Source organism: Microtus oregoni, unplaced genomic scaffold, assembly GCF_018167655.1.
Source record: "Microtus oregoni isolate MIOR12 unplaced genomic scaffold, Mior012 000002F_ref0000024, whole genome shotgun sequence".
Classification (NCBI taxonomy): domain Eukaryota; kingdom Metazoa; phylum Chordata; class Mammalia; order Rodentia; family Cricetidae; genus Microtus; species Microtus oregoni.
This window is the reverse complement of record NW_024543061.1, coordinates 3982839-4054927: the sequence shown is the minus strand read 5'-3', so window position 1 is coordinate 4054927 and position 72089 is coordinate 3982839. Positions and strand designations below refer to the sequence as shown.

The 72089-nt window shown below is 36.8% G+C and overlaps 1 pseudogene; it reads left to right on the top strand.

Moving 5' to 3' along the window:
• Positions 1–35164: 35164 nt before the first annotated feature.
• LOC121432616 lies at positions 35165–35842 on the top strand (annotated as a pseudogene).
• The last annotated feature ends 36247 nt before the right edge of the window (positions 35843–72089 follow it).

Here is a 72089-nt window from a genome sequence, read left to right as displayed (position 1 = left end):
TTCTCTTTATGAAGTTAAGCCGCTTGCTTTTTGGATAGTTGTTATTAATGTCTCCCAAGAAATTAGCACAAGCTCTTTGCCATGGTTCATTATCTTCCCATAATTTCTTTAGTTCATCAGCAGTGAAAGGCACTATAATTTCTGCTGGGTCTATGCCTGCTAGTTGACGAAGTCTCAGCTTGCCTTTTATAATTAACTCAGAGACTTTTTCCACATAAGTTTTCAGTTTCTTACTTGGTTTATGTGGTAAAAAGATCCATTCCAAAATAATATCATCTCTCTGCATTAAAATTCCTGTAGGAGAAATTTTTGATGGTAGTATGACGAGAATACAATCGAGCTCTGGATTCACCCTGTCCACATGTGCCTGTTGTAATTTTTCCTCAATCATTGTCAGTTCCTTTTCTGCTTCAGCTGTTAATTCTCTGGGACTGTTTAAATCTTTATCACCATCCAAGGTTTTGTTCAAATGAATTATTAAATCAGGTGTTATTCCAATAGCTGGTCGTAGACTGGAAATGTCTCCTAACAGTCTTTGAAAGTCATTAAGAGTCCGTAGGCGATCTCTCCTAATTTGTGCTTTTTGTGTCTTAATTTTTTGCAAACCTATTTTATAACCTAAATAATTAACAGAATCTCCCTTCTGAATCTTTTCAGGAGCTAATTGCAATCCCCATTTAGGTAAAAGTATCTTTATTTCTTCAAACAGTCTGTTCAAGGTATCCATGTTTGAATCGGATAACAAGATGTCGTCCATGTAATGGTATACTATAGATTTGGGAAATTTCTTGCGTATTATTTGTAATGGTTGGTTCACAAAATATTGGCACAGGGAGGGGCTATTTAACATACCCTGGGGGAGAACGGTCCAGTGGTACCTCCTCGAAGGTTGAGAATTGTTATAAGTAGGCACTGTGAAGGCAAATTTTTCTCTATCTTCTTTTTGCAAAGGTATAGTGAAAAAACAATCCTTTAAATCAATAACTATGAGAGGCCATCCTTTTGGTAATAAAGAGGGCAAAGGAATTCCAGATTGCAGAGGGCCCATAGGTTGAATAACCTTGTTGATGGCCCTGAGATCTGTCACCATTCTCCATTTACCTGATTTTTTCTTAACCACAAATACAGGAGAATTCCAAGGGCTGGTAGATTCTTCTATATGTCCAGCATCTAATTGTTCTTGTACCAGCTGTTCTAAAGCCTGTAACTTTTCCTCAGCTAAAGGCCATTGCTTTGTCCATATTGGTTTCTCAGTCAACCATTTTAGAGGCAAGGCTGTTGGTATCTCTGACGGGACATCAATTGCTTGTTCTTTTACAGCCCGAATGGCCGGTTTTCTCAGTTTGTAATATCTTTTAATATTATTCTCAGAAATATAGGCTCTAGATTTAGCAGGAATGTTAATTTCAGTATTCCATTGTTGTAATAGGTCACGACCCCATAAATTCATTGCAATATTGGCTACATATGGCTTTAATTTTCCTATTTGTCCCTCTGGCCCTATACATTCAACCCATCTCGTGCTCTGCCTTACTCGAGATAGGGTTCCAATTCCCAGGAGCTGAACATTTACATTCTGAAGAGGCCAATACGGATGCCAAGATTCTGGGGTAATGATACTTACATCAGCACCTGTGTCCAGCAGGCCAGTAATAAAAATGCCATTTACACACACTCTCAGTTTAGGTCTTTGATCATTTATAGAAGTTTGCCAAAACACACGTAACTTATCTTTCTGATCATTATTGCTTGTAACAGTAGGCATGGGGCTTCCTAATTGTCCTGATGAGGCACGTTCTCTGCAGAAACTGGATATGACTGAACCATGTTTGCCATGGGGGCCTGTGAGGCCCCCCCTCTCACGTTTCCCGGCTGTATCAGGTTGCCTTGTCTATCTCTTGTAGACCTGCATTCATTCGTCCAATGTCTGCCCTTTCCACATCTTCTACATAAACCTGAAGGCTGAGTCCTCCTATTTCTGTTATTTCTAGAAGATGCATTATTATTATTATTTCTGAAAGATGCATTATTATTATTATTATTATTTCTGAAAATCCGTTGTTTACAATTCCTTTTAATATGACCCATTTTTCCACAATTAAAACATTTGGTATTCTGGTGTCTCCTTTTACCATTGGAAATTGCTTCTTCTACCCATGCTTCAGTGCCATAATCAAATGTATCAACATTGAGTGTATGCAAGACCCATTCTTCCAACGGTGCTGATCTGAGCTTTAAAGGACCCAAAATCCTTTTGCATTCCACATTTGCATTTTCATAAGCCAAAGACTCAATCATTATACGTCTTGCTTCTGGGTCAGATATTCCTATTTGTACAGCCTTAGTTAATCTTTGTAAAAAGTCACTAAAGGGTTCTCTCTGACCCTGTTTAACTCTGACAAATGATTCCATTCTCTGTCCTGGGTCTTGTACCCTGTCCCAAGCCCTTAAGGCTGCTGTAGTACACATGGAGAGTGTGTTTTCATCCAAATTAGCTTGTTCCTGAGGATCAGAAAAGAGCCCTTCACCTAGAATTTGATCTAGGGAAATGTCAATTCCCTTCGCTTTTTCCTGCTGTTCTAAGAGTCTAGCCTCTTGCCTGAATAAGCATTTCCATTTCAATTGCGGTCCACTCTCCAGTACTGCAGAGCTCAGCTGGAGCCAGTCTGAGGGGGTTGCTCTGCTTGTCGTGGCCCAAGATCTTAGCATCTCCTTAACAAAAGAGGCTTGCATCCCAAAAGTCATGACAGCCTGTTTTATTTCCTTGAGATCATTCATACGCACAGGTTCCCATGTATCCTCCTTGATGACCCTAGGGTTTTTGGAACCAATCACCTTCTCTGTTGTTATTACTGGAAAGGCAGGTAGAGCTGTAGGTAGAGCTTTGTGGAAATTGTCCCGGAGAGACTTACCCACAGATGTAGTTAAAATTTTCCTTTCTACCCTTTGCTCTTCCTCATCAGAATTTAGAAATTCCTCAATCTTTTCAATTCTATTCACCATTGCTTTCTGCAATGTCTGAATCTCCTGTCCAGAATTATGTTCCAAAGCCTTCATTGAGGATTCTAAAATATGAAGTTTGTCCGTTAGAGATAACATCTCATCTTTGGACATAATTTTTATGGCATAAACCGTGCCTTCTTGTATTGACAATCTTTCCGTCAATCTGTCATAAGCTTTAGACAAAATCCGATTGTCACATTCAGCAGTTTTGATTCTCTCAGTTAATGTTTCATTTCCAACAGAAAGGGACTGAATCTTATGGTCCAGATCAGCTGTTCCCTCTTCCATAGTAATGAATTTCTCCTTAACATCAGCCTGAAGAACTTCAACCTGATTCTTGAGAAGATTGTTATCAGCCTGGAGAACTTCAAACCGATTCTCGAAAAGATTGTTATCAGTCTGGAGAACTTCAACCTGATTCTTGAGAAGATTGTTATCAGCCTGGAGAACTTCAAACTGATTCTTGAGAAGATTGTTATCATTCTCAATTGTTTTTAAGCGTTCAATCTCTACCTTAAGAATCCTGGATTCGTCTCGTAAAGACTTTATCATATTTCTATTATCAAACCATTTGGTGCCAATGAAAACTACGAATCCCAGAAGGATCCATATATGTGGGGTGATAGACACCTCTTGTAAAATCTCCCACATGGTACAATTAAAAAAATCATTAAATTCTTGAATAGTAATGTGTTCAGACATTTTATTTATAAAAGAAAATTTTTTTTTTACCTGCAAAGATCGGTTCCTGCCAGTGGTGGTCTCTGTGTTTTTGGAGCCTGTCCTAGAACTAGCTCTTGTAGACCAGGCTGGCCTTGAACTCACAGAGATCCGCCTGTCTCTGCCTCCCAAGTGCTGGGATTGAAGGCGTGCACTACCAAGGCCTGGCAGGCCTCAAACTCACAGAGATCTGCCTGCCTCTGCTTCCCAAGTGCTGGGATTAAAGGCGTGCTCTACCACTGCCTGGCCGGCCTCAAACTTGTGATCCTCCTGCCTCTGCCTCCTTCAGCAAATCCTACCTGCGTGGGCCACCACAACCGGCCAAGTCACTTTGTAACAGACCAAATCTGACGCTGTGGCAGCTTTTGTTGCAAAACCGCAAGTACTTGAGCTTCTGCTAATTCAGGCAGTGGGGTTCCGCTGCAAAACTTAGCCAAGGCAGGCAGAATGGGCCTGTGTCGCGAGTGTGTCTCGGACTCGGCACTGGGGCCGGAGTCACGAACTGAAAAACAGCACCGGGGAGGGTGCTGTGTTAGCTAGCGGGCTACCCGCTTGAGTTGGGGGCAAAATAGCCCGACGTTGGATGCCAAAATGTAACGGCGTAAATGAATGCAGACAGAGTGTAAAAAAATATATATATAGCTTTAATGTAGAAATAGACTTACAGAACCACCGTTCCCGCTGAGACCAGGAAAGCAGAAGCGAGCAGCTCGGAGCTTGCTCGCCAAATTTATAGGCAGACATTAGCCCGAGGCGAACACGCCCCTTAAGGGGCGGGACTTATCCCTACAATCATAAGAGTTTTTCTTTCAGTTTATTTATATGATGGATTACATTGATAGATTTTCATATGTTGAACCAGACCTGCATCTCTGGGATGAAGCTTATTTGATCACAATGAATGGTTTTTTTATGTGTTCTTGGATTCAGTTTGCCAGCATTTTATTGAGAATTTTTTCATCCATGTTCATAAGTGAGATTGGTCTGTAATTCCTTTCCTTGGTTGAGCCTTTGTGTGGTTTGGTATCAGGGTAAATATAGCCTCATAAAAAGAGTTTGGCAATGATCCTCCTGTTTACATTATGTGAAACACTTTGAGGAGTATAGGTATTAGCCCTTCTTGGCAGTTCTGGTAGAATTCTGCACTAACACCATCCCCCCTGGGCTTTTTTGGGCGGAGGGATTTTTGATGACAGCCTCTATTTCCTTGTGACTTATAGATCTATTTAAATTGCTCAACAGGTCTTGATTTAATTTTGGTATATGCCATCTATCTAAAAAATTGTCTATTGCTTTTACATTTTCCAATTTTGTGGAGTACACGTTTTTGTAGTAAGACCTAATGATTCTCTGAATTTCCTCAGTCTCAGTTGTGATGTCTCCCTTTTCATTTTTGATTTTGTTAATTTGGTTGTTCTCTCTGCCTTTTGATTAATTTGGATAAGCGTTTGTTAATCTTGTTAATATCTCAAAGAACCAGCTCTTTATTCCATTGATTATCTGTATTGTTTTCTATGCTTCTCTTTTGTTGATTTCAGCCCTCAATTTGATTATTTCCTGTCTTCTACTCCCCTTGGATGAGTCTGCTTCTCTTTCTTTCTTTCTTTCTTTCTTTCTTTCTTTCTTTCTTTCTTGCAGTTGTCAAAAGCACGCTTTTTATTGAATTTTATTGAGTTCTACATTTTTCTTGCTCCCCTCCCTGCCTCTCCCCTCACCCCTTCAACTTTCCCCTAAGGTCCTCATGCTCCCAATTTACTCAGGAGAACTTTCGGGTGTGCTGTTATGTTGCGAATGTGAGCTTTCTCCATGTTCTTTATGTGGGCATTCAGTGCTACAAACTATCCTCTTAGCACTGCTTTCATAGTCTTCCATAGGTTTGGTTATGTTGTGCCTTCATTTTAGTTGAATTCAAGGAAGACTTTAATTTCTTCATTTCTTCCTTTGCCTAGTCAGTGTCAGTGCAGTAGTTGACTGTTCAGTTTCCATTAGTTTGTATGCTTTCTGGAAGCAGTATTGTTGTTAAATTGTAACTTTACTTCATGCTGATCCAATAAGACACAGGAGGTTATTCCATTTTTTTTTTTTATTTGTGGATGTTTGCTTTGTTACCAAGTATGTGATCAATTTTAGAGAAGGTTCCATGTGGTCCTAAGAAGAAGGTGTATTCTTTTGTGTTTGGGTGGAATGTTCTATAGATGTCTGTTAGGTCCATTTGATTCATGACATCTATTAGTTCTCTTATTTCTTTGTTAAGTTTCTATCTAGTTGACCTATCCATTGGTGAGAGAGTAGTGTTGAAATCTCCCATGATTAGTGTGTGGGGTTTGATGTGTGATTTAAATTTTAGTAATGTTTCTTTTACATATGTGGGTGCTCCAGTATTAAGGAGATAGATATTCAGGATTGAGATCTCATCATGATGAATTGTTCCTGTTATGATTATACAGTGTCCTTCTCCATTGCTTTTGATTGACTTTAGTTTGAAATCAATTTTTTTAGATGTGAGAATAGCCCCCCTCCTTGTTTCTTAGGTCTATTTGATTGGAAAACCTTTTTCCAATTCTTTACTCTGAGGTAGTATCTGTCTTTGAGATTGAGATGTATTTCTTGTAAACAGCAGAAGGGCGGATCCTGTTTTAATATCCATTCACTTAGCCTGTGTCTTTTTATAGGTGAATTGAGTCCATTGATATTAAGCAATATTATTGAGCAGTGGTTGTTAACTCTGGTTATTTTCCAATAGTAGTGTTTCTTTGTTTCCCTTCTTTGGGTTTTGCTGGGGGGATTATCTGATATCTGTGTTATTGTGAGTGCAGTTAGCTTTCTTGGGTTGAGATTTTCCTTCTAGTACTTTATTTTTTTATTGATTTTTATTGAGCTCTATATTTTTCTTCGCTCCCCTTCCTGCCTTTCCCATCCCCCTCAACTATCCCCTGATGCCCCTAAGCTCCCAATTTACTAATGATCTTGTCTTTTTCTACTTCCCATGTAAATTGGATTTATGTAAGTCTTTCTTAGTGTCCTCATTGTTGTCTAAGTTCTCTGGGATTGTTGTTTCTACGCTGGTTTTCTTTGCTTTATGTTTAAAAACTACCTATGAGTGAGTACATGAACCTGAAAACAACTTAAATGTCCCTCGACTGAAGAGTGGATAAGTAAAATGTGGTACATTTACACAATGCAGTACTACACAGCTGAGAACATAACTACATCTTGAATTTTGCAGGAAAATGGATGGATCTAAAAAAACATTATTTTGAGTAAGCCTGGATTTGTGGATACATATTGTTTAAATCTATTTTTGTCATGGAATATTTTATTTTCTCCATTGATGGTGAATGAAATCTTTACTGGGTATAGTAGTCTGGGCTTGCATCCTCAGTCTCTTAGTGTTTGTAGCACATCTATCCAGGACCTTCCGGCTTTTGTGGTTTCCATTAAGAAGTCAGGTGTAATTATGAGAGGTTTACCTTTATATGTTACTTGAACATTTTCCTTTGCAGCTCTTAATATTCTTTCTTTAGTATGTATGTTCTATGTTTGATTTTATATAGTGAGGCTTTTTTTTTTTGATCCAGTCAATTTAGTGTTCTGTAAGCTTCTTGTACCTTCATAGGGATATACTTTTTTAGGCTGGGAAAATTTTCTTCTCTAATTCTGCTGAATATATTTTCTGTGCCTTTGAGCTGGAGTTCTTCTCCTTCTACCTTTATTATTCTTAGGTTTGGTCTTTTCATAGTGTCCCAGATTTCTGATTGTTTTGTTTTAAGAATTTGTTGAATTTAATGTTTTCATTGACCAATGAGTCTATTTCCTCTGTAGTATCTTCAGCACCTGAAATTCTTTCTTCAATCTCTTACATTCTGATGGTTATACTTATCTCTGTAGTTCCTGTTCATTTACCAAGATTTTTCATATCCAGAATTCCCTCGGTCTGTATTTTCTTTATTACCTTTATTTCAGTCTTTAAGTCTTGAACTGTTTCTTTCACCTGTTTGATTCCTTTTTCTTGGTTTTCTTTGAGGGATTTATTAATTTCTTCAAACTTTTGTTTCTCTTCTCTTCCATTTCTTTAAAGAAGATTTACTTTTTCTTTAAAGGACTCCATCATTTTCATAAAGTTACATTTAAAGTAATTTTCTTCTACTTCTTCTGGGTTAGGATGATCAAGTGTGCCTTTTGCGTGTCTGCTGGGTTCTGGTGTTACCTTGCTTATTAGGATGTTGGAGGAATTCTTGCATTGGCGCCTACCCAGCTCTTCCTACAAATGAGGCTGGCAGTGTCTTGGTGTGTTAGTTCAATCCTTGCTGTGGCTGTCTGAGTACTTGGGAGTTTTTCTTGGTCTGCCCTCTTAGGTCCCCTCAGTATTGAAGCAAGCTGTGTTTCAGGGTTCCATGGAGCTCACAGGTGAACAGGCACTTTTAGGGGTGGGGTGGGTTCAGGGATAGCCCAGCTGGAAGAAAACTCCCTGCTGGCTGGATTGTAGGTCTCTCGGTATCAGAGCAAGCTGCGTTGTAGGGTTTCACAGAGCTTACATGTGAACAGGCAGATTTGGGGGTGGGGTGGTTTGGGAAATATCCTAGCCACTGGAAAACTCCCTGCTGGCTGGCTAGCAAAGCCAAGGGAGTTGGGGAGGGGCCATGGGTTTTGTCCCACTGGGGAGGTCCTAGAGAATGGGGTGTCTAGCAGTCTGGACCTTTGGCTATTGTCTCACCTCCCAGGTCCCCTCAGTATTGGAGCAAGCTGTCTTTCAGGGTTCCATGGACATCACAGACAAACAGGCAGGTTTGAGGGTGGAGTCACTCTGTTTCTCTTTTAGAGATATTCAGTCTTGTGTACCACAAGGTGGTTTTGAACTAACAGAGATCCCTCTGTCTCCATCTCTAAAGGCCTAGGACTAAAGGTGTGTGCCAACATTCCCTGACCTCTAGTAGTTTAGCTATGTACTGTGATCTTCAGGCTAGCTTTATTTGTTAAAACATAAATAGAGTGTTATTACATTCCATCATGAAGGAAGCCCATTTTTTAAAAAGGCTCTGGCTTCACAAAAGAAGGAAAAGGGTAAATATTAAGGGCTGGAGAATGTAGAACACTGCTGTGAAGCCATGTGTCCTGGACACGACAGGACTGCAGACATCAATCCTCATGGCAGTTGTCATGGCATGCTTCTGTCTGGAAGTACATCTTCAAATCATGCAGGGAATTTCCCCGCATTTCATTGTTTCCCAAATTATTGCTGCTAAGTAACAATTTTTTTATTTTATTCTGGCTATCAGTAATAGTTTATCATGCTTCCAGAATGTGATGTGGACACTCCATATCTGACTCACCCTGACTCATGTTTCATTTATCAGAATGTGATGTCTTTCAATTCAGTCTTTGTTTCAGAGTATCAGTAACATCATACAGGGTCAATGTCTCTTGGGAAGAAGACATGAAATACACAAGAAAACATCTAAACCACACACACACACACACACACACACACACACACACACACACACACATCCTATCAAACAGAGGTATTAAGAGTAAATATGCATGTTGACTTATCCCTACACTCAATGTTCAACATGCACCTAATGGTATCCCTTCGCTGTCTCTATGGTGCCTATTTGATGATTGTTTTACGACTCAAAGAGCAAATGTTTACAGGAAATACATAAAGCAAGTAGTGTTCCCAGTAAAGGGAAAACCCTTCAGACAAGGAAAGAATCTGGGAGCAGTGAAGACAGAGGCAGTGGCATTACTTCTTCAGATGCTGGGGCTTGCTGCTTCCTTCCTTTCCAAGGAAAAAGTATAGTGTTGTCATCCAAGGTTCTTATATAAACAGTTGAATTTTAAAACAAGTTCCTTGTTATAAACTCCAGAAAATCTTTTATTTTATTTTATTTTTTTATTGAGAAAAGGAAAAAAAAAACAAGTTTCCGCCTCCTTCCAGCCTCCCATTTCCCTCCCCCTCCTCCCACCCTTCTTCCCCTCCTCCCACCCTTCTCCCCCTCCCCCCACTCTTCTCCCCCTCCCTCTCCAGTCCAAAGAGCAGTCAGGGTTCCCTGCCCTGTGGTAAGTCCTAAGTCCTCCCCCCTCCGTCCATATCTAGGAAGGTGAACATCCAAACTGGCTAGGCTCCCACAAAGCCAGCACATTAAGTAGGATCAAAACCCCTTGCCATTGTCCTTGGCTTCTCATCAGCCCTCATTGTTTGCCATGTTCAGAGAGTCAGGTTTTATCCCATGCTTTTTCAGTCACAGTCCAGCTGGCCTTGGTGAGCTCCCAATAGATCAGCCCCACTGTCTCAGTGGGTGGGTGCACCCCTCGTGGTCCCGACTTCTTTGCTCATGTTCTCCCTCCTTCTGCTCCTCATTGGGACCTTGGGAGCTCAGTCCAGTGCTCCAGTGTGGGTCTCTGTCTCTATCTCCATCCATCACCAGATGAAGGTTCTATGATGATATGCAAGATATTCATCAGTATTGCTATAGGATAGGGTCATTTCAGGTTCCCTATCCTCAGCTGCCCAAGGAACTAATTGGGGACATCACCTTGGGCTCCTGGGAGCCACTCTAGGTTCAAGTCTCTTGCCAACCCTAAGGTGGCTCCCTTAACTAAGAATTGTGCTTCTGTGCTCCCCTATCCAACCTTCCTTTATCCCAATCATCCTTTTTCCCCAAGTTCCCCCCATCCTCCCCTTTTCCCTTTTCTCTCCCCATCTCCCCTTACCCCCATCCCACCCCACCCCCAAAATCCCAATTTTCTCCCCTGCAATTTTGTCTACTTCTCATAGCCAAGAGGATAACTATATGTTTTTCCTATGGGACATGAAGCAATGTATTATGAGAACCCAGTGAGCACTGTGGCTGTTTTTGCCTTTTTACCTAAGTCCCATTGAATCAACAGTGGGAATACAGCAAAAGTAGCTGTGATGCCTCCAAACAGTGGAACGACAGCTTTTGACAGGTAAAGTGGAAAGATAGAGTCAGTGAAAAACTGATGAAGTCGTAATGTCTTCCTGGCTGATGTTGCTGCTTTGGGGTCGAGACACTTACTAGTGAGGGTGATGCAGAACTCGAAGTGGGCACGCCTTGTAGACATTTTTAGCTGGACTTATCAAATCACTAGCACCAATGTGAGAGTTATTTCTTTATAATTTTAAGGCAGCCAAGATAGTAAACATTATTGAGCGTCTGAGAAAGATACTGAATCAAGTACTGCTGCTGCTAACATGTAAATTCGTTGTTGTCTCTAATAACAGGAAGAAAATAAAGTGTGGACTAGCCAGAGATGAAGATTATAGTTGTAAGCACTTTGTTCTTCATTTAAATATGAATATGATTTAGTTTATGAGCTATAGGGAAGAACGGAAGATACCAGTCTTTGATTTCACATTTATGTAAAATTCTGAACAGACTTGTGAAGTTTAGTTGTTATCAAACAAAGGAACATCATTGACCTTCGGAAGACAGACCAGTAAAATTTAATGAGCTTTTTTCAGTTATTTGAATAAAAATCATTTTACTTACATCCACGATTGCAGTTCCACAACTCATTGCTATAAATAGCGCTGCTTTTACATACAATGCAATTATTGCATTGCAGTGCAACAATCAGGTGATTTATTACTTAAGAGCCATCATTTCTAAGCTGCTTACCTGCTTGCATAAACAGTTTGCTGCCACTCCACACAATAATGCATCTCTCACTTAAATGCTTATTAAAAAATCAAGAAAATCAGTATCTCTAAAATTCTGCCCTTCACTTCCAAGTAAGTTCTTTATATTTGCTATCTCCTTTTCTATTTTCTAATTACTATAAGCATTCTCAATACATACACAAGCACAAGGCTCCAATTCAGGTCAACTGAAATAAACATAAAAATTTTGCTTTTCAATCTAAATATCTGAAATGTCTCCTTAAACACCATGTTTAAAAGAAACAAAATCTTAACCCTAGAATGTTTGTGTACTGTACATACTGTGTGTATGCATGGGTTGCATACATGTGTGGATATTTGTTTACCTGTGTGTTTGTATGTGCATATGTGTATGTTTATGTGCATGTATGTGAACTTTATGTGAATGTGTGTGTGTATTAGAGAGAGAGACAGAGAGAGAAAGAGAGAGAGAGAAACACAATGATAGAAAGAGGGGAATGTTATGGGAATCTCTGTAGTTGATCAGGAATACCACAAATATGTCTTTTTATTCTTTAAAAGAGTGACCTTTAAATTTCTCACTAGATGCCTGGTGGTAGTTGCACATGCCTTTAATTTCAGTACTCCAGAGACAGAGACATGTTGGAGGAGGGGCTGCTTGTTTGTCCCTGCTGCCTAGAACCGAAATAAGCACATAGAAACTTTATTCATTAAATCGCTGCTTGGCCCATTAGCTCTAAGCTCTTTATTGGATAATTTTTATATTAATTTAATCCATCTCCATTAATCTGTGTATTACCATGTGGCAGTGGCTTACCAGGTAAAATTCCCAGTGTCTGTCTCTTGTGGCTTCATGCTGTCACTCTCCCTTTATCCCAGCATTCAATTCCATCCTCCATGGCTACCTAAGTCCTGCCCTATCAACAGGCCAAGGCAATTTCATCATTCATTAATGGTAGTCACAGCACCCAGAGGGGACTCCCACATCACCTCCCCTTTCTGTTTAAATAAAAAAGGTTTTAACTTTAATATAGTAAAATTATATATAACAAAACACGCAAGAATTACAGTTATAATATTTCTATTTACTATATCTTTTATCATAGCTAAGGAAAACTATAACTGTAACTATTCTATTCTTTAACCCCATATATATATAATATATATAATATTATAATAATATAATATATTATATTATATAATATATTAATATAATATAATAATATAATATATTATAATATATAATAATATAATATTTATATATAGGATATAATATTACCTAAGTAAACAGGAAATGCATTGTAAGAAACTTCCAAAACTCTAGAAAGGACAGAGACATCTTGCTGCCTGGACAGTTACCCAAAGTTCTTCTGTTCTGTTGGGGTATCCATCTTTAGTCTACAGACCCATACTATCCAGCAGACTTTTTTGTGAAGCAGGAAATTTCAAAGATAGTTCTGTCTATATTGGCAGTTTGCCTGTCACTTTCTTTTGTGTACTGCAGAATATCTAGCACACTCTTTAATGAAGCAGGAACCCTGAAGGATTGTCTCACCTATAGGCAACTTCAGACTCCCCCTTTTTTATAAAAACATTTTCTTATTTTCCAACTCTTTATGCTCTTTTTTCTCCTCTTTTCCAAGCCTAAGTACATGTATCCAACACCATGACTCATTTATAGGTCTTTTTTTTTAAAATCTGGATTTGTCTTTATTATATATCTATAATTCCTTAGTGTTCATGAGTGCAAGTCCTTTCAGGCTTTATATGAATTTAGTTGGCCACATGGATACCAATTTGTTGAAGGAGGGGCTGCTTGTTCTTCCCTGTCACCCAGAACTGAAATAAACACACAGAAACTATATTCATTAAATCACTGCTTGACCTCATTAGCTCTAGATTTTTATTTGCTAACTCTTATGATAATTTAACTCATCTCCACTAATCTGTGTATTGCCACATGGCAGTGGCTTGCTGGGTAAAATTTCCAACCTATATCTCCCATGGCTCCATGGTGTCTCTCTCTCCACCAATTTTTCTCCCAGCATTCAGTCCAGTTTTCTCTTCCTACCTAAGTTCTGTCCTATCCACAGGCCAACACAGTTTCTTCATTAATTAATGGTAATTATAGCACATAGAGGGGATTCCCATATCAGAGACAATTGGATCTCTGTGGGCTTGAGGACAGCCTTGTTTACAAACAAGCTCCAGGACAGTAAGAGCAGTTGCACACAGAAACCATATTAACAAAAACAAATAAACAAAAAACAAATGAATAAAAAATTTCACTAGAAACTGAGGTGGGGGCAATGGAATCAAAATAAGTGAAAGCCCTGTCCCTTTATAAAGGTTAGCTTATCATAATCAAGACTGGTGGAATGTTTTAGAAATCATATAATTCTTTTCTGTTCCTTGTAAGTTTGTAGTTCCTGTAGGTCAACCAAGTTCCAGTGGATGGCTTCAAACCCAAAAGTATATGGCAGCAACATTCAGAGTGGATGAGTTATTAAATTAAAAACAAGATGAAAAGTTATGGAGTGTAGGAAGTGAGGTGAATCTGGGAGAAGCTAAGAGGGAAAACTAAAAGATGAATATGATCAAAAGCAATTTGTGAAATTTCCAAAATTTTCTAAAAGCATTTATTGAGGAGACAGTATGGGTGCCATGAAGAGGGATATGGGAAGCTGGGGAAGGATAGGGAAAGTAATATAGAGGGAGGGGAGGAAGGATGAGAAACACTGAGAAAGTTTGTAAAAGATATAGGGAATCATCAATTTACAATTTTAAAGTACATGTATAATATATATGATGTATAAACACATATGATTTATAATAAATAATACCATCACCTAGGGTAACAATGCTCCCATTAAGTGCTATAGATTGTCTAATAAAACCTCATTTCCAGTTGTAAAAAACCTCTCTCTCCAAGTTGCTGATCAGGACAATCCAAAATTTAATTGGACACAAGGGATTCATGCCTAGAAATGTAAATGGTCCTATAGGAGAAGCTACTTTCTAAGTCAGTGTAATTTCTAACCACATTTTAAATATCCCTTTTCTCACAGATAAGTATAGCTTTTAGTGCACAACAATGAAGTTTATTTTCACAGCAGATGAATATAATTACAGAATTCCACACCAGTGACAATTTAGAGAACAACATAGCATGTGGTACCCAAACATGCAGGATACATATACAACAGAACCCGTTAACCTATGGATAAGGCAAAATTACAGAAGAGGGAGTCAGAAAGGCAGTAAGAGCTAGAGATGAGTATATCTTCTGCCATATTGTGTATTTTATATTTGACAAAGAAACTGTCTTAGTAAGGGTTTTTATTGTTGTGAAGAGGCACCATGACAATGGCAACTCTTATAAAGGAAAAACATATAATTAATGTGGCTTATACTTTCAGAGTTTCAGTACACTGTCATCATTATGGGATTTGACAGTAAGCAGGCATACATGGTTCTGGAGAAGGAGCTGAGAATCTTATATTTTAAACTGAAGGCAACAGGAAGTTAACTGAGACACTGGGTGTAGCTTGAGCATATATGAGACCTCTAAGCCCTCCTCCACGGTGACAAACTTACCCACTTACTTCAACAAAGCTATGTCTACTCCTAAAAAGCCATATGCTCCCTATGACTTATGGGGACCAATTACATTAAACTATCATATTCTGCTCCCCGACCTCCATAAATTTGTAAAATATCATAATATAAAATGCATTTAACCCAACTTCAAAAGACCCATGTCTATCACAGTCTCAACAATGTAAGCCCAATGTTCAAAGTCTCTTCTCAGAGTCATGCAATCTCTTAAATATAATTTTCTATAAAATTAAAATAAAAAGAGAGATCACATTCTTCTAACATGTAATGGGATAGGATATATATTACTGTTTCAAAATATAAGGAATGGATCATAGTGAGAAAATTCTACCTCAAAGGAAGACTATAAACATGTATGATGTCAAAGTGCTTTTCAGATCTCCAACTCTTTTTAGCTTTGTTGATTGCAACACATTTCTCTCTTTTTTTTTCAGCTTGTTCCACTCTCTGTTAGCAGATTTCCTCAGCAAATATCCCACAGTTCCAGCATCTTCTACATCTTGGTGTATATAATGTAATCCAGGCTTTAATTTCACAGCTTCATGCAATAGCTGATATGTACCACTTCCAGTGAGGGACTCCCCTGACACATGCCTGGCCTCAGTAGCTTTTGACAGTTGTTCCTTAACTCTAAATCCAAAATCATGTGGCTAAAACTGCAAGTCCTGTTGATTACCAGAGATGAAACATAGCCTTGTAATTGAATTACATCTTCACTAGCTTTCTGTATTCTGTGGTTTTCTTCACTGCCTAAGCTTGGCTGTACTGAAATTGGAACTGTAGAATAGACTGTCTCCAAACTCAGAGATCCCACAGCTTCTGCCTTCCAAGTGTAAGAATTAAGGGGATGTATCAGAATACTTGGATCTAAGTTTTTTTTTCTTTTCCACTAATCAGAAACTTAGCTGGGTGGGCTCTTGATCACTAGTCCCTTTATTCTATTTCCTAATCTATTTATCTCTTTGAACACATGGCTTAGCTCTATTCAACTTCCCATTGTTCCTTTTCTCTTCATTGTTTTTATTTTATATGTTTTCCCTGATCAGCTTTCTCCTTTTCACTATAAATGTTTATTAGAGTTAGCACTAATAATCACATGAGAGAGTCTAAACTATGCTCTTTTGAGACTTCCTCTGCCACGGAATTAATCCATACTCTTCACTTTAGTCTCAGACAAACTCTTCAGACAAGGGCAAAAAGCAGCCAACTTCTTCACCAAAATATCACAAGAATGGTGTCTAGGTCATATATGAATATTCTTCTGCTTTGAAACCTCTTGATCCTTGCCCCAATCGTTCATAAATCACACTCAACACCACTAACTTCCACACTTCTACTAGTATGGTCCATTAAGTGACACTGTAAGTGTCAAACTGCTTTTCTAATCCACATTCCCAAAGTCTATATTTGTTCAAACAAAAGCATGGTCAGGTCTATTTTACCAATATCCCAGTCCTTGGTACCTCTATTTTTAGTGTCTCTATTGTTGTGAAGAGACACCATGATCACAGAAACCCTTATAAAACCCTTATAAATAAACATTTAATTGGAGGCTTACAATTTCAGAGGTTTAGTCTATTATCATCATGGTGAGACATGATGGCATACAGGTAGACATGTTGCTGAGAGTTCTACATGTTGAACTGGAAGCAACAGTAAATAAAGTAAGGTACTTAGTGTATCTTGAGCATATATGAGATCTCAAATCCCACCTCTACAGTGGCACACTTTCTCCAACAATGTTACACCTTCTAATAGTGCCACTCCCTAGGGGCTTATGGGAGCCAATTACATTCAAACTACCACAAGATGCATCCACAAAAACTCAACAATATGATTGCTTAAACGATGCCTGCATAATGATAGCAATAGTACCAGGTGGCAACATGGATGAGTGACTCTCAAAATGCCTTACCCCTAGATGAAGTACTACAGATACCCAATTAAATGTACATAGGAATCTGAAGCAGAAATTCAGGAAGGAACTTTGACAGCTACCCCATCAATCAGCCTGACTCTTGGGCATCTTTCCCTCTGCTGTACCTGTGGTAGTCTCAGAGCTATTAGGTGTCAATCACCTCCTACCTGTCTGCTCACCTATCAGCTACTCTACCTACAAACTAATCTGAGAGCACTTAAAATCTGAACCCTGAAGATCAATATAGCCCCAAGACTGAAAACAGAGCATTATGAAACAGTTCACAATCTAACAGGTTAAAGTAACAGCAAACAAAGACCAGAACTCTCACCCAGTAAAGGGAAGTCAAATACCTACACCAAGAAACAGTACACATGTCAACTCCGGGATCCTATATCCTATTTCAGAGGCACAATCATGAACAACCAAGAAAATATACCTCTATTAGAAACTAGGAACCTCCACCCTCACCTTTATAACAAGCAACTTACCTGACTTTTGAGACAAGAATTTTAAAATACCAGTTATGTATATGTTTAAGAACCTCAAAAAGAATTTGTCCAAATATATAGATTATAAAAATACAAGCAGTAAAAATTAAAACAACTAAACATGCCAAAATAGAATTTAACTAATAAGCAGAACCACTAACGAAAAGCCCAAATAAAGTAAAACTTTAAATGAAAACCACACAAGGTCAAACCAAAAATATTTCAGAGGCAAGCCTCACCAATAAATTGAATGAAATGGATAAAATATCACGAATAAAAGACAATATAGAGAGGACTGAGCCAGCGACCTGGTCCAGAGCAGACCGGAGACAGAGAACAGGTACAGGGGAGTAACTGCTGAGCAAGTGAGACAGAGACAGAGACCACTGAGAGTCTGGATGTGAATCTGGGATCTTCAAGGGAATAGACCTAAGCCAGGACCCTTGTGCGTCTGGGCATGAATCTAGGACCTCCAAGGAACTAGGCCTGAGCCAGGACCTCTGCCAGTCTGGGCGTGAATCTGGAACTGCGAGGGAGTAGGCAGGAAGCAGAAATCTCTGCAGGGCCAGATGTGAGTCTGGGACCCCAGAAGGAGTAGGCCTGAGCCAAGACCTCTGAGCCAAAACATCATTTTGAGTGAGGTAACCCTGACACAGAAAGACAAGTATCACAAGTACTCACTCATAGCTAGTTTTTAAACACAAAGCAAAGAAACCCAGCCTACAAATTACAATCCCAGAGAATTTAGACAACAATGAGTACACTAAGAGACACATACATAGATGTAGTCTATATGGGAAGTAGAAAAAGACTAGATCTTCTGAGTAAATTGGGAGCATGGGAACCTTGAGGCAGGTTTTAAGGGGAGGGGAAAGGCAGGGAGGTGAACAGAGAAAATTGTAGAGCTCCATAAAAATCAATAAAAGAAGAAAAAATGACAATGTAGAAGACAGGAATCAATTCAGTCAAAGAAAATGTCAAAAAAAATATTCAATCATAAAATATCTAGGATATATGAGAAAGTGTGAAAAAAACAAATCTACCAATAATATGCATAGGAAAAGAATAGGAAGCCGAGTAAAAGGCACATACAATACTTTAAAAAACATATCAGAAAATACCTCAAATCTATAGGAAGAGCTAACAAAGTGCAAAAGTCACACAGAACACGAAATAGGACTAAAAAAATAAACTCCTTATGAAACTTGAAAGACCCAAAGTTACAGAACAAAGAAATAGTATTAAAATGCTACAAAGGAAAAAGAGTAAATCATGTATAAAGGCAGGACAACTAGAATAACATCTTACTTTTCCATGGAGACTCTTAAAGCAAGAGTATCCTAGATGCATGCTCTACAAGCTCATATTTACAACAACAACAAAAAAAAAAAAACACTCCAGAACACTATACACAGCAAAACTACCAGACTACTAATCATAACTGAAGGAGAAAGGAAAACATTTCATCATAAAAGAAAATTTTAAAATTCATATCGAAAAATCCAGCTCTACAGAGGATGCAAGAAGGAAAATTTCAGTCCTAAGAGAAAGCTAGCTACATCTCACAAGACACCAGAAATAAATAACCCCAGGACAAAAAATCAAAATAGGGCACCCCCCCCACACCAAATATCAAGAATTTATTAACAGTGATCAATAAAGAGTCTCAATATTAATGGTCTCAACTCCCTAATAAAAAGAAGCAGATACCAGATTGGATTTGAGAACATGATCTATATTTCTACTGTTTTCACAAACAAACCTCAACATCAAGGACAGACATCACCTTAATGAGAAAAGTATAGAAAATTTTTTTTCTGAGCAGATGGAATAAGAAGCAATCAGATGTAGCTCTTCTAATATGCCCTCTCAAAAAAAAAAACAAAATTTGAGCCAAAATTAATCAGAAGAGATAGAGAAATGCAATTCAAATACAAAAGAAGGCATGTTTTCAGCAGCCTACGGAACTTTTCTACCAATATAAAAGATTCAGCTTGCCATTGATAGTGCAATTAATAAATACTGGGTCTATCAACAGCATTCCAGTGCAAATCCCATTCTCAGGAGTCTTGGCTAACATGTTTTTTTGTTGTTTTATTTATTTATTTATTTATTTATTTGAGAAAGAAAGAATATGAACCTGGGTGGGTAGTGAGGTAAAAGAGGATTTAGGAAGAAACGAAAAAGACAAGATAATATGATAAAAATATATTGTATGAAATTCTCAAATAACAAAATTAAGTCTTTAAAATAGAAAATCCTTGTGTTTGATGAATTCGCTGCTTAATTCTGCAAAACATTGAAAGATGTATTAGTATTTCTTAGTTGCTCTACAAACATTTAAGACAGAATTCTTTTAAGCTTCATCTATATATTTACCTTTACCAAACACACACATACACACAGACCTGACAATGGCACAACGAAGCCAAAACTAGTCACTAATACCCTGAAGCACTTAGTTCCACATTTCTTAATGAAATATCAGCGAGGCAAATCCAACAGCATATTCTCAGATCATTATATGTCTTGTATAATCCTTTCTGTTCCTTTGGTAAAAACCAAAAGCAGCTTCGAGAGAAAACTGTTTGTTTTAAACAACTTCCAAGTTACAATATCTCATTGAGAGAAGCCAGGGCAGGAACTAAAATAGAGCCCACAGAGGTAAGCTGTTTACAGACTTATTGTCTCTTGTTTATCCTAAATTGTTACACAACCAAGGACCATGTGCCCATGGGTAGCAATGTCCACAGTGGGCTAGATCACTACTTTTCAATTAATTTCCCACAGACTGGCCTACAGGTAACAGCATGGTGGCATTTTCTCAATTTAGGTTCCTATTCCCAGATTTCCTTGGCATGTGTAAAGTTGATAAAACAAACAAGCAAAGAAACAAAATCACCAGCACAGTACACAAGTAAGTAAATAGGGCCCATCAATTAGAAAGAAAGAATGGAGAGAAATAGCAGAATTATTATTGTTGTTGGATATATATATATATATATATAGGCAGTTTTTCTTGGGTTCCCTTTTTTTTTTTTTTTTTTTTTTTTTTTTTTTTTTTTGTAGTGCCAAAGCTATCGCAGTACCGAGTTGCAAGCAAGGAGCTGAGGATTTTAAGAAATACAACACAGTGGGTCATTCATGCTAAGAGAATGCCATTTCATGAAGTGTGAATGTGGTCTATATATATACAGGCTTGCAGCACTGTGGAAAAACTCAGGGTTCAGAAGTTCATATTATTGAAGGGTAAACAGGAACCGAATAAGTAAACAGCTAAGTGGAACAAGGAGATTGCAGTTAGGCCAGGAGGTACAAGATGTACTTGCTAGCAAAGGTCAGCAGGGAATAAACAGACATCCCAGGGGGAAGGGCCCAACAGTTTTTCACATCATGTATCTTGGTCCCATTCATTCCCTATCCCTTTGCATCTGCCCTCTGCCCCTGCACCCCTCCTCCCCCAAAAAGTTCAAGAGGAAAAAAAAAGAATGTAAAAATGAGAAAAATAAATAAAAGAGAAGTAATTATGTTCATAGCAGTATTGTTTGTCATAGCCAGAACCTATAAACAACCTAAATGCCCCTGGACCGAAGAATGGATAAGGAAAATGTGGTAGATTTACACAATGGAAATTACTACACAGCAGAAAAAAATAATGACATCTTGAATTTTTCAGGAAAATAGATGCAGTTAGAAAATATCATTCTGAGTGAGTTAACCCAGACACAGAAAGACAAGTATCACATGTACTCACTCAAAGCTGGTTTTTAAACATAAACCAAAAAAAGGTCAACAAATCACAATCACAGAGAACTCAGACAATAATGAGGACACTAAGAGAGACATACATAGATCTAATCTACATGGGAAGTAGAAAAAGACAAGATCTCTGGAGTAAATTGGGAGCATGGGGACCTTGGGGGAGAGTTGAAAGGGAGGGGAGAGGCAGGGAGGGGAGCAGAGAAAAATGCAGAGCTCAATAAAAAATATTTTAAAAATTAAAAAGTAAACAGACAAATAAATGAGCAAATAAATAAATTTAAAAAGCTAAAAAAAAAAACAAAAAAACCTTCAGTACAACCCATCAAGTCACGCCGTATACCCACTTGTCCACTTCTCTCTACTTACAAGTGTTGATTGGAAAATGTCATTGGTGTGCTGGTCTCCACTACATGTTTAATTCTGGGTCCCCAATAAGACCATTCACGGACATTAGAGTGCCATCTTGTGTTGTGGAGATCCTGCATCTTTGGGTCTGTGGGTGAGGTCCCTTCATGTATTCCAGCAGATCATAAGTGTGGTGAATGTTGGAGCAGGCCAAATCAGAACACTTGGTCTGGAGCTGGTGAGCTCTAGGGCTAGTCCACCAAATGGGAAATAGGGACAGCTCTCCCGAGATCACAGTTTAGGGGCGGATTCATCAACACTTGCTGTAACAATGTTGGCTCAGTTGTGTTGCCTTGGTGAGGGGCAGGTCTTGATCTCCCGAATGTTTCAGCTGTTGGGGATCAGGGATGGCTCTCCCATACTTATGACCACAGGGCCACTCCCCAACTGCTTCAGGCATTGATGGGGGTCACAACTCTCTGTTGCCCATGATGCCATAAGGCAGATGGGTAAAATGTGGACAGCCATCCCATACTCACGATTTTGGATCTAGCTCACCCTACTCTGCCATGGCAGCACAACAGAGCCAACCCTCTGTTATAATTACTTTTAATTAACAAAAAAGTAACTTAACAAAATTCTGTATGCCTTCATGAGGACAATTTCCACAAATTTATATTCAAGTATTGACATCAATACATTAAAAGTTAGATGTTACACTTCACCAAAGCATTAGAAGGTTAGAAGCTGTCTTTCTTTCCTTCCTTCCTTCTTTCTTTCTTTCTTTCTTTCTTTTCCTCCCTTCCTTCCTTCCTTTCTCTCTCTCTCTCTCTCTCTCTCTCTCGCCCTCCCTCTCTCCCTCCCTCTCCTCTCTGTCCTGTCTTTCTTTCTGTATCCTTTCTTTCTTTCCTTTCTTTCTTTCTTTCTTTCTTTCTTTCTTTCTTTCTTTCTTTCTTTCGTATTTGAGACAGAATTTTCTGTGTAGCCCTGGCTGTACTGGAACTTGTTCTGTAGACCAGGCTGGCCTCAAACTCAGAGAGCTCCTCCTGTCTCTGCCTCCCAGTGCTGGGATTAAGGCATGCATCACCACTGCCCCAACAGAAGCTGTTTGTTAGTGAGCTAACACAAGGAAAGCACATGTGATTTCAATTACAGGCAAACAGAAGTTTGAACCAGAGGAATAAGGTAGGAAAAAAGCATTCAAAAATGATAAACCAAAGAAAGAAATCAACTTCTTAACAGATGACATGAGTCTATATGTAGGATGTCCTAATATGAGACCCCAACTCTATAAGACCCCTACCCCAGTTTCCAAATTAGGCATTTTTATGTTAAAACTGGATTAGGGCAAAACAGGATATCTGTGGGCGGCAGAAGCAGTCTTGAGACGGGTTGCACCCACCAAAAAGGAAAAACACCTGGTCCTTTGTGTAATCTATCAAAGCTCCAGGGGGCAGAAACTGGCAGAAACTGGCTGAAACTGGCTGATCTAGGCTTGTTTTTGTCCTGATGTTGACTCACCCCATATGTTAATTTGAATTGACCAATGATGTTGCTGTTGCTATGCTTACCTGTTATGTAACCAGAGGCCCTATAAACACTTGCTGAAAAAATACACAGGGGACTCAGTCTCATGAGAGTACTGAGTCTCCCATAGGCGCCTTCGACAATAAAAAATCCTCTTGCTGTTTGCATTCATTGATGTGGCTTATTGAGTCTGGGGGATCCTTCCTTGAACCCTAGAAATTAGGGTCTTTCACTAAGACTGTGAGAAAGAAACAAAACCATAAAATGAAACAAAACTTCTACCAGAACTAATTAATTCTGAAAAGTTTTAGCAGAATAATACAAAAAAAAATTACTAAAAACACAGAAGGGTTGATAGTGAATGATCTAGAAAAGAAATCAAGAAACAACTTCATCAGTAGTTAAAAACAATTCTGAGAATAAACATAATCCAAACAGTGAGTGATCTCTACAGTGAAAACTATAAAGCATTGGTGAAGAAAACTGAAACCAGAAATCAGAAACAAATGGGAAGATATTCCACTGTCCTAAGAGCAAGTATTGTTAAAATGTCTGTGCTGTCTAAAACAGTGCAGCTATCATGTGACATCTTCATCAAAATATCAGCAGCATTCCTCACACAAAATCCCTTTAAATATTTTCTAAAGTTTATACTGAGACAAAATAGGTGTGGTACTAAAGGATATTAAACAAAAAGAAGCTGTGGACATCATCTTGCTGTCTTCACATATCGTAACAGCATAGAAATACAAGTATACTGCCTTCAAGACAGACATATAAATCAATGGGAGAAGATTAAAGTACCAGTAAGAAACTGATGTTATACTTACCTAACATTTTGTATGACAAATATCCTAAGATCAAGGACCACTTCCCTGGACAACTGGATTCCACATGGAGAAGAAAACAGGACCCTCACCCACATTGCCCCAATTTTACACACACATCTAAAATATGTAAAGTAGAATAAAAAATTTAATTTATTGGTCTGTCCAAAGGTTTATTTTAATATATAGAAGCAAGGCAACATAAGCAATAATCTACAAGTAAATATCAATCTAAAAATCTTCTGCACAGCATAAGACATATTAAACAGAATGAGACTGGTAATGAAAGGGGAAATGAAAATACAAACTGATCATCTGGCAAGAGGCTTCTGTCCATACTACAAAGGCATTTGGAAAAACAAGCAGTAAACCCAACAAAATTAAAACTGTAGGAGGATGTGTCTAGACATTCTCACACAGCATGAAGAAGAGCAGGAGATAGATGAAAGATGTAATAATAACCACCAAGGAAGTTAAGTAAAATTACAATCAGTTATCACTCGACCCAAAGAAAATTATATGTTCTGGGAATGGCTCAGTATTTAAGAGCATATTATTCAGAGGATTCACATTCCAATCCCAGCATTCTCATGGCAGCCTACAAACAACTGCAACTCCAACCCCAGGCGATCTGACACTCTTCTGGCCTCGATGGGAACTGCATGCATTTGGCGCACGCATTTGTGTTTAGGCAAAACATTCATTCTTATAAAAATAAATAATAACATTAAATATTAAAAAGACAAAAAGTGGAAACTATTGAAAATGACTGTTAAGACAGGTGGCACGCAGCTGTTATTCTAGAGTCTTAGTCAGGAAGTCTTTAGTTTGAAGTCCACCTTGGAAAAATGCTAAGACCCTATATGAGAACCAAGGGAAAAAGGAAAGAAAAGAGGAGTGAAACAATGGGGGAAAGTATTAAAGTAATAGTATGGCTATCCTCCAAGTATTTAACTAGGAAATTTAAATTGGTATACAATTAAATAACCCCATTTTAGGTAATGAGATCAGTAGTTGAAAAAGAAATTCTCCACTCTCATACTTTTTGCATCATTGCTCATAGTATCTCCCAAAATGAAACAACCAAAGTTTTCATCTATTGGTAAATTAATACAGAAAGTCTGGCATTTATGTCATTTCTACCAAAATATATAAATAGAATCCCACTAGTGGTACCTACATGGATGAATTCAGAAGATATATGTCAATGCAGTAAGCCAGGAATAGAAATCTACTACTGCATAATATCAATCAGTTATGCAAACAGATCATGTAGATCTAATATAGGTCAAGAGCAGAAGAATGATTGGTTGCCAGAGATAAGGAGTTAGAAGAACTTGGGAAAGTATTGATTAAATGTATAAAATTCCAGGAAGATGGAAGTATGATAAATATTTCTAGTGGTTAGCATGGTGATTATAGTTGGTTATATTCTTAGTAAATATTGTGAAAGTAGACAGGAAATATTCTTGCCACATAAAAGGTGTCTGTGAAGTCACTTATTTGTGAAATAGCTAGAGTTGACCATTCTAATCTTTATATATATATAATACACACAGAAATGAGAACGATTACACACACACACAGTTTTATGTGTGTGTGTACACATTTTAAAGTATCATGTTATACATGATAAAACTTGTATTTTTGTCTTTCAGTTAAAAATAATTTTTCTTTTTGTCTTAGAGTTTCTATTGCTGTAAAGTGACACCCTAACCATGGCAACTCTTATAAGGAAACATTTACCTGTGGCTGGTTTACAGTTCAGAGATTTAGTCCATAGTTGTTATGGTGGCAAGCATAGCAGTACTCAGGCAGACATGTTGTTAGAGAGGTAATTGAGAGTTTCTACATCTGAATCTGCAGGATGCATGAAGAAAGTGAGACACTGGGCTTGGCTTGATTATCTAAGACTTCAAAACCCACCCCCAGTGGCATACTTCCTCCAACAAAGCCACACTTATATCTTTTCGCTTTTCCCATTCTTTTTTGATTTTTTTTTTCTGTTTTGATTTTCCAAGACTGTAATATATAACAGTCCTGGCTGTCCTAGAACTCATTCAGTAGACCAGGCTGATGTCAAACTCACAGAGATCCACCTGCCTTGGACTCCCAGGTGCTGGGATTAAAGGCATGGGCCACCAAGTCCAAGCTGCACCAACGAAGCCCAGCAGTCACACCTATTTGAACAAGGCCACACTCCTAATAATGCCACTCCTTATGTCCAAATAAGGACCAATTTTATTCAAGCTACCAAAATATTATGCATCAAAATTTCTGATTTTGGTTTATTAAATGTTTATATTATGCAATGTTCTTTGCCCTTTTAGTTAGCCATTTAAAATCTTGGGAGATTTTTGTTTGTTTGTTTGTTTTTGTTTTTAATTACTGTGGAATCAATGAGTACTAGTTAGTATAAAGAAACCTAAATACAGAATTCTTAATTGTGTGTTACATAGAAAATTTACATAACTTATTAGAGGTGAGAAAATTCAAGAGACACCTCTATTAAGTGCAAACAAATTCTTTGAGGATATTAATTTATTCACACATAATTACATAGAATACATCATAATGTAAAAAGAATCACAGAAGAAACTGCTAGAATTTATATTTTTTTCTGCAGTATATTTCAATACAATGCACTTGACCTCATATTCTTTTACACATTTAAAATTGAGATAGTGATTAAAAAATTTCTGTTAATTAAAAAAAATTGTCTTCTAAATACATTCTTTCTGGTCAGAAAAAGTTTAAGACAATAGAGTCAATTAAAAAAATCCATTACTCCTGTTGTGGGGAAAATATTCTCCATGATTTATAAATACAATTCTCTTTAAATCTGTATGTATCATATGTTTGAATATTCCACACATACTGAATTTATTCTGTGTAATAGCTCCTTATCTTAACCAGATTCTCATGCTCAAAACTAAAGTTGGATCAAAGCATTTCTTGTTCACACTAATAAGCAGAATGTAACACATCTAGTTAAAGGACAGGTTCCAAACATTGCAGGTCAGAGTAAGGCAGACTGCAGCTCTGCCGGCTCCATGCAGTTAATCCACTGACACAGAGGAGATGCTGGGCTGACCTGCCTCACATCAGTTTCTGTATCAGAGTCTGTCCATCTCAGTAATGAAACATTAAAAAACCATACTGCTAGGCACTCCATCTGACCTCTAACCATTGCATTGACATCTGGAATGCAGTTGTGATTATCATTGCTCTCCTTGTCCATAAACTCTCTGTTAGTTATTTTGTAACCCTCTTATCCTTTGTTGCCAAGCAATTTTCAGATGAAACTGTGGATGTCCTGCTTTATCTTGTAACTGTCATGAATGTGTGATTTTTGCTCCGATAAAGATGGAATCTGCCAAATAAGCATGCAATGTGTTAAAATAAAGACAGATTTGATTTATTTCATTGAAACTCTGTAGGCAGTGCTATACAGGGAAATAGACAGTTTCCTCTACATTTCTGTTATGTGGTGTTTATATTCCACATCTAGAATCCTTAGCCTTTAACTTTAGAGTCACTATTCAATTTTTCAAATGCAAATATACATTAAGGATGAGAAATAACTAAACTTTAACAAACATGGCAATTAACTTTTTTAATGCTGTTATTATATTCAGTTTGTTACAGAGAATCAACTTTTGTCCTGAAACTTTATTATCTAGGTTATATAATTAAGTTTTTTTCATAACAATGTTAACAGATAGTAAAAATAATATTTTTGTAATTTTTAAGATTATCTTGTGGAACTGTGGCATTAGTTTAGTAATAGCTTACTTGTATAGCAAGCTAGAGACCCTAGGCTCCTTTCCCTTTCCTAGAGATAGAAAGTCACCAAGGAGTCAGGCATCCATGTAAGCTACAGATGCCCTTTCAAAGTTTCCACATCATCATACCACAGGAGCCAGATGTGCAGTTTATGATTATTTTAATAATGCTTAATAAATTAATTAAGTTATAGGTTACAGAGATAATGAACAACTACCGAAGGTTATAAGACCCCCCCATAAGTGTGTGGGCTAGTGATTTGCTTATTGGATTAAATCAACAGAGCTCTGGCTAGATACAAATGGTTAAGGAAACTGTTAAAATATAGTTTTATGAATTATCATTTTTAAGTTCCTCAAAATCAAAACTGACTGCATATACCTAATATCTAAAGTTCATCTCAGCAATGTAGAATCTCCCTCACCTTTGCCAGGTCAGCAGGTGACCAGGAAGAAAATGTTCCTTACAGGAAATGGGAATCTCTATAGCATGAAGAAAAGGGAGGCCCAAAGCTGAGAGGAGGAGAGATGGAAAGAATCTGGCAATTCAATCCCCATGCTAAATAGTAACAATTTAGTTTGTGATAATTGAAATTGTAAACTTAATCACAACCATCCCTACAGGAATACAACAACCCTGGGCTTCTGAAACTAAGCATAGCAACAACATTGAAGCCAATCTTGTCTTTTAATGAGCTCAGCTCAGCAACATGCACTAGAGACACTGCATAGGAAAAGATATGGCCACTCTGAATCATGAAAATTCTGAGGTCAAGAGAGAATCCGTATTTCACAGACCCAGAAGTTAGATTTTCACATATGAATTCAATAGAAAGTGACAAGCTGGAAATAAAAGTCCTTTTAACTATTTTGAGAAAATATGAATGTATCCTGTAATCAATAGAAATTCAAATGTTTCGCCGACCTAAATTTTAAAACCATGGTTTGCAGGTTTCTTGTGAAGTATCCTTCAGAGAATACTACTTGCGGAAGGTTAAAAAGTTACTGAAGTCTTGATGAGCAGACCAATGGCTAGGCTACACTGGGTGTTTGGGAGTCCAGCGGAGTTCTGAGCTTTTCTTAAGTTGAGCTGTTCAGCACAAAAACCACATTCTGGGTTAACTTGCATCAGTAAATGAGAACAGTTATTCAGATGAAGAACTATAGAGCCTCCAAAAAATTAGCTTCGTATATTTAGGGACTTTCCCAGAACTATGTATGAACTTTGTTAGATGGCTTGGTTCCATGACTTGTATGGCACTTCCATCATGGTATCAGTGTGCTAAGTTCTGCGGGTCTGTAACAGTCCCAGCTGGTACTATCTGCATGAGTCAAATGGTGAACTCTTTGGGGGCCAGTGAGTTTTGGGCCTCTGCTGCCAGAAGACAAAAATAATTTGAATAGGACACTGTTGTCACAGGGTTCTTGTCAGTCTTTAGGTGACTGGAGAATACAGTGATGATCCATCTGCCATTATCTTTTATAGCCTCCTTCAAGATTGAGGTGGTGTCCATGAATTTACAATGGTGATCTTCATTGCTGTATGGGTGGTGAAGACCACACTATGAACCTTACATGTTGTTTAGGCTCTGGATCCAGACCTTCTTTACCTACAGAAGGTTGCTGGTCTGGAATTTGTGGGCAGTCTCAAATATGGGTAAGGAGTCAGCCTCTTAGCCCATCTGATGAATAGTCCTTTGTGTTTGTTCCAAGGCCTGTAAGGACTTGAGGAGAAAATAATAAGCAATTTCTGCCTTATGGATGTCTCAATATAGGGTGTATCTGGCCTTTTGGAGGGCCAAAGGTAGGAAGTTGGTCCAATTTTTGCTGGTCTCAAAGACATATTTAGTTTATCTGCTCTGAGCTTTGTGGCTTCTGAACACAATGTAGTTTTAATCAACATTTGTCAAATCTAGAGAAACTTGGGGCATGAAGGCTGAGCAGTTTTGACAACCAGGAAGAGTGTCATCCCAAATCTAGGAATAATTACTAGGCCTGAGTAAGTCAGCAGTTTTAGTTGCCCCAGATTGATGACCTAGTAAAGTTTGGTGAACATCTGTCTTAAGATAGTGACTAGAAGTACAGGAACTGTTCTGGCAGGAACCACCATCTACTTGTCTGCTCTCCAGCATCTATCCTCCATGTCTACTTGTGTTCAACGTGAACTCTGGAGCATTTCAGGTTTAGGCAGGTAATCAAGAGCTAAAGTAACCCAATTGATTCTAGGGCCATCTTTCATCTTGCCAAATAGTCTCTGGGGATTCCAATTTTTGATGCCTTTTGTTGTGGACAATGGCTGTTTTTCCAGTAGGTCCTGGATTTTTTGTTTGTTTGTGTTTGTTATTTCTTTTCCACTGAGGATCTTCCTTTATATAGAAAAACCCAGGGACATAGACCATGGCAAATGCATACCAAAAACAGTGATGGCTTTGCCTTTCCCTCAGGCTTTCGTGCTGAAGACTGAGGTACTGGACCCACACTGGCCAGTCCAAGGTGATAACTGTTGAATTGGCATACCTGGTTCCGTCTTGAGCAAAACTATTCCTATAAGGTCTCTCTTCATTCTTGGCAGGTGGCTAATATCTTAAAAGAAATCAGGAACTGCCTTATGATTTTTGTCTGACAAGCAGTGTCCACATACAGGAACAGAAGAAAAAACATAACAAAAAATAATTAATGGATCATGTGTTTAGTAAAGCTATTTTCTCCAGCAAAGAAACATGTAAGAGAGTGAAAATATTAGCCACAAGAAGAAAAATATGTTTAAATAAAATATTTGAAAAAGGAGTTCTTTTCAGAATATATTTGTGTGTTTGTGCCTGTGTTTGTGTTTGTATGTGTGTGTGTAAGTATATGAAATATATATATAGGGATACACCAGTACATGCCCACTTACAGAGTACTCAAAAAATAATATATTTTTGCTCAGTTATCTGACACTGTACCAAAGAAAGTATATGTATAACATATTATATATGAAAAATACATAATTTAAAGAAATACACAATGAAATATAATTTATATATATAAATGTGTGTGTATGTGTATGTATGTATATATATTGTTGTACTTTGAAAGAAAATGCCTTCATAATGTCATAGGTATTAATATTATTTGAAAAGATTAGGACATGTGACTAAAGAAGGATGCTTAAAAGAAATGCCACACTAGCTCAGAATTGAGAAATAGATGGTTATTTATTTAGGGGTAGACTCACAAATCAGAATCCTCTGCTTGAAAGGAGATCAGAAACTGAATCCCAAAGCCAGAAAAGAGACCAGATGCATGCTCTACATCTGCATATATAGTATAAGAGGCCATGCCCCAGTGGGCGGGTAACCGCTGGCTGTAAAACTTCCTATAGCACCTCCCCCTATTGTTTAAATAAGAGAGTTCTAAGCCTAATCTAAAATTATATACAATAAGAACAAATATATTCAATAATAATTCTATCCTAACTAGTTTAAGTCTTGTATAATAAATAACTTGACCAAGTAATGAGAGGAAAATAGCTACATCTAGTCTTCAAACCCATCAAAGATCTGAGAAGAGAAATAATATTACTTTACTAAGCAGGAAGTGCAATCAAGCAACTTGCAAAATGTGCAACAAATGACAGAGACAACTGGCTACCTGGACAATCACCCAAAATCTCATTTGCAACTTTGAAGCAACCAACTTTGGCTAAGGCCTAGAATAACTGACAGATAATTTTTCAGAGGCAGTAAATTTTTCAAAATCATCTTAACCTGTCTTGGCAAGATTTGATAGTTCTGCTTATCCATTTCCGGATACCATGTGCCTTTTCAGTGGTTGAGGCATGGGTAGATATTCCCAAAGGCCAGTTTTGCCAAGAAGAAAACAAACTCCAAGTGAAGTGTCTTCGGTGCTCATCATTCTCTTGGAAATAGATCAGTGATGCCAGGAGCAATCATGTCTCCCTTCAACACAACCCTAAGTTATTTAAATGCCATGTTCTAAATTCTTTTATCTTTCTGTCCCATATCACGGCTCTTGACTTGAAACAGAAACTCTGAATTTTTGTTTTAATAACATTCTTTGATTTAGAGAGGGACAGAGACAGTGTCTAAAGCCAGCTTTATATATTCAATATTTTGGATATATATTTGAACATATATTTAAATGTATGTGTATCAATTGCCTGATCTCATAAGGCGGATTCCTTTTTCTCAATGATCCTTAGTGGATAGCTAAATTTCCTTCTGTCAGAATCCAATCATCCAGGGTCTTTTCATCCATAGGTGCTGATCTAACCCTTAAAGGCCCTAGTATCTTTTTGCATTCTAAGTTGGCATTTCCTAAAGCCAAAGATTCAACAAGTACTCTTCTAGCTTTTGTGTCTGTTACTCCTATTTGTACAGCCTTGGTTAGTCTTTGTAAAAAAAAAAAAAAAAAAAAAAAAAAAAAAAAAAAAAAAAAAAAAAAAAAAAAAAAACAGTAAAGGGTTCTCTGTGGCCCTATTTAACCCTGGCATATGATTCAATATTTTTCTTAGTTCTTAAATCCTGTCCCAAGCATTTACAGCTGCTTTGTGGCAAAGGGAAAAGATTTATTCATCGTAAAGAACTTGAACTTTTGGGTTATCATAAGTGCCTTCACAAAGAATTTAATCTTGGGAGGTCGCAAGGCCTTTAGCTTTTCCCCGTTATTCCAAAACTTTAGCCTGTTTTCTGAAATAACATCTAAATATTAATTGAGGTCCATAAACCAGGACTGCTGAAACTAACTGAATCCAGTCATGTGGTATTGCTTTAATGCTAGAAGACCATGTCTTTATCATCTCCCTAACAAATGTGGAATGCAAACCATAATTTACAACAACTCGTTTAATTTCTTTTAAATCATTCATTCTTATAGGTATTCATCTACCTTTGGGTCCTTTTGTTCCTTTAGAACTTGTTGCTTTGTCAGAGTAGATTACAGGGTAGGAAGCTAAAACCTTGGGTAAGTCATCTCTGTCAGCTACTGGAGATGTTAAATCTGTCCTTCTGCCTTTCCCTGTTTATCGGCTCCATTAATTTCCTCAATTATTTCAAATCTTTTTACTATTGCCTTTTGTAATGCCTAAATCTCCTGGCCTGTATAGATTTCTAGTGATTTCATTGAGGAACCTATACTCTGCTCCTTATTCTGCAATTTGATTCCATGGTCTGGAGTTTCTCCTTTAAAGATAACATCTCATTCTTGGACATTACTTGAATAGTGTGCATATTGCCACCTAGGAGAGCTACTCTATCTGCCAACTTATCATAACATTTTAACAAATTTTGATTGTCAAATTTTCAATAGGATGGTTCTTTCCTTAGTACCCTTAGATATGGATTCAATTTTGTCTGTCAACTTAATGCTATCCTTTTTAATAGTATTAATTTTTCAGGTGACTTTTGATTTTTAATGGTATTAATCCTGTCAACTAGCTGTTCATTATTAATCTGTAAAGCCTGTACCATTCCTAGAAGTGTCATATTCTTCCTTAATGATAGAACAGAGAGAAGAAAACTAAGTCCCAATACCCAATAAATTGAAGTATCACCATAACCATATAAGCCTTGAACAGTATAAACCATAGTATTAGCAAAAACATTACTAAAAGTTTCAATATTAATGTAGTATGCCATATTGATTTATTAATTACCTGTTATGCGATCTGGTAAATTGTAATCTTTATCCAGTAGATTTTGTGGTTGCAGAGTTACGACTAGAAGCAATGCAACCGGTGGCTACAGGGATGATCCTGGGCTGCTTTAGTTTCTGAGCTGCTTTAGTTTTCTACCTTAGTACTGGTTAAAAACTGACAAATAGGCTTTGCTTGAAAAATTAACAGCCAGCATTAAAATGGCTCTCTTAATTAAGATATCTGCTTCCTTGCTCCCTCATCCAACCCTCCTTCATCCCAATCATCCCATTCCCTCAAGCACTTCCCATCCTCCCCTTCTCCCTTCTCTCTCCCCATCTCCCCTTATCCCTACCCCACCCCCATCCCCGTGCTCCCAACCCCTGTCCCGCAATCTTGTCCACTTCCAATATCCAGGAGGATAACTGTATGTTATTCTTTGGGTTCACCTTCTTATTTAGCTTCTCTAGAATCACGAATTGTAGGCTCAATGTCCTTTATTTATGGCTAGAATCGTCTTATGAGTGAGTACATACCATATTCATCTTTTTGGGTCTGGGTTACCTCACTCAGGATAGTGTTTTCTATTTCTATTCATTTGCATGAAAAATTCAAGATGTCATTGTTTTTTTACCACTGAGTAGAACTCTAAAGTGTATACATGCCACACCTTCTTTATCCATTCTTCTATCGAGGGGCACCTATCTCCTAAGGTCCATATGAAGAGCAGAAGGAGGGAGAACATGAGCAAGGAAGTCATGACCGCAAGGGGTGCATCCACCCCCTGAGACAGCAGGACTGATCTAATGGGAGACCATCAAGGCCCGTTGGACTGGAACTGATGGAGCATGTGATCAAGCCAGACTCTCTGAATGTGGCTGACAGTGAAGGCTGATGGAGAAGCCAAGGACAATGATGCTGGGTTTTGATACTACTGCATGGACAAGCTTTGTGGGAGCCTAGGCTGTTTGGATGCTCACCTTTCTGGATCTGGGGGAAACAGGGAGGACCTTGGACTTCCTATATGTTAGGGAAACCTGACTGCTCCTTGGACTGGAGAGGGAGGGGGAGGGGGAGTGGGAGGAGGGAAGGTGGAAATTTTCAATAAAAAAATAAATTAATTAAAAAAAAGAAAAATTATCATCAAATAAATCAATTCCATACATGGAGCAAGAAAACCAGAACTCATGGGCAGGGAGCAGAAACTAGAAGCTGTACAAGTTGCCACAGGGCAAAGAACTTCTCCGGAGAATGCAGCAGTTGTGTGTGCGCTTGGGAAATTTCCAATTTGCCACATGCAGTAAACTCTGCTGTGGCGGAGGTTCCACAAAATACCGCGTTAAGTAAAAGCAAGCCAATTAAGTAGGGTTGGGAGACTGTCTGATCCATAGCCTGTATAGGCCAGTAGCCCATCTGATCCATACTGGATAGGCCAGTAGGCGTGGAGTCTGAATCCACGTGGGCACCAAATTAAGAGGGATGCTTAAAAGAAATCCCACACTTGCTCAGAACTGAGAAATAAATAGTTATTAATTAGGGATAGACTCACAAATCAGAATCCTCTGCTTGAATGGAGATCAGAAACTGAATCCCACAGCCAGAAAAGAGACTAGACACATGCTCTACGTTGGCATAAATATGGAAATTGTTATAAACTTTGTGACTGTATAGAAGCCAATAATATACAAACAATATCTTATAAAGAAGTAAAATTTTACTTAGATATTGAACCTCAAATAAAATAAGGAGTACAGCAGAGACAGCAATCTGAGGTGGCTCAGAGGCTAAGAGTGCCGACTGCTGTTTCCGAGGTCCCAGGTTCGAGAGCAGTTCACTGTACGTAAATAATCGAAAAAAAAAATGCTCTCTCCTCCAGCCCGGCAAGATGCCCAAGGTAAAGAAGGCCAAGGAGAAGAAGGTGGCCCCAGCCCCCACCGTCCTAAAGAAGCAGGAGGCGAAGAAGGTGGTGAATCCTTTGTTTGAGAAGAGGCCTAAGAACTTCGGCATTGGGCATGACATCCAGCCCAAGAGAGATCTCACACGCTTAAATTTGCCCACAAGTACAGGCCAGAGACCAAGCAGGAGAAGAAGGAAAGGCTGCTGGCCTGTGCTGAGAAAAAAGCTGCCGGCAAAGGGAATGTCCCAACTAAGAGACCACCTGTCCTTCAAGCGGGGGTCAATACAGTCACCACTTTGGTAGAGAACAAGAAGGCTCAGCTGATCGTGATTGCCCACTATGTAGACCCCATTGAGCTGGTGGTCTTCCTGCGTGCCCTGTGTCGGAAGATGGGGGTCCCCTACTGCATCATCAAGGGAAAGGCCAGGCTAGGGCGGCTGGTCAACAGGAAGACGTGCACCACTGTTGCCTTCACACAGGTTAACTAGGAAGACAAGGGTACTCTGGTCAAGCTGGTGGAAACTATTAGGACAACAACATTACAACAACGTATATGATGAGATCTGCCGCCACTGGGGAGGCAACGTCCTGGATCCTAAGCCTGTGGCTCGAATTGCCAAGCTGGAAAAGGCAAAGGCCAAAGAACTCGCCACTAAACTAGGTTAAATGTACTGCTGAGTTTTCTGTACATAAATATAATTACAAAACTTCCAAAAAAATTATTACAAATTAATAAGAGTGAAGTTTAGTGTTAGTAATAAGGACCTGCCTATGTATATTAGGAAGTAATACTTTGAAGTGCATTGCACGGCTGAAATTAATTAAACTTTGTATGAATCTTTAGTCTGATATCAATAGTTTCCACAACTATTTGATGTCTATATTTGCATTAAATAGACAAAAATATTTTATAGAGAAGGAGCACTGTTAAAGACATTAATTATAACTTAGCAATGGAGATTGAAAGAAGCCTGTTCATCTAGTCATGCATTCAGAAGTATCTGTTTGAAAAGTTCTGAATAGATAGGCAGACGTATATGTGCATGAGTGAACTCAGACATTCAGGTGTTTAGATCAGTATTCCATGTGGTCTACAAATGGTGATGCTTCAAAAGGCAAAAAGCAAACTCCAAGTTGAGGTCCAGATTTTAAATGAAATTCTAATGAGGAAATGACTCCCTGGAGAAGTTGTCACCAGGAATGATGTAAGAAAAATATAAACTAACATGGGTGGCTTTCCTACAAGAGAAAGAAATTTTAGTGCGAAAGATTAAAGTTTGTTGCAAGATCAGAAATCAACTGGAGAAAGCCCTCAATGTTTAAAACTGGGAAAATATGTCTAGCAAAATAATAAAAAATTATAATGTTGACTAATAGCATGAAGAAATAAAAGTTATATATCTAAAATGATACAAAAATGCTATTGAGTGTTGCAGGTAGAAGATACTCCTTACAGAATATTTCTAGTTTAGCGATTAACTTAGAAACAGAAAATTTCTTTTTAATAGCATAGGGATAATTACTGCTGTCACAAAACTGACAATTCTGAAAATTAGAAATATCCAATTTATACTCAAGGAAAACATAAATGAGGAGAGTCTTAAACTTCCTACCCAAATAATTAGTATTGCAAAACATAATTCTACAATATTATTTTTGGGGCTCTTGACACAATCTTTTTCAAGTGATTAAGGTTGGCCTCACAATGTTAAGAGTTGCTATGTTCTAATACATCTTTTGTGAAGTGCTGAACTACCTTCTGTGCTGTGCTTTCCCAAAAGTGCAATTACATTATAATCTAAATATATCAGAGTACTTAAATCAAGAAATATCCTTTAAATTCCTTTCAGACCCTACATAGGAGCAAGTTTACACCAGGCATAGAAAGATTTTTGTTACTATAACATAACAGTAGTGAAAAAGACAGGCACATGCCACTCAGGTTCCCTATTTAGATCCTTGAACACAGGGGGGATGATACAGGTGAAAAACATTGGTAGAAACATGAATTAAATCTGGAGTATATTAGTAGTGTTATGCGTAGATTAATTTCTCAAATTTGATTAATGTTCTTAGGTCATATAACAAATTAGCTTAAAAAAAAACAAGAGAAGTAAATGAGAGAAATCTATTACCTCCTAAATCTATGTATTAGTCAGGGTTCTCTAGAGGAACTGAACTGATAGAATTAATCTATAAAGGGGGGATTTACTAGAGTGGCTTACTAGCTGTGACCCAGCTGGTCTGATAATTACTGACTCCCTGCAATGTGTCTAAGAATCAAGTAGTCATTCAGCCCATGAGGTGATTTTTAAAACATATCAGAACCCCACCGAAATAGGCTGTAAGGCCATTGAAAAGTGAACTTGCCACTGAGAAAAGGACAGGCAGGCAAAGAACAAAAACTTCTTTCTGCATCGTTCTTTATGTAGGTTGCCATCTGTGCCGCACATAAGCCCCCTTTATCTGAGTAATAGCTAAATCTGCTATGCAGACCACTGCGCAGCCTGGAAATATCTCTGTGTATGGCGGCAGTAATCCTCCATGATCTCCTGCCTGTGCAGGTCTAGTAGACCTGATCCTGCCACCTGCCTAGGTAGGGAGTGCTGAGCCATGGACATGTTCTCAGCTACTTTCCTCCTGATTCTGATTGGGTACACAAACACAGAGGCCCACAAATGCTATTCAAATGCCACATAGCCAGAGTTTGCTCTGACAGCACAGCTTAGGAAGCTGCATTTTTGTGTTTGTTTGTTTTTGTCGTGTTGTTGTTTTTCGAGACAGGGTTTCTCTGGAAGCTGCATTTTAAAACCGTGAAGCTTTTGTTCTGCTATGGCTGAATGAGAAAAACCACTCTTAAAGGAGCCATGCCTCTGCTTGCTCCTAGCAAACAGAGCCCACCCAAGAAAATGCCACTACCAAACCATGTTTAAGTCTGTTCTTTTGTGTCTAGGATTACTTTTTAAGCTTTCTCGGGTTTTTATGTGGATATCGTTACCCATGTTGGCACACCAATCTGTTGAAATGAGACTCCTAGTTAGTTCCTGGCCACTTAGCTCTGACATATTCACACAGAAATCATATTAATTAAATCACTGCTTGGCCCATTAGCTCTAGCTTCTTATTGTCTAACTCTTATATATTAATTTAACCCATCTCCATTAATCTGTGTATTGCCACGTGGCTATGGCTTACTGGGTAAAGTTCCCAGCATCTGTCTGTGGGGGCTCCATGGCTTCTCTCCAACTCTTCCCTGTTGTAGGCTAAAAAGCAGTTCTTTATTCATTAACCAATAAAATCTAAAAGCAACACAGAGACAGAAGAATCTCCAACATTAATATCTTCAGATTGTAACAAACCCTTTGTCTAAGATGACCCTTTGGGGACATCCTGAGTTGGAGTTAGAGGATCATCACTTATGTTTTGATTGGTTACTGAATGAAAATTACCCAGGCATGTAAAGAATTTGAAACCAATTGTAAGCACTGGAGGAATAAATTCCTTCCTGATGAGGTTGAGTCTGCAGCTGATAAGATACAATGTGTAGGCATTTTCAAACTTCTTTGTACATTTGGGTAAGCATATCTCTAAAACTTTTGTGTAATTGATTTCTGATGCTATATTAACATCTAAAACCTAACATAGTATTCATGTTTTAAATTTATTTCTTCATGGACTTTATTAAAACAAAAAATGGATATTATGTGCACAATATATGTAATTTTATCTGGAAGTTATGGACTGTTGCAATATAATCCACATACCTGAAATTAGAAAAAAAAATCTAGGTATCTTTGAAACTTTATTGTATGACAAGTTATAATGCTGATGGTTTATTATAAAAATTTTTGAGGGGATAAGATCTCAATGTGTCCAGGCTGACTTTGAACCTACAATCTTCTTACATCTTTCTAAAAGTGCACTGACTACCATTCTCAACACTGAAATGCATTTTGATTTTCATGTTATATAGAAAAAAATACTTATACTTTTTTCCAAAGCATGTAGCTATTTTATTATTAATGAAACCTTTCCCACTGATTTGATATGCCACCTTTATTACACAGTAAATTCTCATATGCACAAGTTCCTCATGTTTTCCATTGATCTATTTCTCTGTTCCCTTATCAACCCCATATTTTTTCATTAATAAAGATTTATGGTGAAAGTCTCTTGCCATTATTCTTTTCTCCTTATTATTTCCCTGGCTATTTCACACATTTAATCTCTGAGATGAAATTTCTAATCAGAATGTCAAGATATAAAACAACCAGAATCACACAAAAGCAAACAAATCAAAGGGAGATTTTTACAAGGATTTTTTATATTGAATTTATGTATTAATTTGGAAAGAATTGGCATCTTTACAGCATTGAGACTTTTCTTTTGAAGACGTGACACCCATTTTATTTACTTGGGTGTTTCTTGTGATGGGATGCTCAGCAGATTTGGCATTCAGCCCAAATACAGATAAGAAACAGCTTGTGCTGTCTGTTTAAGGTGATTGTGAGACTTTGTGTCAGGATAACCCAGATCATGCTGTCTGTTTCTTTGTAAGTGTTAAAATGATAACATCTGCACATAGAATGTGCACACAATTCTTTTTGCTCAATTTGTATATAATGTTATATTAGGCATCTACATTTTTAAATAAGCATAAGGCAAGCAAAGTGTATTTAAATTGAAAATTTATTTTCTACAACAATATTCTTAGATTTTTCTCTTAATGGTTTTAAAATTTTTACTCATAAAGTGCTTTGTTTTAGATTTTAATAAATAATTATTTTCTGTATGAGATTTAATGATTTAATTTATTGGTAATGAATTAGATTTTAATTCTAATTTGGACTTATTATATGTATTTTATGATTATTGAGTCAGTATATTTTGCAAAAAAATATGCATATAAAATCCATCTTCCAAAATATGTTTATAATGCCTGAGGAACATATAGCAAGTCTGAAAAACTATAGGTGACAGAGTTGAGTATTTTTCTATTATTTTAACATGAAGTTATCAGATGTAGGTATTTTAAACTTTTGATATTTTTCATCTCAAATATTTTATTTAGAGAAAGGTGCTCAGATATTATGAATTCTACAAAATGACCTTTATAAGTGATGTAACAAGTGTGTTTGTAATTCCTTGAGCCCATTCCATTAGATATATCTTAATTTATTATTTTCAATCTTGATTTTCATAAATAATGTAATATAAGCAAATATATCTAGCATCTGTTCCTAGTTTTGAAATTTTGAAAAATCTCCCTGCTTTTGGTATATATATCAATTGTGTAGGTCATGCTCATTTTTAGAAACATTAATATAGAAATGATTGAAATAAGCAATCATTTATGTTGTTATAACTATGGAACTAATAAAAAAATAAGAAAAATAAGATAAATAAGATTTATTTGTACTTATATTATATTACTAAAGTAGACCACATTTTTTTTTAGTCCCAAATCTTAATGAGAGTATATATTTTAAAAAAGCACTCTGAGAAGATAATTAGTATTAAATGAAGTCCTAAAAATGGATTCATACTCACAAAGGACTTCTGACCTTAGGGGGATGTAAAACAAATTAAATCTGTACGTACTATGCTACAAAGAAGTTCAATACAGAATGAGTAGGTAGCTACCCAGAAGCTAGAAGAGACCCTCATTAATATGCAATCACACTTGAACTCTGGAAGAAGAAAGAATAATACAATTGTCTGAAGTAGATAATGGTAACATTTAGGAAGGTTCTGACTTACAAGATAAGTGTAATAAATATTGGAAGAAATGTTAGGAGATGCAAGAAGTTGGGATAAAAGCCTATCCATCAAATTTCTACTGGCAAGGGTGTCACCCTGACTATCTAAGAAATTAAGACAGGCTGAGAAAACTTACTGAAACACAGACCAAAGGAAAACCTATGATTGAACAGCAAGAGGTATGGTGTTGCACACCAAAAGTTCACTTGGAAACATACTCTCTACAGTGGATATGGGAATTCAGAGAAATATGATACCTTGAATGTACAATAATTAAGTTCTTGGTTGCTTTTGTCGGTTATGGTTCTTGTAGCTGGGTAACATAGATATAGATACTTTGTGGCCGCAAGCAGTATCTTTCAGTGACATACATGCAAGTCAATAAGGGTGAAGCTGCTAGTAAGGTTCCAGCTGGAATTATGTGCTTTTGATAACGTAAGTAAGTGATGTCTTCCATGTGATGGGGATTGCATTGAATCTGTAGGTGTACTTTGGTAGGATAGCCACTTTTAAACATGCCTGAAAGATAAATGGCACTATAGTGCTCAGATATAATGGGAGTAACCAAACTTTTTTTGTGGGAGGGAGGGGGGAAGGAGATTTAAGGCCATCTTCAAGAGATGGAACCCATACTTAAAGTGTTTAAGAATGTGAGACTTAAAAGGTAATAGACCTAGGGGAAAACCTCATACTAGTATTCTGTTAAAGAAACAGCAATAAAATGACTCCTAATGACCTCTTATTGAACTAAAAGATCAGTCACTTGCTTGACCCATATCAGAGAAGCTTCTCCTTATTGAAGATGGGAATTAATACAAAGATCCACAACTGGACAGTGTGCAGAGAGTGAGAGAATTTGGAGTGCTCAACCCTATCTAGATGATGTGTCATTATCAATGGTCAGGGATCTTTGTGGAGGAGGAAGCAGAAAAATGGGTGGCTCCGAAGAAATAGTGTCTTCCAGATATAACAGAACTGATGCACTATGATCTAACAGGGACTGTGAGAGCGTGCATATGATTGGCACAGGTTCAGGCCAGATAGGGTGATAGCACTGGGAGTGGGAACTGGATACTGGATTGCATCCTTAAGCAAGGAACTCTCTGCAGCTGATGCCTGCTGGGAAAGAGAAACGTTTCTTTAATGAAGTGTCACTGGATACACAACCATACTCCAATGGCAGGCCCCAGGTACAGGAGTAGTTGGCCAACACAAAACTAACTCAATAGTATTTTCTTGGGCATTTTCTTTAATTTTGATTTGTTTTCAGTTTGTTTCTTCTCTGTCTTTTGCTTGTTTGTTTTAATTATCATTTTGTCTTGATTTTGTTGTTGCTGTTATTGCTTGTTTGTACCAATGTTTCAAATAGAAACAATATTTCTATTTGAGTTTTTTTTATTATTAATTTTTAGGGAGGGAGAGAAAGGGGGGTAATATAAGGTTGAATGGGTAGAGAGGCAGGGAGAATCTGGGAGTAGTTGGAAGAGGAGAAAACACAGTCAAGATGTGTGAAAAATTTTAATTAATAAATATTTGTCTCCTTCCTCCAGTAATAATCATGTTTCAGTAGTCAATCCAGAAGAAGAGGAGAAGAAGAAACTGACTGAGCAAAACACTTCGGAATAATTTTGTTTGTTTTGCACATAAATTTAGCCGGTGGAGAATTTGTCATATGTACCAAACTGTCCTGCCCATCCTGCCTCAGTACTAGGAGTAAACGTGTCTGTCCCATGCCAGGCCTTAAAATAGTGTTCTTAATGAAATTCAAAAAAATTACACTAAAATGTATTTAATACAAAAAGAAATGAAACTTGGGAAATAATTATGAATAAAGCAAGAATTCTGGAAAATTAAATCAAGAAGAATATTGAAAGTTTAAGATTAATTGTTCCAAAATAATTTATTAAATTTCATTTTTTTTCATATTTTTAAAAAATATGCCTTTTTAAAAAATAAATTGGGTATTATTTCTGAACTTAATTCTATTTAATTCCATTTAATTCTATTTGATTCTATTTAATTCCATTTATTTATTTTCTGTTTTTGTGCCAGCGGCTTGCTAATTTGCTGTAGCTCTACAGTTTAAGTTGATTTTTGGTATCATAATGCCTCTAGCATTCTATCATTTTTTTCCCTAAAGGATTGATGTGGCTATCAGAAGTCCTCATTGTTCCAATGATTTTTACAGTACTGCTTTTTCTATTTCTTTTACAACTTTTTTGAAGAATCAGTGCCAATCCATGGCTATGGAAGTTCTTTACATCTTGTGTTTTCTTTCTCAATTTCTTTCATCAGAGTTTTAAGGTTTTCCTTGTAGAAGTTTTTAACCTTTTTATTAGGTTTATTTCAAGGTATTTTATTTTATATTTTGAAACTATTAAGGGAGTGTTTTCCTAATTTCTTTCCTGTAGTAATGTGGGCGGCAGCGGGGCTGCATTCCCAGCACCCCGGCCACCTGCTCGGCTAGCTTATGCCCCAAAATAATTACACAGACACTGTATTCTTTTAAGCACTGCTTGGCCCTTTAGCTCTAGCACTTACAGGCTAATTCTCACATCCCGATCAACCCATCTCTAATAATCTGTAAGAACCGGTCTTACCGGGAAGATTCTAGCCTTGTCCATCCTGGGTTGGAGCTTCATGCCGTGTGTCTGCCTGGGAGCGGGGCATGGCTCATCCCGGGAGCAGGGCATGGCGTCTCTCGCAGGCTTCTGCTCCGGAGAGCAGAGCTGTGGAGTCTCTGAGCTCACTTCCTCTTCCTCCCAGCGTTCTGTTCTGTTTACTCCTCCCACCTATCCTCTAACCAATAAAATGGGCCAGGGCAGTGCCTTTGTTAGCCAATGACCTTCCTCCATCATTTCCCCTTTTTCGGTTTAAACAAAAACAAAGGCTTTAACATAGCAAAATTACATATAACAAAACAGTTATCAAGTAAAAGTTACAATAATCTTTATCATAACTAAGGAAAACTATAACTATAACTAACTATTCTTAACTCCATCAAAGACTCCAGAAAGATACAATACTACCTAAGCAAACAAGAAAAAAGCAACTTTTAAAACTCTAGAAATGACAGAGACATCTCGCTGCCTGGACAGTCACCCAAAGTTCCTCTGTACCGTTGGGGCATCCATCTTCAGCCTTCAGGCCCATGGTATCCAGCAGACATTTCCATAAAGCAGGAAAATTCAAAGTCAGTTCAGTCACTATCTGTTGTGTCCTGCAGAATGTCTCGCAGACTCTTTCAAAATGAATCAGGAATCCCGAAAGATCATCTCACCTTATGCAAGTTCAGTAGTCCTCTCTCTGCGGGTTCTCTGTGTCCAGTTTATGCAATAGTCCAGGCAAGAGCAGTTTCTTGCCCAAATGGCTATCAAAACTCCATAACGAGCCTCTTCGATGCCCATCTTCCTCTTGAAGTAGATTGGTGCTGCCAGGAGCAGAGTGTCTCATTGTCATGAAAAGTCCTAAGTTATTAAAACATTTAAAATGACATATTCTGTAATCTTTGAAAGACATGAAGAATGTCTATCTAAAATATATCTACGCACATCTAGAAAATATTAAATAACATGACTACAAACTTGACTATTATTTATGATTATCCATCAAGAACCTGTATTTCCTAATTATACATTACATTTTAATAATGAACTACACAATCACAATACCTTAATCAATATCAGAAATACATATACATATAACAGAATTGACCGTAAATCTCTAGCAAAATCTATACTAATGCACATTATCCATACCTATATCACTTTCCTGGTATATTTTTCATTGAATAATATGGAAAGCATACTGACTTGTGTGTGTGTGTGTGTGTGTGTTAATTTTGTGTCTTACTTCTTTCCTAAAAGCTAATTAGTTCTATGAATTTCCCATTGGAGTCTGTAAGGTCTCTTATATAATATATAGCATCATATCATCTGGGATACTTTCACTTTTGGTGAAACAGTAAGTCTGTGCAGCCACTATGGAAATCAATGTTGAGATTCCTCAGAAAGCCAGAAATAGAACTACTGTATCACACTTGGACCTACACCCAAAGGACTGTGTATCTTAATATGGATATACTTGGCACATTCATGTTCAACACTGCTCCCTTTACAATAGTTATAAAAGTGGGATCTGACTAGAGGCTCACAAACCATATAAAAAACATGGTATATATACAAAATGAAATTTAATACAACTCAAAAATTGAAATTTTGCAATCTGTGGGTAAATGGATGAATCTGTCAAAAATAATAATGAGTGAGGTAAACCCTATTAGAAAGATAAACTTAACATATTTAATCTTACATGAAGTTTCTCACATCCCTGGCTTTGAATTTTTATTTTTTTGTGTTTAATGTGGAGTACCTATAGAATGTAGAAAACTTGTATGAGTACACTGAGGTGAGGAATGCCATAAAAAAGGAAGATCATAGAAAATAACTAATGTGAAAATACAGAAGAGGCAATATGTGAAATGGAAATTTTTTTTTTTTTTTTTGGTTTTTCGAGACAGGGTTTCTCTGTGGTTTTGGAGCCTGTCCTGGAACTAGCTCTTGTAGACCAGGCTGGTCTCGAACTCACAGAGATCCACCTGTCTCTGCCTCCCAAGTGCTGGGATTAAAGGCGCGCGCCACCACCACCCAGCTGAAATGGAAATTTTTAATGAGGCAAGAAGATGAAGGTGTATGAAGAGGGCTGAACAAGGCAAGGACTGTATGAGAAGTGACTACTCTGTAAGCTTTTTAAAAATACCATTTTAGAATGTGTTATGGGGAAATATTATCCATAAATACTGAATAATGATGCTGCTTAATCATGAATTATTAAGTAAAAACATCCAAATCTCAGTTATGAGATACCTCTTAGAAATTTTTGGTTAAGGAACTCCATTAGTCCTCTATCAACAATAACAAGTTTCTTTGTTTACCCAAAGGCACTATTTGATAAGACCAAATTATGAAAGAATGCACACGCCTTCACTGAAATACATAGAAAAAAATCAAACTGGAACTGAACTGGAAGCTTCCTTCATGATGACAATGGCTATATAGGTTGTTGAGTAAGAAGAAGTACCACTTAGCTGTTAGCACGATGAGCTACAATATTGGCTTGACAGGCAAGCCATACAAATTGTGTCAGTTATCTCTACACTGCTTTAGATATAACCATTGGCTCTGTGAGTCATGGAGTTACTTCATACCTGGTACTATAAAGATGGCCCAAAATCCATGAATAAGAGGATCTTAGACACTAGGAGGGATTTTTTCTACTGTTGCATAGCTAAACTGACAAAGCACCTAACTGACTTCTAAATATTTGTTTATACCTAGAGATAGTGTTACACTCATCACTGATTTGAGAATCCTATCTTTGCAAGGACAATATATAGCTTCATGGCAAGTGTTGAGAATAAATGATGGTTGAGTGCTCAACCTTATGAAGACATTTATACTACCTCTTCTATGGCTCAAAGACCACTGTAGAAAAGGTACAAGAAAGAATATAAGAGCCAGAATATAGGGAAGAGGGCTATGAAATGCTATCTTCCTTCTGGTTGTGACATGGCCACTGAAAATTGTGATCTCACAATGACACTTGCACTGGGCCTGCATAAGACTAAGCCTGTCATCAGTCAATCATGAAACCAAAAGGTGCTCATGGGTTCATACTATATCCTGTTTAACTGCTGAATGGTCAGTCATTGTCTTCACTTATACACACACCAGTTAGCCCCAGTAAATTCTACTGACAGTTCCAACCACATGATAACTCAGATGGTCCTTGTGAAACTCACTGGTTACAAAACAAAACAACAAAATTTGAATGTGGAGAAAGAGACCTGGGGTGGGTGGAAATGGTGGGTGATAGATGGGTGCTGGAAATGAGAATAAACAAACTGCATTGTATATCTGTATCTTATTGCCAAAGGACAAATATAATGAACAAAAATAAAAGCATTCCCAGAGGAACAAAAAGACATATCAGCAATAGAATCCCAATGTGCTTTAGCCTGCATTTCTTAATAAAAGCATGGCAAACTCAGAGAGAGTGGTATGATACATTCAGAATTCTAACTGACAAAAGTGACAACCAAAGAATTGTAATCCTGCCTTCAGATGCCAGTAAGAGATGAAAGCCTTTCTCATCCAAATAAAAATTGAAGAAATTCATTACCAACAGACGTCAAGTATAAGAAATGCTAAACAGAATTCTGCAGTGTGGAAGGAAATGCCCTGAGATTGTACATCTTACTGATAAACTAGAGAGTTAAATGCAGAGATCCTGAAAGTGAAATTACCTCAAGGAAGGCAATTATACATTAGTATAATATGTATTAATTAAAGCTTATTGATAAAATGTTACAATAATGTATTTTGAAAAAAACACAATCTAAAATTTTATATATTGTGATATCAAAAATTTAAGAAATGTATAATTTAATGAATCTTTCAGTAATGAAATCTATTATCCTGAAAGAGTATGCATTACCGACAAGATGCTTTTTGCATGCCTAAGAGTAAGCATGAGCCAAAACCTGTGATAGATTCCCTCAAATTATTATAAAAATACAGCAAGGAATCAAACATTCTACTAAAAAATTAGTGAAAACAAAAAGACCCATGAGAGCCAAAAACCTTCAATTAAGAGACAATAACAAAATGCAGGTACTGCCCCTCACTTCCCTGATTCACTGTGACATTCGAGAGATAAAACTTAAAGACCTAACATGATGTGCCTTACTAAACTCTCACACTACATTTAATGTTTTCCGTAGACTAAAAGGAAAACCTAGAAAAACAGTCCATAGGACTGGTGTGATGGAGGAAGGTCATTGGCTAATAAAGAAACTGCCTTGGCCCATTTTATTTGTTAGAACATAGGTGGGTGGAGTAAACAGAACAGAATGCTGGGAGGAAGAGGATGTGAACTCAGAGGCCATGCTCCCCTCTCCGGGGCAGACGCCATGAAGCAAGCTGCCAGGTCAGACATGCTGAATCTTTCCCGGTAAGACTGTTGCTACACAGATTGTTAGAGATGGGTTGATCGGGATATGAGAATTAGCCTGTAAGGGCTAGAGTTAATGGGCCAAGCAGTGTTTAAAAGAATACAGTTTGTGTCTTGTTATTTCAGGGCACAAGCTAGCCAGGCGACCAGGAGCTGGGGCGGCAGGAACACAGCCCGCAACACTGGTGTGCAGGAATTTGCCTATACTCCCAGCACTTGACAGGTAGAGGCAACAGAAACACAGTGGCCTACAAAACAGGTTTCAGGGCAGTCAGGGTTAAAAGGAAAATACAAAAGAGAACAGAATTGACTAGACCAGATAAAATCCCCTTTAACTCAGAAAAGGCACAGCAAAGAAATGTATTATTTAATGACAAAGAGACCAGCTCAGCAAAGTGGTACCAATTATAAATATGTATATACCAACAACAGAGCATCTAATTAAAAATGATAAATACTAATAAATCTAAGGCAAAGAAAGAAAACAATGAGTTTTCCAAGGATTCAATACCCCTGAGTAGTGGGAAAGATTCATTTGGCTTGAGAGCTAAAGCTGTGTTCAGAGCTTAGGGACTAGCAACAGAATTAAATGAGCATTTAGACTTACAGGTGAATTCCTTTGTTTTTTTTTTTCTAAAGCATAAATGTCAGAGATAAGTCTTATTAAAATAAGAAATATTACTAGAACTGAGGCATGAGTTGAGCTGCTATATTGTTTGCCTTCTACAAAGAAACTTGCCTCAAGTCAAAGCCTAAGAAAAATTATAAAATCAACCATGAATTTACATAACATTATCAAAGGTTGATAACATTAATGACATTGTCCTTCAGAGAGCAGAGATGCCAGGCAATACAATGACATTATTAGTACTGGAACAATGGGAAAATTAAAACTCTGTACCTGATGCCGTCTACTTTGAAGTGAGTTGAAAAGCCAAGTATGTGTGGCATGTGCATATCATATAGCACTAGACTATAGCAGGAGCATAGCATTTTGCGGCTAGCCTGTGACAAATGGTGAAACATTTTACAAAGTTAATAATCATGATCTGTAGGATCAAAAACCCATTGCCATTGTTCTTGAATTCTCAGTAGTCCTCATTGTCCGCTATGTTCAGCGAGTCCGGTTTTATCCCAGGCTTTTTCAGATCCAGGCCAGCTGGCCTTGGTGAGTTCCTGATAGAACATCCCTATTGTCTCAGTATTTGGGTGCACCCCTCGCGGTCCTGAGTTCCTTGCTAGTGCTCTCTCTCCTTCTGCTCCTGATTTGGACCTTGAGACTGCACTTACTGGCTTTGTGGGAGCCTAGGCAGTTTGGATGTTCACCTTACTAGACCTGGATGGAGGTGGGTGGTCCTTGGACTTCCCACAGGGCAGGGAACCCTGATCGCTCTTTGGGCTGATGAGGGAGGGGGACTTGATTGGGGGAGGGGGAGGGAAATGGGAGGCGGTGGCAGGGAAGAGACAGAAATCTTTAATAAATAAATAAATTAAAAAAAATCATGATCTGTCTATTTTCATGGGAAAACCTACTGCTGTTATTCTGCCAAAGGAACATAGTGATAAAATAACTACATGTTTTTATATCAGCAACTACATGTTGCTGTATCACTAAGCACTCAACAAAGAAGCTTCTTGTAGTATATGGTAATTAAAACCAAGACCTTTAACTGGAAAACACACAGAGTGAGAGACTTGGAGCCATCAGTCCTAAATCAGATATCTTTATCTAGCCATTCCTTTTAAGTCTTAGGGTTATATGTGGACATTAAGGTGGAAAGATTATATAAGAGGCAGGGGTGAATTATGACTCCAAGGGCAATGACAGTCCAGATACAGAAGGACTAGTACACATATGAACTTAGAACTTATGAACATATGAACTCTGGCAACATGTACAAGACTGGCAGAAGATGGAAGTCAGACAGGCTACCAACACTGAGTTGTAAATAGATACAGATTGCTTCTCACTACCCCCTATCAAGGAGGTAACTTCAGAAGATGCCCACTAACAAAGGGAAAACTTGTTTTCTTTAGTGGAGTGTCACTGAGTATATCAAGAATACTGGGTAGGACCCATGCACAGGATGAGTTGGCTAACACAAAATAAACTCCATAATTATTTTTGTGGTTTTTCTCTATGGTTTGGTTTGTTGGCTGAGATTTCTGTCCTGTCCAGACCTGCAGCCCTTCAGTCACAAAGAAACACACAGAAGTTTACATTAATTATAAACTGGTTGGCCTATTACCTTCTTATTAACTAATTCTTATATCTTATATTAACCCATTATTCTTGTCTGTGTTAGCCATGTGTCTTGGTACTTTTCATCAATGAGGCATTCTCATCTCGCTTCCTCTCTGTCTGGGTGACAACTGCAGACTGAGCTTTCCTCTTCCCAGAATTCTCCTGTTCTCCTAGCCTTGCCTCTACTTCCTGCCTGGTGGTCTAGCCCATACTTTCTGCCTGGCTACTGGACAATTAGCACTTTATTAAAATACAAGTGGCAGGATAAAAGACCATTGTTTCACAGCATTGGTTATTTTCTTTTATTGGTGTTTGTTTTGACTGATTTTTAATTATTTGTTTCTCTTGAAATTAGATTCTTCTCTCATATAATACATTTTAGTTTCCCCTCTTTCTGCTTTTCCCTCTTTTCCCAGAACCACTCTATTTTCATTTCCTCTTCAGAAAAGACCAGGCCTCCAAGAGACAATAGTCAAACAGGTCAAAACAAGATACAGTAATACAAGGCAAAAGCCCTCATATTAAGTCTGGACAACAAAACCCAATATAAAGAAACAGTCCCTCTCATGGAATTGGCCTTAATTTAAACCACAAATTGATTGATGACTCTAGCAAGTTCTACACCACAATTTTCCCAGAAATTTTTGCAGGCAGGATTGATTGTACGTAGAGGTTTTTGTGGTTTGATTGGTGTCTAGATTTCTCTTTCTGTAGTGTGGAACATAACTTCTTGCACCAAAAAAATTGGAACATGGGGATGAAGGGTTCGTGCAGATACCAACATAAAGCTGAATAGTTTCTGTAAGGCAAAGATACCATCAACAGGACAAAGAGGTAGCCTAAAGAATGAGAAAAAGGTTTTCTAACTCCAAATCGGATAGAGGTCTAATATCCAAAATATATAATAACTCAAGAAATTAGATAACAAAAATAATTCAATTTAAAAATGATATATAGATCTAAATAGCAAATTCAATAAAGAATCACAAATGCATGAGAAACACTTAAAGAAAAGTTCAATATTATCATCTGTCATGGAAATTCAAATAGAAACTACTTTGAGATTCCATTTTATGCCTGTAAGAGTGGCTAAGATCAAAAACATATATAGTGGGAGTGCATAGTTGTATATAGCTACTATGGGAATCAATATGGCAGCTCTTCAGAAAACTGGGAATCCATCTGCCTCAAGACTCAGCAATACCACTCTTGGTCATTTACCCAAAGGGCACACTATATTCTACCACAGGACAATTGCTTAACTATGTTCATAGCCAAAAACTGGAAACAACCTACATATCTGTCAACTGAAGAATATATTTTAAAAATGTGGTACATCCACACAATGGAGTACTACTTGACTGTCACACACACACACACACACACACACACACACACACACACGACCTAATGAAATTTCCAGGCAAATGGTTGCAACTAGAAAAAAAAACTGAGTGAAATAACCCAGACCCACAAAGACTACTACAGTTTTTTCACTTCTAAGGGACTACCAGCTGCTAAGTAAATGATAAGCAAGCTACAATACACAGGCTCATAGAGGTTTGATAAAGAGGATGTCTATTCAGGAATGCATGGATCTTTCTGAGAAGGAAAAATAAAATAAATTTGCAGGTTGACTAGGAATGGATTGGCATATGAGTGGGAAATGAGAGATGATGGGGAGTGATGGAAGGAGAGAGTCTCTGGAGAGATATCTGGAGTTAGAGAGCATTCAGGGAATGGTGTGAAAACCTATTGTAGAGGAAACTTCCTTGGATTTATGAGGGTGTCCCTAGTGAGTACTATTCCTAGTAATAGAGGAAATGAAGTCTCATAAGGAGTCCTGAACAACCCAGGGTGATGCTGGGACAGAAGGCTGCTCTCGGAAAACTGATAGCAGGCCCCATTGCCACGGACAATATCCACACAGCTCACCGCATGTATAGAGGTCAAGCTGGAGCCTACATGGAGCCTTTGCCATCCCTATTTCTTTTTTCTTTTTTTTTGAGAAAGAGAGAAAATAAAAACATGAATATGTTTGGATGTGGAAATGGGGAGGATCAGAGAAGAGTTGAGGTAGGTGAACAATATAATCAAGATGCATTCTATGTGCAAAATCAAAAACCTGTCCAAAATAAAATTCAGAATATCTTTTTAAAAAAGAATACAGAAATGTCCTATGATGCAATACCAGAAGAATAAATTTTCAAAAGTTACTGTGGATCCTAGAAGAAAGTACAATTGTTTCCATTGCCTTTGTTGACCTTTGCTAACTCTACTGCTTTCTTCCCCAACAAGAGTTGGCACTGAGTTCATTTTATTATCAATTTAAAATGTTGGTCATTTTATTATGGAGTGGATTTATAGACCCAGATTTTATGTTTAAGTCATGAGCATTAGTGTACCAGAATATGACCTTCCTTCGCAAACAGGTTTTTTACATATGTGATCAAGTTAAAGAGCTGTCATTAGATCCTAATGGAACATTACTTATGTCCTTATGAAAAGAATTGTGGACACAGTGACACAGGCAATGAAAATAAAATACACATTATGGAGGGAAGATAAGGTGTCCATCATACAAATAAGAAGTCTAAAATGGATTCTTTCCACAATGCCCTGAAAAGGGATGGACCTTACAGATGCCTTGGGTTAGTCATCACCTACACAGCAGATAATACATTTCTATGGTCTATGCTACCCAGTTTATACTCCTAATAATATCCATATAAGGCCTAATTCATTAATACACAGTTGTTACTCTTTATTCAATGGAGCTTGCTAAACAGGATACGATCAGACACCAGGTAAACTCAGGCAGAAGGGTCATGAAATCAATATATTACAAATGGTGATTTACTTGGGGAGGAAAAAAATACCTCATAGAAGAGTTTCTCAACCAAATATATACAACCAGCATAAACCATGAGCCTAACAGCTGCCTGATATAATTCAGACCATTCTGAATAATACTGCAGTTAGATAACAGCATAAACATGAGAATATCTGTTTATCAGCTGAAGCAGGACAATGGGGCTGAAATGAAGGAAAGAGCGGAAGAAAGTGATTGCATCAGGCACACTGTTGGAATCTAAAGTCATCTGACTCACCTCCAAAACAGAATGAGGCACAGGGAGAGGTAAGGAAGTTCAGAGAAGGATGAAAATCTTCTTAAAGAATGAATGAGTAATGAATTACTAATTTTCACTCACAGTTTAAAAGGAAATTTATAATATCTGGTAAAGTAAAAATATGTATGAAAAAGTCTGCTCGTAACTACACAAAAATGGCAGGTTTATAAATAGAGTACTATAACTCATTTGTTTCTACAGGTTAGCAGAATTTTTTTCTCACAATGAAATGGGTATTTCCTTCTATGGTCCATTAATACATATGATTATAAAAAATATATTTTTTCATAATACATACACAATACACATTCTGCCGTTGATGTATTGATACTGAATTTTATGGAAATCTCCCAACAAATCTTGTATGATTTATTGCAAATTCAAAGCCATAAGCTTGAGAAAAGAAATCATCTTCAACAAATAATGCTGGGAAAGCTGGATGTCCACATTCTTGTGAGGTAATTTTTTTTTTGTACAATGTGAAGATATGTCTTTGCAAAGGTACCTTCTGATTGGCTTAATTAATATCTGAATAGCCAATAGTTAGGCAGAAGAGAATAGGAGGGACTTTCAGGCAGAAAGAGGAACTCCGCAGGCTAGAATCTGGTGCAGCATGAGATGCCAGCAAGACACTGAAGAAGTCAGGCATATGGTACAGAGGAGAGGTAACAGAGCCATGTGGCAACATGCACATTAATAAAAACAGGGTAATTTAAGCTGTAAGAACTAGTAGAACAAGCCTAAGATAAAGGCAAAATTTCATAGTTAGTAATAAGTCTCCATGTCATTATTTGTGAGTTGGCATACCAGAGGAAAGTCTGGCTATGCCACATGCAAAAGAATAACATAAATTACATATGTCTCACTTTGTACAAATAACATAAACCTTCAAAAGAATGAATCAAAAACATAAATGTGAAACCAGAAACAATGAAACTGCCAGAAGAAAACATTTACAATACCTTATATGATATGTATGTAAGAATGAATTTCTGACTCAGACTCTATTTGTCTAAGAGTTAAGATCAAGAATGGGCAAGTGGGACTTAATAAACCTGTAAAGCATCTTCATAACCAAGGAAACAATCAACCAGGTAAAAAAGAAGCCCACTAAATGGGATTTTATCTTTGTCAGCTATGGGAACGCTCATTCACTCTTGAGAGATTGCAAACTGTTCTACTCATTCTGAAAATTAGTGTGTAGAATGCTCAAGATGCTAAAAAATAATCCATCTATAACATTTCTTGGTATATACCCAAAGGATTTGACATTCCATCCCACAGATACTTGCTCTATAATCTTCATTGGTTCTCTACTCCTAGCAGATTGGAAATGGAAATAGCCTAAATGATGAATAGAAAATGAAAATGAGGATATATACATTATAAATTATTATTCATCTATAAAGAAAACTAAAATCATAAACCTTGCAGATAAATTGATAGAACTAGAAAAGATCATATGGAGTGAGTTATTCTGGGCCTAGAAATTTAAATAACCTATGTTCTCTGTCATCTGAGGCTCCTAGCTCCAAACCTTCAGATGTTATAGTACATAATATGACATAACTTCAGAAACTAGTAAAGTAGAAAGGGACCATTTCTGAGGTAAGGGTATGGAAGCAATCATGAGGGGAGCAGTAGAATCAAGTGATCTGACGAGGGAGGGAAAAGGTGTGCTCTAATTTGGGAGGAGGAGAGATATAAACAGAAAAGGGAGGAATAAGAATAAAATATCAATGAGAATGACAGAAAAAGTCATATGAAATCATATTGTTAACTATATAGCTCTAAAAGAAATTTTAATCCATCCAAACCTTGTATAGATATATGTACAGAGTTTAAATAGAATATTCTCATCTGGGCTAAAAGTACTCCCTCTAAGATTAAAAAATCCCAATACTTAACAGAAAACCCAACATTCGGCATGAAAAGCCTTCTTTTAAGTTTCTGGTCATGGTTTTCCAAAAGACTATCTAAACCTTACAGGCTGTTGCTATTGCCCATGGTTGCCCCTAGAGTTGGGAGGTAAGTCCGTATTGGTGAAGACACTAGGCATTTTAAACATTGGCCTCAAAGGGCTCTGAGTTGGAACTTACACATATGCCCCCTCCTGGAGGATTAGCTTTCATGTAGCAGAGGGCTCTATTAAAGTGCCCAAAGAAGGAGAGTAATCAGCATTCCTAACTAGCTATCACATATTTGAAACACAGCATTGACCAACATGGTTCAATAATCTTGGGATAACTTAGGGATATAGTTATTCTGTAACCAACTGTTTAATCAGCTGCTTAAACATGAGATTGACAAGGACAACAACAATAGACATAACCATGACCAATAACCCTAGATACAGTAGTGGCATATATACTTATTGGTAATCAATAATTCTCTAATTCGAGTTAAGGCCTGTTCAACTACAGGGAAGTCAGACTTGGTATTGGAAGCATAGCTAATTGCCTTGGGATAGTAAAGTTCTGTGGGAGAACTAACCATCTCTTTAAAGAACCATTTTACTTATAACAATCTAAATATTTGTCACTATATCCACAAGTGTTGTCTATACCTCTCGTCAAGGAAATTTTTGTGTGCAAAAAGAAGGAGGTAATCACAGAGAATCACAATCAAAATGCAGAGTTGTGGTGACAGTTCTAATATACACAAACTAATATTTGTACCTAAGTCTTAGGGAACAATAGTAAAGAGGTGATTAGAAAGATTATAGGATCCAGAAGATTGGGAAGTTTTCTGTGAGACTATGTCTCCTAATAATCTCTGCAGGTATATCAATAAAATTTCACCAAATTCTTAAACATGAGATTGACAAGGAAAACAATAATAGACATAACAAAGTGGACTGGGGTGTAGAAGGGCAAATCCAGGATCGTCTTCATCAAGACAAAGTCTACCAAATTGATTACCCAATGCCAAATTTTTGCCACAAAAGCATACAAAAAAGTGACAATGTAGACTGAGCAGGTTAGACTTAGGAATATTTATGGGTATATGTACATTTATGAGGTTGTAGGATCCAGCCAGTCATGAAGAGCTTAATAGAAACAGATCTCCCAAAGGAAGTTCTTTACTTCCAACCATTATCACCTTCCAGTGTAGGACTCCACCAGTTTAATAGAGGCCTCAGTCTCAGTAGTTTACCCTGATGCAATACCTGGTTGCAGAAAGGATCACAAACTGAGACTATCCAAGCACCACCCAAGAACAGACCATCCAAAGGAAATGCCTAATGTCCCAACCTTTGTAGATAGGACCACCAGCCAGCACACACTCACCAGGACACCCCTAGACAAATGTCAGCCAATCAGGGTTCCTGAACCTTAGAAATCCCTCACCCCTACCTTTACTACTGAAAAAACCTAACTCTAACTGAGCCCCATGCTCTCTATTTATTCCAATACGTTGGACATGAGGAAAGACTGAGTTTGCAAACTTGTATAAAATAGAAGCTCTTTGGTTTTACGCACGGGACTTGGTCTCCATGTTGGTTTTTGGGTGACTTTGTGAATCTGGGCATAACAAAGGTAACAGTGATTAATGAATAAAGAAACCACGAATTTCAATGAGAGGAAAGGCAGGTATATAGGAGGTGGAGGGCGAAAACAGAAAAGGGGAATTATAAATATATTATAATTTCAAATGTGAACGAAAAATGCATCTGATTATTTTATTTATTGAGGTACTTTATTACGATGATCTGCAATTGAATACATTTTTTTCTGAGATACATCTATGGGTATGTGTTTGGAAAAAATATATTTGTTTACCTAAACATAAAAGTATAATCCTATACTAATAATTTTATTAACACATTTATTTTATTCATTTGTTTTCATTTACTATATAAATGTTCAATTATCTATAATCAATTTTGTAGGAATGTTTTTAATCCTTGACCAATTTCCCTAATACTTTTTAAAATATTATTTAATTAAAGCACTTAAAATTCTCCTTTCTTACATATTCATTTTACATGTAGTGATGCCATTTAAATAGTCTTTTCTTTCATTTTTCACTCTTAGCTAATTATGTCTGTTAGTAATACTGGCAATTGGAATTGAAATACTGAAACTTTAATTTCCATTGGATTGTGTCATTATCTTTAATTCTCACTGATTTCATTTGGGTTCAGACCCTCAGCATGTCACAGTCTATATTTTATAACTTATTAGCATAATGCTAAAATAAAACATTCCTCCCATTTTTCTGCCAAGTCCCAGCTTGAAATCTTGTTCTAGATTTTAATTAGGCATGCAATGAAGGGTCTGTGTGAATTTTTCTTAGCATCCTACCACAGATAGCTTTGCATAGATCTTGGGTTTCTATGTTTTCTTAGCAGGAGAGTTTACAGCTTTGACCATACTTAACTCTTCAAAGATATTGCAGTAAAACATCATAAAAACTAAAGATTGCATCTTCTTTGGGACCAGAGACAGATTTGTGCTGTCTAGGATGAAAGCGCTAATGCCTCTCTCTGAAACAAGGTTGAGCAGTTGGATCCTCAAATCTCATTGGAGGTTTCTTTCTTGGGTTCAGGCTCCTCATTTGCAAGTGAATCTCTCCTCGTACTTTCGTGGGTCACTCTCATTGCACTAGTGGGATTTCAGGGCACACAGAAGCAAAGTGAACTTGAGACTCTGATATCCTCCTGTGAGAAATAAGAAATCTCATTGTGTGTGACTGGCTAGTATGGAGAAGCCTAGAGAAAGTTAACATTGTCAACTTTTAAACAGGGAATTATCATTTAGTATGGTATTTAGACTAAGGTAGATGTCTTGGCAGTGCTTCAGCGAGGCTACTTTGCCTGATGTTACACCTATACACTACGACTTTCATCAGTTGACTCAGTTTTCTCACTGAACTGCAAGCATATTTTACAACCATCAGATTTCATAGTGATTAACTGTGATGACTTTGTAAAGCAGCTTCAATTACTGAGTTTGAATTAATTTCTGACTGGACCTGAGGCCAGTCTTGCATTATAACTCTCACAACCAAGCCCGAGGCTGTTTTAAGATTGTGAGGAATTTTTCTAACCTGACATCTTAACACTAAGTATTTGCTTGGATCCTTTTGATTTCAAGTTTCTCTCCACTCTCTTCTTCCCTGTGACGTTACCCACTTGTGTCTGGTGGTAAATGTCTTTGTACTCTAAATGACGAATTACTTTCCTTTTGCTGTGGTAAACTACCCCATACAGAGATCAAGATAACAAATGAAGCATTCATTTGCTTTTGAGTTCCAGAGGGATAGAATCCATTGTTGTGGGGAAGACATGACACCAGGTGGCAGGAGCAGGAAGCTGGCTGACTACATTTTCACTTCTCTTTAGGAAGCAGAGTGAACAGCAAGTAGGGTGAGGCAGGCTGTAACCCTCAAAGCCCACCATTAAGGCTTCCTTTCTCTAGCAAGGCGCCACCTTCCATAACCATTCAAATAGTGCCACCATACAGGAACCATGGGAGCCTATGGGGGGCATTTCTCATTCATACCATGACACACAACCTGTATTCATCCTTAGATATTCAAATTACTGTCTGCCAAGTCATACTTTCACCTTGCAGCAGTTGGTGGGAGTCCCATGCCACCCAGTGCTAATGCACACAGCTGTGCTTTTGGTGCTTTTCAAATTGCCATTTAGGAAAATAATAGTTCAAAAGCAGTATATAAAACAAAATATTTATTAGTAAATCCATGTGTACCATACAATTATCTTAGAACTGGCACAAGGTTTTAGATTTATTTTTATAAAAGTAAATACTTATATGACTTGTTAAGAGTAGATAATTACATAATCACTCATAAACATGACTATGGATTAGCCTTGAACTCAGAATGCCAGATTCCAAGTGCTAAAATTAAACATAACCTTTATTTAGTATCATTGCTTTGTATTATGCATTACAATAATGAATGGGATTAAAAAGTGAATAAAATTTACTTTTGTCATGGAGATATTGGACAAGGTATAAATTCTTAGTTTTCATTTACACATTTATGCCAATGCCAAAGATTCCTTTAAAAAAAGGGGGGTTTGGCTTATCTTTAGCCATTTCTATACCATATTATGGAAATGAGACAGGAGATCAAGAGTTCTAGACCTGCCTGGAATTCTGCCTCCAAACAACAAAAGACAAATATCTTTGACTTGGGTGAACTTGATTAGCAAGACAGTGCTTGATGAGTATGCATAAATCACATGGTTATCCCCAGGACAAATGGATCTAATCTACATGGGAATGAGAAAAAGACAAGATCTCATGAGTAAATTGGAAGCATAGGGACCTTGGGAGAGGGGTGAAGAGGAGGGGACGGGTAGGGAGGGAAGCAGAGAAAAATGTAAAGCTCAATAAAAATATTTTTTAAAGGGAGTAACAAGAAAAAGCAGCACCATATGAACTGGATGCTCATCCACAGCTCTTGCTTGAGGTACCTTACTATCAAAGATTCATTAGGATGGTCCTCACTAATTTCATGCAGTGGAAGGTCCTTGAAAATGGTGCCATTTCCCCTCAGCACCTTGGCTTTCATCTTTCTCATCAGTTAGGGAATGCTCCATTTCCAGACCCATTGAAGTCTTCCTACTTCTTTCAAGTCTTTCTTGCTTCATATCCTAAACGTTCTTAAATATGGCAATAAAACCTCACACATTTTGTTTCTAACTACTTTTTCCTCCTGTTCTAGTTTGTTCTCATGTTGCTGAGTTAAAATTATTACCAAAATAAAACTGGATAAGACGGGCCAATTTGACATCTCTTTTTATACCGCAGTTCATCATTCAGGAAAATCAGGTTTAAGACTCAGGGCAGACACCTCAAAGCAAAAATTAAAACAGAAACCATGGAGAAACACTGTTTACTTGTTTGTTCTCTATAGCTTGCTCACTTTTCTCTCTTATGCAACTCAGGACCACAAGCCCAATAGCGGCTCTGTCCACAGTGGGTTTGGACCTCTTACATCAACTGGGAATCATCAAAATGTTGCATAGACTTAAACACAGGCAAATCTGATTTCTCAATGGGAAGTCCTTTCTCCAAGATGATTGTAGCTTGTGTCAAGTTGACATAAATACTAACAAAACAACTGAACCCTTGCCAACTTGACACCTACATACATCACTACTAAACCACAGCCTTTCTTTTCTTGTCCATTCTCAGTTATCTTTATCATGTGGATATCACATTATAAAATATACTATAATCTTAAAAAATACTATAACCTTAAAATACTACAGTTTTTTGTTTGTTTGTTTATAGTCAACTACTTTAAAAGTTCGTCCTTTTTGCAATAATCTTTTTCAAAATCTTAAGTCTACCAGCTGTGGGATTTTATAAAATCAAAATAAGGAATATGCTTCTTATTCTGAGGGAAGAACTAGGTCAAAGTCACAATTAGATCTAAGCAGAACTGAAATCGAATAGTATAAATAGCCCACCATCTAATGTCTGACACTCGATCATGATCTTCCGGGCTCCGGATGGTGGGGAAGGTCCAAGTTTCCCTCTCTGCCATTTGCAGCAAACATATGTTCTCAGGCCATCAGTATTCTACACTTGCTGTTGTCCTAGACACTTCACAGGCCAGGTCCCCAGCATTTGCATTTCCCTTAGCACACTTATACTACAAGTTTACACACAACAAATATTTATGCTATGAGCATGCAGTAGCTTTTGCTTCCACAAGTTTCCAAAGTCTTCCGGTATCCTCACAAACACAACACAGCCTTGTAGCAATTTCTGACTTATCTTGTTCCAATTGCTGTGATAAAACACTGACCAAAAGCAGCATGGAAGTAAAAGGTTTATTTCTCCTTCACCTTCCAGATATCAGGCCATCGATGAAGGAAGTCAAGACCAGAACCTGGTGGAAGGAACTGAAGCAGAAGCATGGAAAAGCATTGCTTACTGGCCTGTTCCCCATGGCTTGCTCAGCTTACTTTTTCATATCTCTTACAACCACATTTCCAGGGGTAGTACTGCAATAGTTAAGGGATCCTGGTTGTGCCCAGGTTCAGAAGAATAGGAGGGACATATTTTTGGTAAACCAAATGAAAGCTAGACTAAGACTTTTGTGTTATGTTCTGGTCCTATATCTGAGTTAATCTCAGAAACCCATTTCAAATATATACTTGTGCAGTGTATAGTCTGTTTTTTTTTTTCTCTCAGTGCTCAGTGGTCTTATAAACTGAATGTGGAAAACAATGATTGCAATGATCGTGAGAAGAAAACTGGTCAATAGATGTCAGAAAACAGCGGGAAAGATATGGGACTGGCAAAACAAATCATGTGCTTTAGGGAAAATATTTAACTCTGTGCATCTTAGTTTCAGAAACTATAAAGCATGACTGATTTCGTCTGCCTGTCAATACTATGGCTACTCCTTGTGACATGTAGTTAATATAATTTTTTAGCCTAATAAATAATATATAATATTTTTCCACAAATAATAGCTTTCTGTTTTCATTTGTAGAACTACAAACTGCCTGCTTTCAATGTCAAATGATCAATAGAGTTATATTCTGTCCCAAATATTTAAGATGTGTTAAAGTTTATTTATTCTTACCATGTCTGTACTTGCCACTAATATTATCAAGGAGGATAAAATACAAAAGCTAACATTCAATATTTTGTTGTTCTAAAACTTAAATTGGTTGAATTTAGTTGTGTAATTGTGGTACTAATATAGTAACTTAATATAAATGTTTTCCAAGTAAATTGTTTCTTACTTTAATATATTATTTGTATTTATCCTGGGTCAGTTTATAGCACTTTACACTATACATAGATGAAAATGTTCTCTGAAAAATAACCTAAATTTAACCAATAGTTCTTTTCTGTGTCACTTCCATTAGGCCCAATTACAAGAGGACAGAGAATTAATATAAGGGCTAACAATAGTTACTTATATAACATTATATCTTAATGAGGTTGAAGTGTTAACACTGGCTGGAAAGACTTATACTTGAAACTAGTCCACATTAATGGAAAGGATATGTTATAATCAGAACCCAAATCAAATAGTCCAGATTTCTAACAAGGGCATGATTCAAATGTCAGCCTCCCTGGCAGCAACTGAGAGTACTTCAGAGTTTTCAATGATTTTAAATGCACTTTACACATAAATATAAACAATAGTTCAAAAACATAATGTACTTTGCATAGTTAAACTGACCTGATCTGTAGATTTTGGGAATGTATTCTGTATAATAAGTTATTTTTGTTTTATGAACACTAACATAAATGCTTTATAAAGTTGTTTATTCAAATCATCTGCTTATTTTTAAAGTGGTAATGTTTTTATAAGTGCTTAAATGTAGAGAATTAGTCCCAAACTATTTTTAAACTTAAAAACTTAATTTTTACTAGTATTAAAATAGCTTTGTTTCCTCACATAGTATATCCTGATATTGAATTTTCTTTTCCTCTTCTCACAACTTTTCCTACCTACTTCATCCTCTCCCATCTTGATCAAACCCACTGCTTTTCTCTCAATAAAAAACAAACAGGCTCCTAAGGAGTAATAATATAATATTACAGCAAACAAACAGAAGAAAAAGAGCCTAAGAAAAGGCACATAATACAGATATAGGTACAGCGATCCATTTCTTACCCACTCAGAATTCCCATAAAAACACTAAATTGGGCGGTACAGTATACAGGCAAAGGATGTGTAATTTTTAAAGGCTGATTTATTAAGTATTTGGAAAAAGAGACACAGTTCCAAGTTAAATATCATTTTTTTTTCTAATACACCTCTTAAAACTTTCCTCAGAAACGTCAATTATCATTACAATTTCAAAAGACATTTGCAATCTTGGCTATTTTGAACAGTATTTTCAAGATTGGTAGCACAGGTTTTTATTGATAATGATGAAGGCAGAAGTAAGTTTGAATTGGTGACGGGATTCTTAGAAGTTTCCTTAAAATGTTACAAATTTTCCCTAGAGATCTGTAATTATTGCCAATTATAGATCAATAAATCAAAACTCAAAATCTCAAGAGATACTCTGCTCATATCTGCTCACTTGACAGTTGATGAAGGTTTCACTGGAGTGTAATGGAAGATAAACTTTTTTTTTTCTGTTGGGTTTTGTCAGGGGGTGTGGAGTGTGTGATTTTCTGGCTTATTTAAATTATTGTTGATAAAAATACTGAATATTATTATAAAATTTATTTTCCATATTACAGAGCATGAGAAATCAGCTAAAGATATGTTTCAAGTCAGAATGTCACAAACTAATGCTTCTAAGGAAAATCAAGAAATTTTCTCAATTGCTTTAGAACATGAATATTTTCCTACAAGAACAAAGTATATTTTTTTCTCCATTTATATAAAATTTTCATTTTTATTTGTAGTTGAATATAATTTCTTTGTGTATCTATACCAATTTTCATTTTCAGTTGATGAACAAACAACATGTTTCTATTTCTAAGATTGCATGAACTTAACAGTAATTAACATGAATGAATACTCTGCAGTAGGATATAGAGTGCTGTTGAAATTTGCCTAAGAGTTGTGTAACCATATAGAATAGGAAAAAATATGCTGATAGAGATAATTCAGGTCCAGTGAGATTAATATTGCATATTCTCCGTCATATGTGAATTCTAGTTTCAAGCTTTAGTTTTATGTGTCTAACCAGAAGCACTTGTAGAAGCCAGGAAATTAGAAAGGGATCATTGAGGAAAGATCTTATAGGAGGAGGACTAGTAGAATGTGAGAGTGTGGTAATAATGAGTGTAGAAAGGTTCAAACAGGTGTAGTGATGGAAGATGGGGAGACAAGAGAACTGCGGGGGAAGGGTCACCAAAGTGGGGGCTATTATGTGGGAAGTTCTTCTGTATATGTGTTGTTTTTATTGGTCAACAAATAAAGAAGCTTATTTAGCCTGTGATAGGACAGAGTAGAGTTAGGCTGGAAAACTAAACTGAATGCTGGGAGAAAGAAGGATGAGTTAGTGAGACACCATGTAGCCACCAGAGGAGAAAGGCATGAGCTGCCAATCAGAATCTTGTTGGTAGGTCATGTACCTCATGATAAAATATAAAATAATAGAAATGGGTTAAGCTGTAAGAGCTAGTTAGAAATATGCTTAAGCTATCAGCCAAAGAGTATTGCAAATAAAATAGTTTCTGAGTGATTATTGCAAGTCTGGGCAGCTGGGAATGAATGAGCAGCAGCATCTTCCAACAAACATATATGCCACTATATTTCTTTATCTTGCCTTATTGCTTTAGCTGTGAATTGAAAAAAAGAAAGTATTATGTAAAATGAGGGTATCAACAGATACTAAATGTATTTTATTTAGTGTGTGTGTGTGTGTGTTGTGCACATATAAGGCACAAAACGTGTGTAGAGTTCAGAGCATAAATATTGGGAAAGAGTCCTCAGACTCCCCAAGGATCCTGGGATAGAACAATCTAACTGCAAAACCCACCCCCAGTGGCTTACATCTTCTGGCACATCTATCCCTCTTAAAGGTTCCATGGTGTCTCATTGACGCTGTCCTTCTTTCTCCTAGCATTCAGTTTAATTTTACCACTTAGCTCTATTTTGCCCTACCACAGGCCAAAGAAGCTTCTTTATTCATTAACCAATAAAAGCAACACATATATAGAAGAACTTCCCACATTAGGACTACATGAAAAAGTTATATTCAAACACACCAATAAATATATTAATTAAAAATAAATAGAAGATAACTATCATGCATGGACAGGCAGTGTTGTTTCTGGATCCTATTGTCAATCTAACAAAAAGTCCTAAGTATGCAGCAACTTCTTAGGAGCTATTTGGTGAGAGAGGTTCCACCAAAATCCCCAACAACACAGGGTATTGCCATTCCCTTTGGTTTCCCACTTGAAATATTTAATAAGGCCTGATTGTTCAAGGCACAGCATACTTTTATTGCTACACATAGAGAAATCAAGCTGGAACTGATGTGGAAGCTTTTTCCTACTGGCCACTTTTCGCAGGGCCACTGACTTCTGGGGAAGAAAAGACACCAATGCCCTGCCTAGCTATATACTCTATGAAGTGCAGTGCCAACCTGCCAGAAAAGATGTGCCTCCTTGTGCAATAGTGATACAAATTATCAGTGGGGGCAGCCAACCAATATGAGATTAGATTCAAATCCTTGGCCAAAAAAGGAAAGGCATGTATAGTAATTTAGACCTTATTTTAAAAAATGCGTGGCTGGGAAGGTCTTAGATTCAGGAGGAGACTTTGTCACTATGGTGTACATAAACTTGCATGGCATCAAATTGTAGCAGAAGTGGTTTTGTTTATGATGATCTTTAATCAGAGAAACTTCTCTCTGTGGTAAATGTAGATAATTCAGAGATGCTTAGAATAAATGATGTTTAAGAATATTGCCTTTAAACAGACATTAATATCACCCTCTCTAATCATCAGGGAATATTATAGAAGAGAGAAAAGATTTGTTATAAGTACCATAAAATAAGGGAAATAGATGCAAAATAATATATCCAGGGCAAAACAGCCATGGCAAATACGATATCACAGTAGTTGCTGTAGGATGCACTGAACTTGACATCAGGCTCCAAATGGATATCCCCAAACCCGTGGTTGTACAAATAATCCTGATTAATATTGAAGTGTCACAAAGTTAAGAAAATGTGCATGAATGTGACTTGAAAGAAGGAGGTGAGTAATATGGGTAACAGGAAGATGAAAGAGTACAGAATGACAGTAAATAGAATGAATAAATACCTGTATGAATTGGCCAACAAACAAATTCAGTTGGTAAAAAATACAAAGAGGAAGTAATTCATCAATTTATAAATATTGGATATTAAATGACGTTTTACCTCCAAAGACATCACAAAAAGTATGCAGAATCAAATGAAGCACTAGGGAAAGATATATAATAACAAGACATTTATCTAAAAAAACACTGTTTTACATTTTTATTGATAGAAATCCATTGCATATTTTAAACAAGGGAAAGTTTAAAAATTACAAAATTTTTTTGTAACATTTTATAAGGTCATTGAAATGATGAATAAGTATGTCAAATCATGTTCACTTTAATTAGTCACCACAGAATTACATTTTTAAGCCCTTGTGCAAAGCTACTTCATGAGCGTTCCAAGCAAAATATAAAAAAGACTTATACCAAGTGTTGACAAGAGTGTGGAGCAGCTGCTCCTGGGAGTTTGTATTATTAGAAACATTTGTAAAACAATTTGTCAGTATCCATTAATGTCAAAGTTATGAATACTTTCTGAAGCAGAAAATCCCACAGGTATGAATACATCAAAATTACTTACATTTGCACAGTGAAACACAAATCTAATGATGGCCATATATGCTGTGGAATATTCCTTGGAGGTGAATGTGCCATGTTAAAATGGTACCACCATGTGGCAGAGCATAAAAAAGGACGATGGGTTGATTTAAAACATAAGAACTTATTATAAATAACCCTGAGCTATTGGACTAACATTTGTAATTAATATTAAGCATCTGAGAGTGGCTTCAGACAAGAAACATCAGCCTACAAATGGCACTCGATGTGGGGATCAAATTTTCCACACAAAAATCTGACAGTGCATAAAAACCTTCTAGGCACACAAGAACAGAGTCAGAAATGGCTTCTTGCTAGTTGCTTTTTCTTGCATGAGCTCTGTTTGCTTGCAGCAAGAGGAGGCAAACTACTTTATGAGAGTGTCCTGGCTCAGTGCTAGTAGCAAAAATGAGTGGCACCTTTGAGAGACCCTGCTGCTAAACACAGGTAATACAATGCTCACTGAAGGTATAGACCCAGAAACTTCCTGGAGTTAGGATAGTAAACTTGGCTCCCAGAGTTTGCTTTAAACATACCTCCAACATGAATCTAGGCTTTCAGGGAACTTAGTGGGAGGAGACAGCTCCAAGTGTGTCATGGTCTAATTTAATGATCATAATAACAGCAGTTTAAGTTCTGCTGATACAAGCAGAAAAGTTACAGATTCACAATAAAGGATGGACTCAGATGAACAAAGTCTCTAAATGGGTTACAGTTAGTTAAGAAATATATATAGACTTTGGACAAAAGAGAAGATATAGACAGTCTCAGAAAAAATATAAAGTTTTAAAACAAGTCCTTAAAATGGGAGTAAAGTAAAATAAAAGAAACAAGCCACATAAAGATGGGTAATACACAGAGAGTATGGATCATATATGTTATTTTGTTGTCTTTAAATTTTTGTCTGCTAAAAGATACTGGATTAAAGCAGCTAGATTGAATAAACCTGTATATTTCAAAATTAACTTGACTTTGACATTTAAGTAAAAATGTATGTTGCTATGGAGAAGAGGTTATGCTTTTATTTCAACAGGAAATGAGAGGCAGTGGATTCATTCCAGATTAATGTAGATCAAATCTGATCAAGGAAGGGTCCCTTAAAAATCTATGACCATAAAGAAATAAACTTAAAAGAACTTCAATACAAGTGATGTATATTTTACCTGTTCAAACAGAAAACAGAAAATTTGACTCACCTGTGTATAATACACAGTCTATACTTGTATTGATGCAGATATTTATGTTCCTTTAAAAGTCTATGTATTATCAAATCAAGGGGACCAGACATCAATGAAATCAGATGGCCCAGGTGATTCAACATTCAGAACAACTGTTAAAAGATCCAGCCTCATAGAATACTCCATCAGGAAAAAGGGGATATGATATAGAAATGATGAGATAAAAGAATAGATTATTGAATCTACTTTAATCCAAAAAAACAACTATCAATCTCAATATATTTTATATTGGTTTGGATTTTAGTTCACTGATACAAATTAAAAAAGTTAAACCATATATATATATATATATGTGTGTATATATATATATATATATATATATATATATATATATATATTAGAAGTAGAGTTTTATTCTTGTTTGGGGGAATCGTGCTTATATAGCTCATTAGAAAATGTAATGTATAATTAAGAAATAAAGGTTAATAGTAATCTATAATAATCAGACTTTTACTCAGGTTAGGTATGATTCAGATATATTTAGGCAGGTAGATGGTATCCAAATACTCCAAAGACCTAAAGAACATTGCATTTAAAATGTTTTAATAATATAAGGTTTTTCATAATCATGAGACACGACTGCTCTTGGCAACACCAATTTACTGATAATGGAACTCCATAGTTTGTTTTCTTTATGGCAAACGTAAACGTTATTCAAGTGAGCAAAGAAGTTGCCCTTACCTCAATTTCTAACAACATACTGCCCAAACTGGACCAGTAGGGCACAAGAAAGGTAACTGCCAAACTTTGTCAAATAAGGTACAACAGTCCTTCAAAATTCCCTGCTACATGGAGAAAGTCTGGCAGATATGCTAGGCCTATAGGCCAGAGTTGGATGTCCCAATGCTACAGAGAATCTTTGGGTGATTGTCCAAGCAGCCTAATGTCTTTGTCATTAGCTTACATATGACCCTTCTGGGGTCTTTGATGGAATTGAAGACTAGATCATTATAGTTTTATTTAGTTATGATTAAAAGGTAAATTAGATATAAAACTTAATATTTACTCTATCTTATCTCATGAATGTAAAGTTTTATATCTATATAACATATAGATATATAATATTTTATGTATATAGAGCATTTTCTCTGAATTTGCCAAATGCAAACTTGCTGGACATTATTAATATACTTCTTACCTGTATATATCTATATATAGTTATTGTGCTTACTATATAGTTTTATTATGTTAGTTAAAACCTTCCTTTTTAACTAGACAAAGAAAAGGGAAAATGCTGTATCATAATTCTCTTGCACACTGTGAAGATTTTTCACTCCGATTGGTTTAATTAAAAGGGTGATTTGTCAGTAGCCAGAAAGGAAGTATAGGTAGAACAGCCAAGGTAAAGATGTTGGGATAAAGAAGGGTGGAGTCAGAGGAGTTGCCAGATGGAGAGTAAATAAGACATACCAGAGAGGTAAATGTGGGGCAGCACACAGACTCATAGAAATGATTAATTTAGGTTATAAGTGCTAGTTAAAAATAAAGCTGAGCTATCAGGTGAGCATCTATAAATAAAATTAAGCCTCTGTGTGTTTGTTTTGGAGCTGCTTTCTGGACAGGAAAACTCTACCAATATGTATCCATACTCTTGTGCTAGTTCCTATTTCTTCATTGTCAGATTGCTCCATTCACTCAAGTGTATAATTTTGAGGGCATTTTCACCAAGTATTAACTGAAAACTATCTTAGATTTGCAGTTATATTCTAAGATATGACAATAGAGAAAGTCAGAGGAGTATCCATATTTCCTTTCTGTTCTTCCTATCTGGCTATGAAGCAAACACCTCTGCTCAACTACAACTAGAAACTGATACCAGTGAAACCATGAGTCAAAATAAATCAACCCTTTATGATAATATGTCTACTCAGGGTTTTGAGACAGAAACACATGATTGTCACAAGTGCAATCTTAGGAAATGTGATTGTAATATATCTTTTATTATTATCCAGTCAGTATCTATTACTGAATGACACAACATGTGCTGTGTTGAACAATGAAAGTCAAGCATGAAAGAGAACATGTTATTTAAATTCAGGACAAAAGAAGAATAGAAGAAGAAAATAGCTCATTATTTATATTTGTTGCTGAAATAAAAGTGCACAGATTGAAAGTAAAAGCATCAGAGTCTACCGGGATGATAATTTTCTTTCTTGATCCTATTTTCATCAATTTTCAGATTTTTAATTTATTTCAAAAAGTAATTTTTAATTATTTATTTATTTTATTGCCTCTTTTAATGTTTTATGCTTTGTATATAAAAGATGTAATTTCTTTTGTTCCTGAAAAGTAATTAGGGAAAATTCTACAAAGTTTATTGTACTTGATGTAGAGAAGAGGTACCTTCATTTGCTTAACAAGAGCAAATGAACAAACACCCTCAAGACAACGTCTTGGTGTTCCACCAAAGAATAAAATTAGGACATATTTTCCCTGAATTGCACTCATATAATCTGTTCTGTGTCATTAACAATAAGTACTAGCATTTAATTTGAAAATAACAAATTTTGTCATTGTGATTGTTTGCTAAAGTTCTTTTTTTTTTTTTTTTTTTTTTTACTAATCATTTCTAGCTATAGTAGATCTTGGTCCACAGTTCATTTCTCTTTGTTTAGCATGGGGAAATATGAGACAATTAATTTTGCAATTAGTCATCTCCAAATCTGGACTTACATTCTTGTTTGTTCAATGGAATGCCGAGAACTTTAGAAAGGAGAATCTATCCTTCAATAAAACTCTCTCTACTCTTCTGTGCTTCATTTGCCTCTTTAGTCATTATGGTTCCATGTGTGTTTATATTTCAGAAAATACTTCAAGTATTTGCACTTTTGATAATCAGTATGTTGTTATCATTGGCTCATACTCTTAAAATCTTTTTAAAGTTATTGGCATAATAGTAAATTTGGAAAACAGTATAAATTTAATTAAATTTAAATATTAAATTTCTAACAGTTACTCATAAAGCAAATAGATATATTTTACACTTGAAATTTGTATGCATTATTGCTGTAAAGAATGCTATTTAGCATCAAGTGATGAATCTGAATTTGTTTCATTTCATCCATGTATTAATTATTTAACCTTGACCAAATATTTAATAATTCTTAGCTTAAGTTGAAACTCAAGCATGAAACACACTAATCTAACATATAAATACAGACCATAAGTGGTATCATTACAGCTCTTTATTTTTGACCTCTTTGGAAACACTAATGAATATTATAGAGAAAATTGTAATGCACAAAAAATACACAAATATTTTAACAACCTTGTGATGGGAAAGAGCTAATGAGTCTAAACATATTTTTTAACGTATACAGAAAATTATAATAATGTTATTCTATTGCACTACATTATTTTCTTAAAGGAGTTAATAAAACTTAATACATTATCATCCTCTTTTTTTTAATCCTTTTCTGATACCTTTCAACATTAGAGCTTATAAGGCTATAATGGATGCCTTTTAAACTAGAAGACTGGATAAAAACATACAGTATGTACCCAGAAAATATACAGATTACTTGATGACTGTGATAGTTAATTTTAATTGCCAGATTGACAGTATTTGGACTCACTTGGGAAGGGAGTATAACTGAAGGAGTGACTATCTTAGACTGGTTTATGGTCATGTCAATGACAGATTTTCTTAATAAGTTTATCTTAGTTGAGAACATCTACCCTACATATGGGCTACATTATTTTTATGGCTAGATCTTGACAAGAACATAAAGGAGACAGTGAATGAGAATTCTAAAATTAGGTCATTACTGAAAGCAGAGGGCAACAAAACAAAGACAGCCTGACTTCAATTATTCTCACTTTGATTCAAGATGGCCTACATCTTGGTTCTTTCCCAAAGTCAGGCCGTTGATAGGCTTTTTTTTTTTCCCCCACAAGACAGGCTTTACCAGATAAGAATTTTAAACTGTAAAATCTTACAGTATCCAATAAGATTCCTGCTTTCATTTAAATGGCTCATTCAACAATATGTATCCTGCCTTGTCAAATCAAAAAGGGAGGATAGAGGTTTAGCCCTGTCCTGTACTCTAACAGACTATTAAGAGCCAAGGCTGGCTGGGTGCCATCTCTAGATTCCCTCTCCTGAGGGTGAATCTGTTTCTCTGAGCTCTGTGAAGTGTCGCATTACTTTTAATAAACCTTGACTGTGCTCTGTGACTGCAAATTTGGAATTCTTTGTTCAGTG